At 36.4% G+C, this 72,089-nt stretch overlaps 1 pseudogene; it reads left to right on the top strand.

The window, feature by feature from the left end:
- Positions 1-15,124: 15,124 nt before the first annotated feature.
- Positions 15,125-62,821, top strand: LOC112636482 (annotated as a pseudogene).
- Positions 62,822-72,089: the final 9,268 nt, after the last annotated feature.

The raw sequence follows: 72,089 nt of genomic DNA, 5'->3' as shown, positions 1-72,089 counted from the left end.
CATTCTGTTGAACTTTTATTTTCTCTTTCTTATTTAGAACAACTCATCTGGAATTTTCAATATAAAGTTAAAATCTTCTTAGATAGTATAAACGGCTCTATGGACTCACAGCAGATTGGTACCAAAGACTATTTTATTCATTTTTTCTCATCTGTCAAGGGTGGTACTTTAACACAGTCTTAAAATTTACTTATCCAGCATTTTTGTATACCTTAGTAAAAATTATATCTTCTATTTCTATCTCTTTTGCAATAGGGATGATATTTAAATTTATGAAACTTCTATAAATTGACTTCTTGGAATTGATTTCTCAGTGCCTCAATATCATCAGATATTTACTTCTATTTTATATTAGTTATCATGTTTCATCTTACTTGTGTGTTTATAAATTTCTCTTTCAATCTTGGCTACAAATTAAAACCACTTGAGAAGCTTTAAGAATACTGATGCCTACACTCTCGTTTAAGCTGAAATTATGATTTAATTGGTCTGAGGTACCATCTGAGCAACAGTACTTTGGGAACCTTTCCACTTTATTCTAATGGATGGCCAAGTTGAGAATCACTGCTCTAGACTGTACTATTATTGAGGGTAGGGGGCATGGCTTATTTACCCCTATGTTTGCTAAACACTGTGCCTGCCTGTATGAAATTTTCAAACACATGTTACTAGATGTTATCCAACAGCAAAGACCCAGTCATTCAGTTATACTCAGAAAGGTACTCCAAAGTTTGAGAGAACCAAGTTTCTGTAATTCTCAAAGACTTCAGGGCTTTTTTCCTCAGAAGTCTTAATCTTCTTTCCGAAGACTAAAATATTTCATTCTAATTTTTTATTAATCATACAATTTTCTATTTTTTCTTCTCTCATGGACAAGTCAGGAAACAAGAAAAAAATATGATTTTATGTTACCTACAGATACTTAACACTGTGATTAATTTTCCCCATTAGATAAATCATCTAGGCTTTCCCTTTTTAATGTGATCTCTCTTAACTCCTCATTCTTTCAGTATTTAATTTTCAATTAAATAAAATAAATTACATCCCCAAATGTCATGCACCCAGGATTGGCCTACTTTAGAAATAATTTCTTCTCTGTATAATCATCTTAAACCAAACCGACACCTGAACATGACTTTAAATCAGTGATATTCAATCAGAGACATATCTAGGGACATTTTTGGTTCTTACAAGGAGGAGGGGAGTGCCACTGGCATCTATTGAATAGATGCCAGCAATGCTGCTAAATATCCCAGAAAATTCAGGACAGCCCCACCACAAGGAATAAATGTGTCTTTAGTGCTGAGATTAAGAAGTCTATTTAAATACACGTGCAAATTACACATAAGCATTTTTGAATAAATTATATTATTTTTCCATTGGGTTTCCTTCTACTATAAGTCAACGAATAGTCTGAGAATGATTATTGACAATGTAAAACAAAATGTGAATGTCAAAACACTTTGGCATCATATAAAAATAGAGTTATTCCTGATAGCCAGGTGGTAGAATAAGCCAAGCATCAGGCCCAACACTTACTAATATAGGTAGCAGATCTCCAGAGAAGGTGAAATTTTCAATCACAGAACGTCTGCTACACCATGATTCAAGTAGTGGTTTAAAGGAGTGGGATTCTGAGATTTGGGATTGTTACATCTGGGTTAATGCACTCCAGCATTTTGAAACCTTTGCTCTTCCTGTACATTCTGCGGAAGTAGCTCTGTATCCCTATTAAAAGCTAGCCCACCTCTCTTGATGAAGACAATGTAGAGACCTGTGCTTTGCATTATAATATATTCTCTCTTTTTTTTTTTTTTTTTTAAGCATCTACCACCATTTTTTCTCCTGAACAACAGACCACAAATAATATACTATCCAGGGAAATGCTGAGAAATGCTGGGACCTGCAGCTGAGGGTCTTAGCCAACATATATTAACAACAGCCTAGAGAGTATGTGTGAGACAAGATATTGAGGATGCTGGATTAAAAGGGATGAAATACAAAGTTGGATAAGAGAGAGTTTATCCATATAAGAGCACTCTTCCATGATATAGCATTTAACATCCTGGCAAGGACTCAGAGAGATGATACTAATACGTTACTAGAATGTTTCTTAGACACTTGGAAAAATCAATGGTCCATCCACAGTGAAACACAAATGCTGACTACTATAGAAACAAGGTGGTGGGGATTGGAAATAAAAAAATTCAGAGAAATGTGAATGCTAAAGTGGATATATCATGTACGGCCAGAAGCTCACAAGCTAACTGACTGACTAAAGAAGAGGTCAGGTGCCACATGAGGAAAGATCTTGTTATCCCATAGCAAGTCTGTATAATAATAATTCTTTTTTCTTTATTTGTTACTTTTGACATGTTATCAATTTAACATGCTAAAAAACATGCTAAAAACCTGATGTTCAATAAAGCCAAGACCAGGATGAAGGAAATACACAGACAAGGCATTGCAAACAGAACAGTGTATTTGAAACCAACAAGCGTGCTTCCTCTGCTGCCCTGGGGTACAGGGGTCAGGCAGGCGGGAGGGTAGGGGTGTGGACAGGAGCTCTCTCTCCACAGACTCACCTCCTCAGTGTGCCTGTTTATAAGAGCAGGGCCAGAACCCACCTTAGACCCCTGCCTCATTGTGGTGGAGAGGAGGAAAATGGGGAGAGCAGGAACACACAAGAGGCCAACTGTACTTTGGAGGGCTGAGGGATAAAGAACATGCCCCAAGCACCTGGCACCTAGCTCCCATCATATGTCATGTCCCTGCTAGTTAACACCTTGACCAGTGGGTGGGCAGGAGGCTGAAGAGGAGGGAACAGTCACTTTCATCCACCTGACTGCTCTTTGGCCAACAAAGCAAGAAGAGATTGCCACCTAGTCTCAAGTACGTGATCTAAATATCCAGACATTTCAAGCACTATTGGACACAGGGTCTAAGTTGACAATAATACATAGGGACCTGAAGCATTGCCATAGTTTCTATGTGTCGTAGGAGCATACAACTTTCAGGTAATAAACCCAAGCTCAGATCACAATGGGCCTACTCTGTCCTTACACCTACTAAGTGCTTCCTACTGTGGTCCAAATGTACAATTGGAATATACATACTAGATAGTCAGGAAAACCTCCATATTGCTTCCTGACCTATAAGATAAGAGCCATCACAGTGGGCAAGGCACAGTGGAAGCCTCTGAAACTGCCACCCAACTTTAATCAATATAGTAAAACACAAGGAATATTGAATCTTGGGTAGAATGCCGAGATTAAAACCACCTCTAATTACTTAAGGGATGCATGCCTTATAGTTCCAATCATATCACTATGTAACTTAAAATTCTGTTTTACACAAACAAGCAAAAACTAGGAGAGGAAAGTCAACTACTACAAATATAACCAAGTTGTAGCCTCAACTGGAACTGCTTCACTGACTATAACATCTTTGCTAGAGCCAATTGACTACACTACAAGATGGGTGACCACTTATCTGGCATATGCATTTGTTTCCATCACTATGAGAAAGGAGGATCAAAAGCAGTTCATATTTATGTGGGATGGCAGCAGTATGCATTTCAGCTTTTCTTCAGGCCTAATTTAACTCTATGCCTAGTCCACTGTATCAGTGGTATCAGATTAATTAGACTGGATAACCAAGAAGCAGAGAATACAGTGGAGACCTTGGTGTGGCACACGCATTCCATGGGGTGAGATTAAAGCTGCAGGAATTTCATTGAGTGCAGTATGCCTAGACCTACTCTCTAAAGTGAAGGACAAAAGACTGTATTTTACACCTTCACTAAGAAGTAAGCACAAGGGTTAGTAGGCTTTTTTTGGGTTTTGACAGCAGCATAATTGACAGCTGGAAATACTCATTTTACCCTTTTACCTGGTGACTTGGAGGGCAGCCAAATTTGAATTGGGTCCAGAACAGGAAAGAGCCCTTGAACAAGTGTATGCCAAAGTGCAAGCCATCTTGTTGCTTGGGCCATATAATCTGGCAAACCTCATGGTCCTGGAGGAACTATGAAAATTACAGTATAGTGTTTATAGCAAGTCCCAATAAGAGGCCCTCAACTTTAAGACCCAGGTTTCTTGAGAAGAAACGTGTCGTCTGTAAGAAGTACTACACATCATTCAAAAAACAGGTCCCAGCCTATACTGAGTCTTGGCCGGGATTGAGAGGCTGTTCCTGAGGGATCACATGGCCATGTGGTCAGAGCTATGCATCATGAGCTGGGTTTTGTCCAACCAAAGAGTGATAAGACTGGGTGGGCTCAACAACAATCCATCATAAGATGTCAGTGTAATAGGGAGGATCAAGCATAAGAAGGGCCAGAGGCACAAAACAGCGGCATGAGCAGTGGCCTGGAATCCCCCACATCAAGCTCCCCTGTGCCAATTGTTCTCTCCTTCAGCTCATGCCTATGACTGTATGACGAGCCACCCTTTTGACTGGCTGACAGGACAAAGTAATCCCAGGATGGATCAGCTTCATATGTTAATATAAACTGAAAATGGATTGCTGGGGCATTACTTCCCTGCACAGGAGCAGCCCTGGAACAAATTGGTGAGAAAAATTATTCCCAAACTACAGAGCTTTGGCTGGCATACCTAATCATTTGTTTTATGTAGAAGGGGAAGTGGTTCGTGATAAGACTACATATAAAATCAGTAGTGAGTAACAATGTTTTGTTTAGTTGGGAAGACACTCAGAAAGAAAAATGTTGGAAGATTTGTGCAAGATCTGAGGAAGTGGCAGAGAGATGGACCTATGAAATAAACACGAATGTAAAAATTATTCTATTACGTGTTAATGCTCAGTAGAAGGGATTCCAAAGAAAAATATTTAAAAATAACCACCTAGACAGAATAACTCAGCCGGCCTCTATCCCTAGCTGGCAAAATGAGAGCATAAACAGAGTAACCATGGTGGTAGCAATGGAGGATGTGCATGGGCTCAAAACTTGGGCTCCAACTCATCGAGGCTGATCTCTGGACAATGAGTAGACTCCAGCACCAGAGACAGACTCTGAGCTCCCATTATAGCATCAGCCTTTCAGGAGTCTAACTTGCTATTTAGTGGTAAATGAGTTATTTTTAACTCTTTCTGCTGCAGGAAGGCCAATACATAATCTTGACACGGCCTGCACATATTACAGGTTTTCATTACCTGCCTCAGCTGGCACCACTAACCAAGAGTTTAGACAGTGACTGATTCCACTAACACAGAAACATACAGAACACTGCGTTGTAAAACAGATCCACTTTATAGCAATGGGCATATGACTATGGCCCTAGCATACCCGACACCACCCAGAATCTGCTAATCAATCTTTTGAAGGTACAGTTGAGGAGTCCACTTGAAGCTGTTGCATGTTTAGGATGGGACGTAATCTTCCAGAATGTTGTATGCTCTAAGTTGCTTCAAGTAGAAAATTTCCATGAATTCAGAAAACAAGGAATGGAAATTGGAGGCTGGCCCAACCCAGCATCATCCCCAGAATTTCTCACAGGGAATCTTTACTTTCTGTTCCTGACAATATTGCTTCTCAGGGTCTAGAGCAGGGATATTCAATAGAAATTTCTATGATGATGGTTATGTTCAGTGTCCATGCTGTCTAACACACATGTGGCTGTTGAGCATTTCAGATGTGCTACTGTGACTGAGGAGCTACATTTTCCATTTTATTTAATTTTAATCAAGCTTCATGTACTTTGCCTGCTTTTAGGATGAGGGTACAGTTCCTCACTGAAGCATCACTCTCCTCTATGCCACAGGATACTTTACTTTTCTAGCTATGACTCAGGAACTTATACTTTTCTAGCTATGACTCAGGAACTTATCTGCTAGGTCCCTAACCGAGGGACCACAGTCTTTGCTCTCTGGGTGGTGTTACTGCTGCCCTTTCAATGAGCATTCAGAGAGATGCCGGAACTGTCCCCTGAAAACACCAGGGAGAAGGTCTGTGTGTTAGGCTGCCCTTGCATTGCTACAAAGAAATACCTGAGATTGAGTAAGTGTAAGGAAAGAGATTTAATTGGCTCATGGTTCTGCAGGCTGTACAGGAAGCATAGTGCCAGCACCCGCTTCTGGGAAGACATCAGGAAGCTTTTACTTACGGCAGAAAGTGACGGGGGAACAGGCATGTCACATGGCAAAAGCAGGAGCAAGAGAGAGGTGGTGGGGTGGCCGGGAGGTGCCATGCACTTTTAGACAACTAGATCTCGCAAGAACTCACTATCAGGAAAACAGCACCAAGCTATGCGTGGTCTGTCCCCATGACCCAAACACCTCCCACCAGGCCTTGTCTCCAGCATTGGGGACTGCAGTTCAACATGAGATTTGAGTGGGGACAATATCCAAGCTATATGAGTATGGAACAGAGTTCACACCCCATCAGCTGTTCCCTTAAAAAAAAGCTCTACACACACCTTTTCCTAATATCCACTTACTTGACCCTTTCATCTCTCATTGGATGGGAAAGAGCTCTGAGAGAGCAAAAGGCTTTCTATTTTGAAATTCTGCATATGGTCTAACATCTCCTTTGTAATACAGTATGGAGGCTTGGTGCCATGGCAGAAATTCCCATTTTAACATCCTATTGCATGCATTATGTAGGCGGAGACACAAAGTGCAGAATATTAAGGTGCTTTTATTCATTGGACTTTAACAGCACTTACTTGTTTTCCATAATGAGGCATTGGGAATGTGAGTTACAGTATAATTAATATTGGACCTGTTGTAGGTCGAATAACTGAACCACTGTGAAAGATTCTCAAAATATATAGCAATTTTTTGGGGGAAAATGAGAATTAAGTTCTATAGACAAAAATTGACGAATGTGATTTTGGAATGCAACTGATTTGTATGTTGAGAACTTGCTTGGATTGGTGGTTGTTTTGCTACCCAAGCCCTCAAATAGTTACTTTTGACTCCCAGTGGCACGTAGTTTGGAGATGTCTGCCTGGAGAGAAACTGCTGACCTTGCGAAAGCTGACAGCCCTATCCTGCTGCAAAGCATTTTAACTGTCTCATCGGAGTAGCCCTGCACTTCAAACAATTAAGCAAATAAGTCCCATTCATCCAGAACAAGATCTTTCCCAATAGTTTTTGAAGATGTTTACTCCAAATTATCAATCTAATTTCTTCCAGCCATTTAATATGACTTAGGTAAGCTTGCTAAGTGAGCTTGAATCCTGGTGATTTATTACTTGGAATGTGGACAGCTTCTACATTTCTTGTGATGCCTTCTACTTTGGAATCTGTTGGTGAATAGTTTCTGAACTTACACAGCTTGCCTATCAATATGCCTAATAAAAGATAAGTTAGTCCTGCAAAGCAAGACACTTAAGTACAGTCATATTTTATGCAAAGAGTGCTTCCTTGAAGATGTCACATCATTTGAAATTCACGTCATTTAAAACTAATTTTCCCATAGGAATAAACATAAAATTACATGATTTCAACTTTTTTATGAAAACTGAGAATTCATTAATATTTTATATTACACCATTACAAATTACCATAATACAGCTTTACGTAAAATATGATCCCCCACTTTGTGTATATGAAGAATGACAAAGTTACAGGTCTTTAATATGTGAGACTAGAGAGTTCTTTAGTCTGTTTTCTGACAGATATTAGGAATGGCAAACTCCAAGTAACTATTTCAAAATGAAAATAGCAATGTTTTCGAGAGTCTAAATATCTATGAAATAAATACTGAATTAAGAGTATACATTATTCACCAAGTTAATCTGCTTTGTTTATAGCCAAAGTGAATGGAAAACATTTCTGATTCCCACGTTCTGAGCTTAGGACCTGCGCTTCAAAAATAAAGGGAACATCAAGCCTTAAATGTGCTTCTGATGTTAATGATTTCTCCACATATTTCAGGAAGGTCTGGATGCTGACTCTGACAGCCAAGTACAGAAAGCTTAAAAAGATTGCCTTAATTCTATCAGAGCATGTATTTCGTGGTATGTTAATATTTTGCATTAAGTCACTTTTGAGCTATTAAAGCTTTTTATTTTCTCTTTTCTTCTTTTCAAGTCTGTGAATCAACAGAAAGCGCTGGTCCATGTATTGATTGTATTTCCCCTGGTCCTGTGCTGCATACCAAGCTTTCAAGATTAGTTTTGGAGGTGACTGCAGTGACTCCATCTTCCCCCAGTGTGCTCTCTTTGCCCTTCCTTAGCCTTATGGAATTAAAAATAAACGGATAATTTCAGACAGCTGGAAAAATACTCCTGTTCATTTTATATTAATGGACAGACTTGGGGATATGTGCTGCTTGTATCCATTAGGAGAACGGTTCATATATTAAAAAATATATATGTATATAATTTTTTCTTTTTACTGTAGACATATTGAAGTGTTTTCTACACAAGTGTGAAGTTCTTTTCTGAAGCTCTGTCACATATTTCTCCTCCATTTCCTTGTGGTTCAGAATTCTCTGCTCTATCAATGAGGCTCCTAGCAAGAAACAGATGTGCTACAATTTGAGTGTGATCCACCCCCTCCAACCCCACCCCCACCCCCAACCCCGCTCCAAAATTTCAGGTGTTGCCAATGTGATAGTATTGAGTGGTGGGTACTTTCCAAGGTTATTGGGTCACAAGAGCTCCTCCCTTTGTAAATAGAATTAAGACCATTATAAAACAAGCTTCGCACAGGATAAGGCAAGCTGCTTTTCCAGCTTCTGCCCTGTGAGGATACTGTGTTTTTCCCTCCAGAAGATGCAGCCATAAGGCACCATCTTGGAAGCAGAGAGCAGCCCTCATCCGACAACTGAAATTGCCACCACCTTGATAGCAGATTTCCCAGGCTCCAGAACCATGAGAAAATGAATTTCTATTCTTAATAAATTACCCGGTCTGAAGTATTTTGTTATTGCAGCACATAAACAGAGTAAGGCAATATAGTACATTCAGAGCAGTTTAATAGAAAGTCCAGAATGAAGGAAACCAGCTAGAGATGTTTGAGGCACTTGATATATTTGAACTATAGGATGCCATCACTACTTCTAAGCCTGGAGAAGAAAATGGAGGGGATGGTGTTACTGGAGTCTAAAGACAGAAGGGGCCATGGAAGAACACTCTCCCTGACACCAGCAAAAAATAAATAACCTACATTTCTCTTTCAGTCCCTCATGCCTGTGTATCTGCCATTCATCTCAAATCACTGAAAGCACAGAACAACAATAACAACAACTAAAACAACAAAAACCTGTGGGCAGTCCATAAAAGCAACTTCCAGTGACAGAGCAGGGCAAAGGAAGGCCAAGAATGAATCTGGGGGAGCAAATGGAAAATAACCAGCTCATCTGCCCTCTTATTGGTCTTAAATAACTCTTGCCTCTAAATTCCCTCCATCTGCCCTCCCCTCCTCCTTTGGCTTTCATCTCAAAGCAAGTTCAATCTATTTATTTTCGTTTTAAAATGTATTGAGTACAGCTATACAGAAAGCTCTATAGTAGAACTGAGAATACATATTAGATGAAATCCTTGAATGCTGGCATAAAGCTCATGACAATGAGCGTGAAAAGGGAGTTTGAATGGAAGTCACACCAAGACAGCCACTACCCCTCCTTCGTCTTGACTCCTCCTCCTTCATCTTGACTCCTCCCTATCAGTCCACTCTGTAGCCAGTCATCTTCTTAGCAGCTTTCTCTGTGCAAGATCCCCTTCTTTCCATGGGCCCTGCCTTGCTATTCTCTAGAAAAGTGAAACTACACACACACACACACACACACACACGAACACACACACACTTTTTTTTTTTTTAAAGCTCTCAGAATATAACACTAATGTTAAGGAAGCCAAATATAAGTAAAATGTGAGTGTGGGGGCTCAGAAAGTGCTGCCTCAAAGTACTTTGAACTGAAGGACTGAATCATCAGAAGCAAGATAATTACTCTGACCTTCCCTTGCTTTTCTGTGTCAGAGCTGGCTGTAAAGAACTTCTCTGACCTACCTTTTCTGAAAGTAGTTTATAAGGCACTTTTTTTCAAAGGGGTCCTGCCCCACATCTAAGGGGAAGGAATGCTACACAGAGAGTCCAAGAAGCGTCTGAAGTCAGGTGTTAGCTAAGAACCCTCCCTTAATCTATTACCATTAGGTCATATTCTTTGGTCCAATCACGTTTCTACACAGCTGTTCATTCTTTATGGAATGTAAACACAAAAATAAACACTTTTCTGAAGCCCCTTGTGTCACATAAAACTTTGATTAAATAAATGTGTTGTGCTTTTCTCTTGTTAATCTGTGTTTTGCTATATGAGTACTGTCATGACCCTTAGGATGGGCGAGGAAAGATATCACAAAATAATGTGACTTTTAGTTATCAGTTTTCTTAATACTAATAAGAAAAATATAAATGCACAAGAATATTCACAGGAACATATGTAACCCCAGGAATAAACCAATGGTTGTGCTTCAAGCAGTACTAGTATATAGAAGAGAATATACTCCAACTCTTTTGATTTTCACACAACTTTTTTTTTGAATGCACAGGGGAACCACTGGCAGAAAAGCCTGCATCTTGCAACTCACTTCTGATATCCTTATTTAGAACCATCCAAATCCACCAGCCTCTGACTGACTGTAGCCATGTCTTAAACTGTTGGAACTACTCCTATTTCTACTACCAAAAATGTGCTGGAGTAGAGGAGAACAGTGCATTGAATGCTCCCATCCTACTGCAGAGTGGGAAGGATTACTGTTGAACTCCAAATTATTTTGCCATAGACACATTGTTTACACAACACAGCTGCTGGAATGACTTTGATGACAGGAACTTATTGAGGCCTTTGGGGGATGATGAGATTTGTTGAAATCATGATGTTTGTTTGCTGCACTTGATTGATGTACCATCACCAGTCCTAGGCTTCAGGCATATTGAGGCGTACACAAGTTTTGTGGACTGAACTGCAAGCCCAAGCCCACTATAAAAACAAATCAATCCCTTGTTTAAAAGCATCCAGCCTGTCTTATACAGCCTGAGAGATAGAGTTTAAGCTCCCTGACAATGTACACAAGGCCTCCTATAATCTAGATCCTATCTCCAAAATTCTCCCTGCTGAAAACAAATGGTAATTATCCAATCATCCCATGCTGTTGATTTCCCTCTTTCTACTTTTCTGCTTAGAATGCCTAATCTGTTCTTAAAAGCTCCTTGTCTTTAAGATTCATCTCATCCCTTTTTCATTCCACAAAGCTTCTCTGAGATTGATCCCCTCCCCACTTACAGTGTTTTTTATAGCAGTCCAATGGCATTTTGTATTTTCTTTATCAGGGTTCTGAGCACATGATACCCTAATGGATCCTGTTCCCCTACCAGAGGTTCTGCTCCATTCCACAGCCCCCTGCAGGCTGCATCATTCCATGTGCATCACACCTAGCTTCCAAATGTAGCCTCAGGGATCCATGTCTTCCCATAGAAATTCAAGCATACTCAGCTTCCCGTAAGTTTAGGACCTTTTCTGAAGGTATAAGGAGCTCCAAAGAGAAACACATTGTATGACTTCCTCAGTCTTCAGCATCATACTGAGCTGTTCTACCTCAATTCCTTCTGTAGCCTACCTTCCTACTATGTGCCCCACCCAATTTATGAACATGTAGATACTGGAGGACCAGGACAGTTTATTTCACCACTCTGACTTCTCTTCTGTAAGTTGTCCTGCCATGCTGGCCTGCCTTCCCTATCACTCCAGGAATTCTGGTAAATAAAATATTATCCATCTGCTGAGTTTCTGTCTCTCTGAGATGATCATGAATTCCTTGAGGGCAAGAATTGTATCTGACTTACCCTTATATCCCCAGTGTTGGGGCACAGTACATAGAAGATAGTAGATCCTAATAATCCGTCAGTGTTATAAAGGAGAAAATGATTTTTAAATCCCAAACCACCACTTGGATTTTTGGATCTTAACCTCCTTGGCCATTAGGGAATGCTGCACTTTACAGTAGAAGAGAGGAAGGCTGCTGGGTTTAAAGTGGACTTCGGGAATCGATCATTGATAATATCTTTCCCAGGTTTCTTCCCATTAGATATCTCTTTAATGAGAATCTTGAAATTAGCTGTAGTTATGAAAGAATTTTGATTAAGGGAAAATGAAAGAGGTAAAGACTGTCTTTTCATAGTCATTGGTTTGCTTCAAATTTCTGCCCATAATCTTTCTCTAACTTTTCCATTTCTAGCTTTATTGTGGGTACTCAGAGTTTCTAGAATACAATTCAGTAATCACATCAATATCTTATATTATAAATTATTTAAACAAAAAGCAAATATTACAAATGTCCTTTAGTTTACAGGTGTCTTAAAGATTAGGAAAGTAAGACTATGGCTATATATGTTATCTGATGTATAATTTATACATGTATGAATCATCAATTTCATCTCAAATAAAGAAATTCCTTTTTAAAATTTGCTTGAGATTAGGGAATGAGGAGGAGTATGTGAATGGGAGTTACAGTAGAAATTAATTTAGTAATAAACATTAATAGGGAAAGCTTTATTGAACACAAGCTTGTTCATGTTGTTCTTGCTCTATGAAAAGAAATTAATAAGGACTTGAATCACTACCATTTATTGAACACATATGCCACATGACTGTATAGACCCACTCCCTTGTATGATGTGAGCTTGAGATCTTAGTCAAGGTGTAAAAATGTTTCACATACGCAAGGATATTTTTTCTCATGTTATAGCTAAAAAAGATCATAAAGAGTGGTAAATCCCAAAAAGTAAACCAGATCCCAAAACTCCAGGAGAGATTGATTCTACATTGTTGCATTTCTTATCACAAAACTGTCTTCAATTTCAATCTTCATATGACCCCATAATCACCAGCAATAAAATTGGCTTATCGGAATATTATTCTATTCTGACTTAGTGTTTACATAACTCATTTTCATAAATACCTCCCAAAATATCTCTCCTTATATTGTACTTGACTTTACATTATTTCTTTTGATGGTCTAAACTTAATGCATAATTCATCCTTCATAAATGAATCCAGCATGGTTCAACCATGGTTGATGGACTCCTCGAATTTACCTGTAAACCAGTAACTACTTGAATTTTCTTGCAAACCAGTAATTGGATATTTTACTCTTCAATGGACTTCATTAAAGTGAGCTAAACAATAAATTCACCCATTCCTGGTCAGATCACCCAAACTGGGGAGAAGTGCACATCTTAATAAAATGGCTATGATTACCTTTCAAAGGATTGGGCTCTGGAATGACTTGAGCCCTAGTAGGCACCGCTTTCTGAGAACTTTATTGTCATGGAGGAGCTTTGCCAAGAAAATTTAAAACAAATTCTTCTTCCCAAAGTGCCAACCATTTCTCCATTATGAAATTTCTACAGAATTCCATGAGAAGTCTCTTCTGTAAAACGAGCCTCCGTACTTCTGCACAGCTGCAATACCTGGCAACTTCCCTAGCCCTAGGACGTGAATACAGCAAACAACAACTCCACTGGCTGTCAAAACCATGAGCAAGTTCTGGAAATGGAAGCACGCTGCTGCTCTCACCACAGAAAACGAGGCACACACTGATTTTATTACCTGGGTAGTCTCAACTAACAAGATGCTCCTAAAAGGACAGGCAGAATAGTGGTTTATTTCTGGCATGCCAAGTGCCTTGGCAGAAGAAATTAATTTTGTCTTTCTTTTGCTATTATCCTTGTCCCTCTCTCTCCACAAGGACAACTAAGCAATGCTGATTGAAGAAGTAATCATTGTGTGCTTAAATATGTTAGGAGCCAGTCAGCAAAGATGGGCACAAGCATTCTCTAAGAGCTTTTCTTCCTTTTACTTCCTAGAAGAGCAATATGCCATCTTGTGAACTAAAAGGGCCCCTGACCAACAACGAAAATTAAAGACGAATGTTCTGCATATCAACTGCAATACAAATCATTCTGCTATCCTCTGGAGTTTGTAGAGAAGATAATTCTTACTTCATTTGCTATAGGGAGGTGCATCTTTCTGGCATCTTCCACAGGACTGTGCTGTTCTGGACTCTGTCCAGAGTCAACAGCTGAGCAGCATGATGTAGCCTATGATTCAAAGGCCCAGGGCAGAAGGGAAATAATTCCCCAATGCCACTTTGTACTATCTTGCTTTTTACATAAATAAATCAACATCCTCTGAATATATTTGATTGTGTAGGTAGTAAATTTAAGAAGTTTGCTTCATGTGAAGATGAAACAAGTGATATTTGGTCCTTTAAAAATTGGTCACTGTTGAGAGAAGAACTACACCTCTCTGAAATTATTTTTAAGGTGTGCATTTGGGTAAAAATATCACTGTTATCAGAATGTCAGGTTCTCCCACAAGGAATTTTTTCCCACAAACATCTTTTATTTTCTTGTTACTCTAAAAATATAACTGCCTTAGAGAGCAAAGTTGAAAACAAATACACATTTTGCTGAATTCTTTATATTTCATTCATAGACCTTAGCAAAAGGCTTTAAGATGTATTTAAGTAATTTTTAATGCATTTAAAATGAACATTAACCTGTAACATACAAGCCTACAGTAGGCCAGCTTTCAAGCTGCACATTGAAAAATCCATATTGAATTAGACAAGGTAAATAGAGCCAGTACATGATTCTTAAGTAGACCTGACATTTACTGTTGGAAACATATAGGATCTGTTGCTATTACTTAGCCTTAAAAGGAAAAATGAGTCTTGGGCCCATTTTTGAAATTATGAGGTACCATAAAAATTGTGGCATTCTGAGGACCCGCCCTTTCTAATTTTGAAAAGTGATACAGAATTTGAAAAAAGATGGAAATCTTACTTTTACAGTCAACTGTGCTCATTAGGAGCTGGAGCAGAATTTCTCTACCATGGCACTATTAAAATCTTGGGGCAGATGATGTTTTGTTGTGGATGTATCCTGTACTTTGTGGATGCTTACCTCTATCCACTTACTGTCAGTGGCACCTCCAGTCATAAAAATTAAAAATGTCTCCAGAGATTTCCAAATATCCCAGGGGGAGATGCAAAATCATTCCTGGGAAAGGACCACTGCTGTTGAAGTGTTGCATAAAATCTTTTCAGCCCTTCTCCATTCTTGCAGACAGTAATCTCTGACACTTGACATCATGGATTCCTTCAATGTTGAAAAGGTGCTCTTCTTTCTTTTTGTCTGTGTTGTTCCTGGATCCCCTCTTGGCTGCCTATTTACTGACTTCTCTTTCTCTTCCTTCGTACCACTCAATGAGTCCGGTAAGATTCAGCTGTGAACACTTTCTCTGTTTCCTTTCTCTTTTATCAGGTAGTTTAGTTCATGATTGATTGCTTAATATTATTTCACCTACAGCTCAGGCTTTTCTAAGCTCTAGATTTCCACCTATCTTCTGGAAACTATGCACCGATACTGTAAACTCCTTATAACCGCCACATACCTAAAAACCACCTCCATATCCATTCGTGTTTTCTGTTCTATTATTGCCTTCATCAGCCTCCAGGTGTTCCTGGTTTTAAAATAGGGTGTTGTCTCTTCACTATATTTAATACACAATCATTTGCCTATTATACATTCTGTCCAATCATTTCTGCCTTAGGAAAGCCCTTATGTCAAAATGTTCTTTGGTAACCTCTGGATCTATTCTAACCCAGGCTCTTACTGCTCCCTGTCTTATGTTTGAAGATATTTTCCCTATTGCCTCCCTGTCACTTCCTTTATCTTCCCTAGCTTTGTAGTTCTAGAAGAGGATCCTTCCTAAAGTATAATTCTGATTATAATTTTCCTGCTCAAAACTAATTTTAAATTGCTCCATTGCCTCTAGACAGTGACAGCCTCCATGATCCAATCCAAATATTCTAGTTGTTTTTTTGACTCCCCTTACCATACCACCTTGTAACCATTTCCTCTCCACTTCTAATATTAGACCAATGAATCATCTCAATATACCTTTTTACCTCACCGTGCAACTATTCCTCCAGCTCTTTTCTTTAGCAGAAATGTTCTTTCTTCTCTCTACTCAATCAATCCTACTTACATGTCAAGATTCATATCAAGGTAAAACTTCCAGATTCCCTGGCAGTAATCTTTCTGTCTCCCAACCTCACCAAAATTCAACATTTTGTATTTTACCTATTCACATATATGCTTTTTGCATTCTTAAATAATAAGTTATTTGTATTTCCTAAATTATGCAGCATAATGTCTTGTTCTTGAAAGGTACTTAGTGTTTGTTGAGTTATATCTATATCAGAAGATGGGGCTTGTTTGGGCCCTAGCTTCACAAACAGTAAGAATCTGACATTGCATATAAAGAATTACCCACTGTCACATTCTTCCTAAATACCTAAGGTCTCAGTGGCAGATAGTATTTCTCAAAAGTAGCCACAGCAATATTTTCAGTCCAACATACTTTTCTAGTACCTTGCCACTCCTCTTCAAAAAGTCGAGTCTATTTCCTCTCCCTTTGAAAATGGTCAGGGCTTTGCGGTTGACACAACAACAGAATGCCGCGCAAGTGATGCCACGTGACTTCCAAGGACTGGTCCTCAAGGGCAATCTGGCTTTTCCCTTTCTTACTCTCTTCAGAATCCTCATCCTTGGAACTCAACTTCGCACATACCGGGAGACTCCCGTACAGAGAGGAAATGAGCCCCATAACTGACAGCCAGCATGGACTGCCCATCAGCAATGTGACTGAGGGAGTGAACCTCCAGATGATTCTTTCAGCACTGAGTCTCCCAGTTTTCCTGCTAAGGCTTCAGACATCATCATGCAGTAGAGGAAAAACAGCCATTCGTGCTCTGCTCTGTATAATTTCTGACCGAGAGTATAAGTAGTTGTCTTAGACCGCATGTTTTAGGATAATTTACTATGCAGCCATAGTGGCTGGAACATACTTCCAAGTAAATCTAGCAGAAAATGAAATAATATTTTTGTTTATTTTCTACTCATATGTAAGAGATGAGCCTTTTCTCTCATAAAGAAATATTTTCTACAATGTTGTGGTAAGGGAAAGGGGCAAGATAACCCAAACACACTGAAGGGAGCTCTAAGTACAGGGAAGAACATATACATATTATAGCCACAGTTTTTTGCTTTTTTTTTTTAACTCATCTATTATTTTGAGTATGATAATACTATGTTTGTGTATGATAGAAAAATTTAAACTTTGTCAACCTCTGGGAGAATGTTCAGGTAAATTAAAGATATTTTGGAAATTCAGACTAACAAATGCATGGCTAATTATAGGCATACATTTCAAGGGAAAGATTTTCAGGTAAATACAAATTTGTTTTATTTTATTTTATTAAATTATTACCTGATTATTACAAATTTGTTGTTTGAGTAAATAAAAAGTTACTGTACAATTTGAAGGTTAGCCTTTTTTTTTTTTTTATGGCATTATCTTTCATACAGATCTCTAGAAGATGTTTACTTTGAGGAAATGTTGATCTTTTAAAGATCTGCCACAAAATTCTTCTAGCCTACTTTCTGATCAGCTCCCTTTGTATTACGAGTCTATGAAATGATAAATCACAATTATTTCCTGTTTGATTTCTTCTGCATAACAGTCCCCTTAGCTCTCTTCTCATTCCCAGTAATTAGTGAGCTCTCTTCTCTTTTACTGTTAATGTCACTAGTATTCAACTGACATCTGTCAAAACTTTTGGTATTCTTTATTGAGTTATTATTGAAATGCTTTTAAAATGGATGAATGCGGCCGGGCGTGATGGCTCACGCCTGTAATCCCAGCACTTTGGGAGGCCGAGGCGGGTGGATTACGAGGTCAGGAGATCGAGACCATCCTGGCTATCACGGTGAAACCCTGTCTCTACTAAAAATACAGAAACAAAATTAGCCGGTTGTGGTGGTGGGCGCCGGTAGTCCCAGCTACTCGGGAGGCTGAGGCAGGAGAATGGCGTGAACCCGGGACGTGGAGCTTGCAGTGAGCTGAGATCCAGCCACTGCACTCCAGCCTGGGCAAAACAGCGAGACAGCGAGACTCCGTCTAAAAATAAAAAAATAAAAATAAAATAAAATAAAATAAAATGGATGAATGCAACAATCATAAAGTTGTCAATTTTATAACTTCTGGATGAACTTATGAGAATTATTATGGCTTTATAGTATCAGGTGTGAAAGCATTCAAAATGAGTCAAAAGATTTTTTTCCTGTGTCTCTTAAATACAATTATGAATTTAAAAAAACATAACAAAAACAGCATAATGATCTAGATATTATTACTATTATTGCTACGCAGTAGAAATAAAACTTTGTTTATACATTTTTCAAGATGTGGACCTATTTTCCAGTATTTTTACTTTACCAAACCCTGTTTTTTTTTTTTTTTTTTTTTTTTTGAGACGGAGTCTCGCTCTGTCGCCCAGGCTGGAGTGCAGTGGCCGGATCTCAGCTCACTGCAAGCTCCGCCTCCCGGGTTCCCGCCATTCTCCTGCCTCAGCCTCCCGAGTAGCTGGGACTACAGGCGCCGCCACCTCGCCTGGCTAATTTTTTGTGTTTTTAGTAGAGACGGGGTTTCGCCGTGTTAGCCAGGATGGTCTCAATCTCCTGACCTTGTGATCCGCCCGTCTCGGCCTCCCAAAGTGCTGGGATTACAGGCTTGAGCCACCGCGCCCGGCCACCAAACCCTGTTTTAAATAAAGTGAAAGTAGTACTCAAGAGATTGCAAATTTGAATTAATTATAAAATCATAAATCAGATGTTAATTTTGTTAATTCCAAACATATTTAAATATAATGATATTAACAATAAAAATATAACAACAAATATTTATTGAGCATTTACTATATGTCAGACACTGATAGGTACTGTTCTAGAGTTAGTTTATCAGATTCAAGTATTAATGCATTTAATCTACACAATTACTTTGGATACATACTTTAAATTTCCTTTTTTTTAATAGATGAGGAAAAAGACTTACAGGGCCTATCTATGTATAGAAATGCATTCGTTTTCAACATATATCTATGTGTGCTCTTTGTAAATGTACATGCATACACAAATACAGGCACACAAATTAATATAGCTGTATCAAGTTTTCTGAAGGAAAGACACAACATCATTTAACTAGCATATTTTCTTCTTTGTTTTTACAGTGGCTATAATCCAGTTTCTGTCTAATAATTGTCTTCCCTGAAATGCCCATTTTTCTCCAGAAATGGCCTTTGAATAGAATGTTCTAGCTGAGGGGCTCTCTGTTGTAACGGTTCCCGTAGCCATCAGTACATTAGCTCCAACTGCTGCTGTAGCCATTGCCATTTACGTTTCTCCCAGGAGAATTCAGATGAAAAAAGGAAACTGTTAGTGCTAAGTGTGTGCCAGGTTTGGATATAATCTCTAAACACATTCTAGCTGAGCCTAGAATGAGAATATTTTCTTTTATTTTTTCAATGGGCAAAAATACTATGTTATAGAGTACTAAATGTGAGTGCATTACAATAAAAACAGTAGTATAGTAAAAATAGGCACTCTTAGGAGGACAGAAAAGATTTTATTTGGAACAATAGCTTTAAAAACAGACTCTTACTTCTCTAAGTTTAAGTACTGGGAAGCCAAGGGGACAAAATTCCAATTTAGTTACTGAACCCTCACTTTTTCCAGATTGTTCTTCCCTTAAAATAGGTAACAACAGTGACTGTAATTTCAACCAAGGAGTTTGGCACTAATTCAAAATGAGGATTTTAATGAACTTCGATGTTATCCTAACATCTCCTCTCTTCTCCTAAAACCATATATGTGAAGGTATATGTACCTTCACATACATATTTCTTTGCCTATTTTTATCTTTAAACGTTTTATTCTTCTACACTTCGATTTTGCTGAAAGTTATGTTCTAAGTCATAAGAAGGGAGTTTCATGTAAATCTGTAGCCAAGAAGACTGGGAATCATGAAAGTCTTTGGAAATTAAACCCTTTATCTTCAAAATGTGGTGTTATTGCTTCTGAATGTGAGAGTTAAAGATTGAAACCTGCTGCTAAACGACCTTGCTCAATATGTTTGTAGGTGCAGCTCAAAGAGAATCCAACAGATTCCTCCTTGTTTCTGTGCAAGTAGATGATGCCTCACAGTCAATATGGTAAAGTCTGACACACTCTACAGAGAGGGGAGGGTAGAATGTTAGTTTGAGCACAACTGGAAAAGGTGTAATTAGAGAGTGAAACCATAATAATAGAATAAATATAAAACTTATAAAATAAAAGTAAAATAAAGCAAGAAACTGTGAGTAAAAATTCGTGTAAAAGATCAAAACTAAATGTAAACCTTCCTAATAATCCCACAGCCTCCTGGAGTTTTAAATCAGAAATATTATAGCGGAATAAACCCAAATATAAATGACTTAAATAACCATTCCAGAATCCCACAAAACCATTCATCCATACTTCCATTTATTCAGTTATTACTGTAATTGGTAAACCAAGTACAGTATTGTGGCCTTCTGACCATGTGAGATACCAGAAGTTAGACTCATTTTTAAATCACAAAGGTACTATGAAAAGCAATATTGAAAATTTTAATGAGATGGGATAATGCAAAGAGGCAGTCTTGGTAAATGATTAAGTGACTGTTATGTTTTTATGAGGTTTACTGCTTCTGGTATATATATTATTAGGGTGGTGTGTAAAAGTGATATGACAGAAATTCTTTTTTCCTAGATAATTCCACCACTTTACTTCTGAACAAGATTTAAAAACTGTTTTGTTTTACAACTCATACCAATCCCTCATACATTTTTCCTTTGTTCTCTACTTCTCTTTCTTCTCAAGATTCCAAACCTAACAGAGTTTATAAATGCATGTTCATGGCTGGGAAGTAAAATGAAATCTGAGAGTTGTTGAAGGACAGTATTGAACTAGTTCAATGAATTGCATTTTTTAACATAATCCTAGATATTGAGCATATAGTTGTGGCAAATGGATAGGCTTGATGACCCGAATACATTACCTATTCCTTTATCCATACACTTTGCTCTGTATCTTTGCAATTCCTATTAAAAGGGTTGGTGTTTATTTGCCTATCGCATCAACGGCACATAGACATGTGATTTGCTTTAGTCAAAAGATTGTTAGCAGGCTTCACACAAGCAAAGGCCTAAAAAAATTGTTTGTATTGTACATTTTTATTTACTCCCTTGGAAGCCTGCCCTATCAGATCAAGCCTGAAGTAGCATATGGAGGATGAGAGACCAGGTGGCACAGTGTCAACTTATCCAATCCAACAACCCCCTAGATCACCCAGCCCCTATACTACAAAACAGCTAATCACAGATATATGTGGGAGTCCAGAAGGTCCCAGTGAAGCCCAGCAGTGATAAGCAGAATCCCCAACCCACTAATACATATGTAGGAATAAACAAGTCATTGTTATATAAAACACTTAACATTTATATAAAAATGTGAGACATTTGTTAAGCAGCAATAGATAACTAACATAACATCTCAAAAGATTTATACTCTTCATCTTTAAAAGCAACATCATTTGGAACATCAAGGGGGAATAGGTTTTGGTTTCTGCCAGATGCTATATTAAGAACATTATTAATATTAACATTATCATCCTCACAATCCTACACAGTAATAGTAAAATCAACACATTTAAATTGTAAACTGAGACACAGAAACGATAAGTGATTTGCCCAATATATTAGGTAGGGCTAGACCCTTCAACCAACACTGCTTAGCTCCATAATATGGGATTTTTAGCTACTGAGCCATATTAAATAAGACCACCACTCTTCTGGTAGAGCACTGCCTTTTGCAGGGATAGATTCAGGCTGGTGTTTCTTTTATTCATTGAAATTTTCTTCCATGTGATCACTTTTCCAGTCTAATCTTTTCGTATAATCCATTGAGATAAGTTCATGGATTGTTTCTTCCGATCTCAAAAAGCCTAAGAAATGAATAAATATAATTTCAAAAGACTAGTCAGAATTTTAAATGAACACAGCCCACATTTCTGCTCTAGTGTCCTATGAACATGACTTCTTCTATGTCAAATATAAATGTTCAATTATTTCTTAAATAGGAAGGCTATTTAATGAACATTCTTTCCTTCTGCTCTTCATTTTTTTGTTGTTTGTTTAATCAGTTTTGAGAACAAACGTAAGGCAAGTATTGTATTATATGCTAGGCAAGAATTTTTAACTGGACAGAACTCACAGGCCACGCAGAGTGAATCTGGAGAAACACCCATGTGGGAATCAAACAGGAAATCCTAACACCTGATGACTCCACCTGTTCCCTCTGACTCACTCCAGGCACAGCTGAGGTGATTAACAAGGTATCATGTCTACTTCCTGTGTGGAATCTATTTCATAGCTCCAGGGATTGCCGCTCTTCCTGGATGATTATTTCCCAATGTTTTTAGGAAGACATTTACTTAAACCTGTGATATCGCTAGGGAAACGTGAGGAAAATATTAAAAATAACTGGGATAAGGGAGAAGAGAAAGTCTGTATTTTAAAACACAAAATGAATGAGATTTGTATTTTGGGAAGAGACCAGTTGTATGTGAAGAGCTGAGTTCGACCTTCAGAGTCCAATGACAGTTGACCACTCCCTCCTATTCACCCAAGTGTGAAATATGAGAGCAGAGGGACCCTTATTGAATTTAAAGGGCAATAAATGTAGACCAAATAAAAAGAAATATTTTCTCACACAGCATATAGTTAACCTGCAGCATTTCTGGCTCCAAGGATCATTTAATTAAATAATCTGCACAGACAGAATTAAGTAATTTTATGACCACTAATAACATCTTCAGTGCTACAAAGTGAATATGGTGAAGGTAAATCAACTCACATTCTTCAGGCGTAAGTTAATTGTCCATAGAAGATAAGAATAATTTTCTTTCCAAGTGGAAATAACACTGGACCACCCAGTAAACCCCAACTGACTTCCTTATAGGTAACAGGAGAGAAATTTAGACTAATCATTTCTCCAATTGTGAACCACCCCCCCCCTTACAATATTGATGCCAAAACCATTAGTGGTTGAATCTATCTTGGCATCTCTATTATATTTTATATACAAGTAAAGGTTTATTGCAGGAAAATCTATAAAAGTGGGGGAAATAAATTAGAGAAATTAAAGATATGAATAGTTTCAATTATACAATTGAAAAAAACAGTAGTGTTTCATTGGCTACCCAAAATTTGGTATGTTTCCTGACAGTCAGCTTTAGTTAGTGAAACACTAGATTTTAATGGGAAAATGTGGGGGTAGACTGCCGTAATAAAGTGCCACACACTAGGTGCCTTAAACCACAGATAGGTATTTTCTCATATTTCTGAACTGTTGAAGTTTAAGATCAGGGTGGCAGCATATTTGGGCTCTGGTGACAGCCTTCTTCCTGACTTGCAGATAGCCACCTTTTCCTTGTGTCCTCCCACAGTGTGCAAAAGGAGAGGAAAAGAGCCACCTCTCTGATGTCTCTTCTTAAAGGTCACTAATCCCAACATCAGGTTCCCACCCTCATGAACCTCATCTCAACCTAATTAGCCCCCATCTCCAATGCCATCCCATTGGTGATCATGTCTTAAACACATGAGATTTTCAGGTTGGGGTTGGGGGACACAATTCCATCTTTAGCACTAAATAGTCACTAAGTCCACAATCTAATCAATAAATAAGGAAATTCTCATGACAAGCAACTTGTATATCCAAACTCCAAATAAAACCAAGTAATATTCTTGGCAGTAGAGGCATCAAAGGGAAAAAAAGTCCTTCCTTCATCCTTCATCTTAAATTGTGTTTTTAGTTTGTTCAGGGAAGTACATAGTACATATACAAATAAATAATCTTAATGCAATGTTTTACATAATATAAAGAGAGGGTATAACTAATGCTTTGGAATCACAGAGAGAAAAGATGGTAGAGGGAAAAGTAACAAGTAAGAGCTTGTCAACTAGACACGAGTATTCAAGAAGAGTTGCAGAGTTAACTGCCATTACATGACCAGGCAGAGGGAAAGAACATGTCACATTCTTGATAGACATAGCCAGTAGTACAATCTGGCTGAATCATATCGTGAATGACAGGGAACTGATGCTATTTATCTGAAAAGGTATGTGGAAATCAAATGTAAGACCAATTGCTTCTGTAGATCATAAAAACCTACATTTCTAAAGTAGAGGATCAGTAGTAGAAAGGTTAGTAAAAGAGAAAATGTATTCAACAATTTTTCTCATATGTTCTACAAATAGCAAGAAATGCCTTACAAAGTGACAGCACACTTTGTATGTATTCTGGAGAATGTTTCCTTCTCCAGAATTTTAGAATGGCATTGACAATAGGAGAATCTGAGGCAGCTAGACAAATTTAGGGCATCTACACAAAAAAGCTAAATGTATGATGGAGACATAGCTACCAGCTCTTGAGCAAAAGAAACTGAGAGATGGATTATGATTCTTCATATAATTATTGAAAATTAAGAGAGTAGTAAATAAATTATCATAGGAGAGAGTTGACCATACTGCATCAGATTGAACTGATTTAGGAAACTGAAATTTCCTTGTGATTCACTTTCATATTCTCTTCATAGTACTAGTAAAATAGGCCTTGGACACATACTGGATTTAGATACTTGTCAAAACACATGCATGACAGAGCATTCTTGACTGCTTTGAAGGTTCATTACAAGATCCTGTCAGAGGAAAGAAAACTGTGGGAAGGTATTATATTTCAAGTAAATAAGTAAAAATTAATTAAAATTATGAGTCGACAGAAAAAATCAAATATTACAGATTTGTGTTGTGCATTGATTCATATGACTATGTATTATTATTTTATTGAGGAAATAATCTATAATTTTTTCTTTGCTGAGATGACTATGATTTTAATTATAAACACATTTAACATAATTTCTAATTAATTTTCTTTTACATGGGTTTCTATATATACAGCATAAAACTAAAAGCTGAGTGGCACTGAGGTATTCCCATTTTTGAAATGGGGTACATTTATTCCTTTGGAGACTGGGAATTTGGAATTCTATTATTTTAAAGGAATAAAAGCTTTTAAAGGATGAGAACATCAAAATAAGGTCAGAGGGACAGCTACAAAGAAGAGAGTTATAACATTTCATCACACTCTTTAGCTCTGTTTATTCTGCTCATCATTTTTCAATTTGTGATTTATATCTTTGTTATTATTAAATTTTAAAAAAAAGTTTAAAAAAAACTTTAAAAAGTTTAAATAAAACTTTGGCCATTTAGCCTAGAAATTATATACATATTTTCTCCTGTGTTAAATGAGCACCATTTACATCCTTAACACTGTTAAAATTTTCTGTGGGAAACACATTAACCAATTTACTCTGGATTGCCTCTTTGTATAATTTTGTAAAGTCTTTACTTTCCTCATATTTAGCTTTATCAAATAAATTAAGTTCATGCTTTTATATTTTTCCTATAACTCAACAGCATAATCCTAGAAAACTGAAATTTAAAGTGTCTTAAAATATCATGCAAAACAAACAAAAATATGAAAGTCCTATTTATGAAGCAGAATCTACATTCTCATAGAGTATATTTTTATGAATAATCTTATTCAAAGTGTTTTGAAGTGACTCAGACACAACCCTAATCATACTTATGGTTGTTGCTATGCTTAGAATATACTGACCATAAACACGGTCTAAAGGTGCTTATAGGAAACTCACTAGTTACTCCTTTTAAGCATCAGAATAGAATTTACAGTTACTCACAATCATTTGATTGCCTGCTTATTTTTTTCCTATTAAAATTGTGGATGCTATCAAAGAATACAATAAGGTTATGTAATGGAATTTAAACACACTTTATTGCAACAATATAAGTTCCATGTACAGTTATAAGCAATATGGCTGTGCTTAATAATCTTACATTGCAAGCATAATTGTGGTATCAAATTAGTAATTTTCACAAAGTACTTGCATTAGAAATTGGTATGATACAATATATTTCAATTCTCAGTTGCACAGGAAGATAACAATTTGTTTAATAGGAGAGCTGGGGATACAGTTCATACTCTTAGATCTGATTGTCCTGTTTATACAAAGCTCAGATTCCTAGTCACAGAATTTTAGAGCTTGAAGAGACCTTAGAGATCATATAGTTCAACAACTTTATTTTATAGAAAAGAAAGTAGAAGTTAAGGGAAGTTCTTTGACTTAATGTAACAGAAAATTAGTGAAGAAGCTAGAATGGAAACCACTTCTCAACTTTCCTAGGACTGCAAAATGAAGTTGGGGCAAAAAGCTTAGATTTTAAAATCTTATGCACAGAAGTGGTATTAAAGCCATTGGGTTGGACTGAGTCACTGAGGAATTGAACAGGAGGTGCGTGTCAACCTGTAATTGTTGAGCAGAAGAGAGAAAACTAGCAAAGAAGGCTGCGAAAAGTAGCAGGTAAAATGTTAAGAGAGTATGGGATGATGGAGCCCACGGAAAGAAATAAGAGTTGGTTCTGTATTAAATATTGCTGAAAGATCAAGTAACCAATGCCAGCTTAAATGACCATCTGGTTTAGCAACATAGAAATCACTAGTTTCCCTGGCAATTGAGGTTTGAAGCCTGATCGGAGTCGATAGAGGAGAGAAAGTATAAAAAGTGACTGAAGGCATTAAGCTCAGGATGCTTTACTACGGTGACAGTGGATGCTGGGAAACTAGACATTAAATGACATCTTCATTAAGCCACTTCTTCAAGTTTGCACTTCCTGTAACAAAAAACAGCAACGTTTAAATTACTATGGGAAAATGATTTCTGATTTCTTACACGGGGCACATGCACAGTGCTTTGTTTTGGACGACATTATTAGTTAACCACTCATTCTAAAATAAAATGTGTGCTCAATGTGTTAAATGCTGTGGAATCCCTGAAGGTAAGGGACAAAACTCTTGTCATTCTCCATTGTGTTTTAACCTGGGACTTAGCTAAACCCTAAGAAAACAATTCACGCTTCTCCCAACAAAACTTCACTAAGGCACTCCGTGTCTAAAGCAGCAGTCCACCTTAAAGACTTGTTTCTTTTAGCAGAGGCTCATCAATATCTGCACAGCCTCACAGGCAGCTAGGAGGCCCTTCCATTAATGAAATGTTAATGACTGAATTAGACCTGTAATAACTGAAGTAGGATGCACTGCTGTGAGTCCATTAGCATCAGCAAACCCCACTGAGGAACAAGTAAACACAGCACACAATGAGAAAACTTTCAGGCAGAAGTTAGAAGTGTGCAGGTGTTTTCACATGGAAAATGACATTTCCCTGAAATAGGATTAGTTTATTTAAGAAAGCTAATCCCTATCACCATGTTTCTTCAGGGGAAAATAAAGACTACAAGATGGATTGTGTACTTATTCAAGATTGTTTTGATTTTTAAAATTCTAATATTGCACAATTGTTTCCTCAAAACTTTTTTAGGATCACTTGCCTTGATCATCAGGTGCCAGATATGCCAAACAACTATGCTTTTCTTTTTTTCTTGCCTTGTTTTTTTTCTGGCTTGTTTTTATTTTTGTTATATTTCCCTCTTTTAAGCTTTCGTTGCTTATTGAAAAGCAAGATTTTTGTGAAAAGCAAGAAACGACTGTGAACCCTACAATCTTCTCAATATACCTATCCATTTTCAAAAAGAGGAAAATTATTGGGAGATTTAGGACACTTTTTTGAGTCTTGATTAATATAAGATGATTGTGGAATTCATTTCTGAGATGTAAATATAAATCATATGGCATATAAAGCAAATGCTGTTATGTATTAGCATCTAGTTCAATTCTATAATATACTGCCCTTGTAATAAGCTTGAAGATTTACCATTTTTATTTAAACATATATTGTAATTCAATAATACTTGAATTGTAGCAACTTGATGTAAGGCAAAAATAATTGCCATCTCAAGTTATTACAAAAGACAGAATAGCTAAGGCTAATTCTATTAGATTTCTTTATGACATCTACTGTGGGTCTTACTGCCCCATTTTCATATTTGGATCTCTAACCACAGCTGAAAATAACATATATGTGGTTTGAGAATTAGATCTTAGTGTTTGCTTGGTGGATCTTTTAGAAATACATATGAAAAAGCTATAAAATCAATGTCATATTATTGTTTTTGTTAAATAAAACAGTATATATCAAATATAGTAGTTCAATAACAAGTGTTGCAGCTTATGCTGAACCTCATGCATCCTTCCAGGTCTGGAGTTCTATATTTATCAATAACCAGTCATGTGACACTAACCCAAATCCTTTAACCTTTCAGGGATATTAAAAAAAAAAAATAGAAAAAAGAAGCTTTATAAAGGAAAAAATGATAAACATTTAAACTTTACATTTATTTGAACTTCAAACTTAAATAATTATACTTGCTGATACATTAAAATGTAAGAGGTGGAGATAAACCCAAGAGGTAAGAGAAAATGAAAATGAAAGGTATGTTAGAAATCTAATCAGCTAACTGTCCCACAAAAAAGGAAAAGTCATATAAGTGGAGCCCAAATTCACAGAAATAATCCAGTCTACATGGGTACAAACTAAATATTTTAACTAGAATTTGCAAATACAACAAATCATAAAACATATATATTTGAACAAATTGAGCTCTAATACAGCTCCTAAGAGATCAGATTTGAATGGGACAAATGAAAATACTGACATGTTTCTTTCTTTCTTTCCTGTAATCTAAATGTTGGTTTGCCATGCAAATCATTCACTCGTTGATTTATGTTTGAAGGGTTCTGGTTATCTTTAGATCTCAAAATACATACATACACTTGCACACACACATACTCACATCATCTTGCTTCTTGAAATCTTTGTCAAGTTTCTTATTTCAGTTTAACTTTGCTGTCCACAGGCAAGAAGAGAAGTTCTGCACAGCATTTTGCAAATAGCAAGCATGACACTGGAGTAGAAATTCAGACCATGCAATGAACTGGCCTATAAAGATGAGGTCAGTGACAAATAGTAACACCTGACAAAAAGTATTATTCTGATTACAGTTAATGGAATGTGTTTCCTCATTCAGAGTGTCCAGAGCCTATAAACACTGCCTTACAATTTTAAACGGCTAAGAAAGAGAAATCCATCAAGTCCAAATGATGCACTGATAACCATGAATATGTAACGTATGGATAATCTATTGGTAGTAGTTTCTGGAAGAGTCAGAGATCAAGTAGGGTACATATTGGTAGTATAAACACCACATGAATTACTGCGAACTAACACACTCATAAAATCAGTGTCAAGAATATTAGTGAATTTAAAGGCAATTTAGAGTAGTAAGCTGTTAGCTTTGAACTGAATCTTAGTATACAAGATTGGATTTCCACACTCCCCAACCTTTTTTTTTTTTTTTTGGCTCAGACAACTAGTGATTTCAGAATCAAATATCAAAAGGCTTTTGTAATACCAAATGTCTTCCTCTCAAAGTTATTTTTTTCTTTTGTCTTTAGGTATTAGTTATTCTGTAGAATAATGAACAAGATATCCTTAAACTTTTCTTTAGTACAAAATTTCAAGCAAAAAGTTTAAATGTATCATTATTTTTCAACAAGGACAAACTCCCATTAACAATACATATGCAATCATACTTTATTTCAATAAACAGGATTGAGATTATAAAGAAATATAGCAAATGTTGCATGACCTAATGACTCCTATAATTCTAAAATGTTTAGAATATAATAGAACATACAAATATCTTATTGGTATGTAATGATAATGTATGGCTTGTCTGACTGAAAAATAACAAACTTTCCAAAAGTAAGATTGGATCAGGATTCGACTCACTTCACCCCAAAGAAATGGAAAAGCCCCAGAATATCACATAATTTAGTAGAAATTCCAGGGCTCATGAAACACAGCTGTCATTCCCCTTTACTTGCAACGGTATTGGTCATTCTTCAGGCTGCTACACGCATATCTGTTGGCCGTTTCTGTAAAAAAATTATCATGTAGAAATTAAAAATCTTATTTGTAATCCAGAAACCCCAGCAATGGTACTCCCTCATTGTTCCTCTGTGTTACTAACACTTATAGAAAATCTCTTGAATACACTAAATTGCACATAGAGAATAAGAATTTCTAGTTAGGCCAGTGCAGTGGCTCATGCCTGTAATCCCAGCACTTTGGGAGGCCAAGGCGGGTGGATCACCTGAGGTTGGGAGTTCGAGACCAGCCTGACCAACATGGAGAAACTTCATCTCTACTAAAAATGCAAACTTAGCCGGGCGCAGTGGCACATGCCTGTAATCCCAGCTATTTCGGAGGTTGAGGCAGGAAAAACGCTTAAACCCAGGAGGCAGATGTTGTGTTGAGCTGAGATGGTGCCACTGCACTCCAACCTGGGCAACAAGAGTGAAACTCCGTCTACAAAAAAAAAAAAAAAAAAACATTTTCTAGTTAATCAAATAGCTATTGTATTCATTCATTTGTTCGTTCATTCTCTTTTATAGAATTATGTTAAATATTGGTCATATATAAGGGAGTTTGTTTGTTTGTTTGTTTATCTGAGACAGAGTCTTGCCGTGTCGCCCAGACTGGAGTGCAATGGCATGATCTCTGCTCTGCAACCTCCGCCTCCTGGGTTCAAATGATTCTCCTGCCTCAGCTCCTTGAGTAACTGGGATTACACCACCACGCCCAACCGATTTGTGTATTTTTAGTAGAGATTGGGTTTCACCATGTTGGCCAGGCTGATCTCGAACTCCTGACCTCCTGATCCACCCGCCTCTGCCTTCCAAAGTGCTGAGATTACAGATATGAGTCACAGCAGTGGCCAAGGTAGTTTATTTTATGTGCTGTTTGTTCACTGCTCCCAAACATCTCAGAATGCAGTAGAGGGTGTTTCATTCATTTATTCATTCATTTATCCATTCAGTCTATATTCTGAACCCTACCATATTCCAAGCACCGTTATAAATATAGAGAAAGAGACATGAAGAAAATTGTCAGGGTCCCTACTTTCAAAGAGCTTACATGCTCACCATGGAGGGAGTAAAAATAAAATGTCAACAAATAAAACAAATTGGATGTCAGATTGATAGGAATCAAGAAGGAAAAGAGAACAGAGTGAGATGATAAAAGTGATTGTGGTGCTGTTTCAGATAAGGTGGTCTGAGAGGGCCATTTAGAGAGGATGTTTAAGGAGACATCTGAACAACGTATTAGGCAAGAGTTTCAAAGCATAGAGCAAAACAAGTGCCAGGGCCTGAGGAGGGAGTGAACTTGGCGTATTTCTGGAAGAGCAAGTAGACTAGTGTGGCTGAAGAGGATTGAGGGTAAGTGGGGAGATTATAAAGAACCAAGGTAGGAAGGACATGCTAAAGATTTGGGGACTTTATTCAAAGTGAGATTGGAGGCTATAAGCTGGTATCATATCTTAATTCCATAGCTATTTAAAAATAAATTTATATGGAGATTGAAAAGATGAATGGCAGAAGCTCTGACTTCACTGAGAGAGCAGAGGTGTTGGCAGCGACTTGGAGAGGGACAGGAACTTTGTAACCAAAAGATAGCTATGGACACATTGGAGTGGTGGTAAATACAAAATCTTTATAATCCAGGAGTCATTACATATACTTCCTGAGATGGTTAACAGTATATAATAATACAACCTATACATGCATCCTGACTGTGGATTATTACTAGTTATGACATAACTTGACACAGATAATCAAACTTCAAAATGCAGTTAGATCACTTGGTTGGGAAGGAAAAAGAAAACTAGGTCCAAGGCAGACTTGATAGGAAAAATATGTCAAGAAAGAGAAAAAAAAAAAGAAAGTCAAAAGGACTTGGCAGAGGATAGAAAAGTGGGGAAGCTAGTTACTATGTCAGATTTTTAGCTCTATACCTGCCTTTTCCAGGAATGGTTTTCTGCTTTCCCTCTCTGAATTGTTGTCTCAAAATAACTCCTTTGTTTTTTCAGAAGGATGGAAATTATTCTATCTCTGGTTAACATTTGTTTTGTAGATGTTCATATTTATTTGCCGTTCTACAGTAGCCTGCCTACTTTAACAAGTACTTTCCAATTACTCTATTATTTCTCAGACTCACATTTTGCCTCTAATTAGTTTTTATTTTGTAAATGCCTCCCATTACTCATTGATTTCTTGAGCTTTCTGGTTTATCCTTTGTGAAGGAAAGAGAAAAGATTATATATATATATTTTCCATATTAATTCTACTCAGCTGAACTTGTCAGTGATGAGTGTAACTGTGTTTTAAAGCAGAACTCCAAGTCTTCAGACATGTCAACGAATCAACTAGTTACTCAAGATATGACTACCAAACTATTAGATACACTGGTTATAGTCCTCCTGGTAAAATATTTCAAAAACACTCAACTGAGAGGTCAATTGTTATGGTTGTGCAAATCCGAAGGCGAGTTCTTGGGTGAAATAGACATAGATAGCCTCCACATCTCACTCTACGATACCTTCTGTCTAGAAATATTGTTTCTTATTTTTTTCTTTCACGCAAATTTGAGTTCAAAAGAGCCTAATGACTGTCGCTTTCTCCTTTATCTGTGTTACCATTCACAGCTTTGTAATGCAATCTGAATGTAAACCCAATTGACCCTAGTAAAAGTGAAGTCATGGAACCAGTGCATCTATAGAGTATAAAAAAGCAACAGGTTTCTAATGACAAAGGCAACGGAAATTTCTCTCCCTTGGGTCAATTTCAGCGAAATGGGTGAGCACAGCACATTCCCTTCCATTTGAAGAAAGATAGGGCAAAGCAGAGAAGACCAAGAGGTGATTTTGCACTTTTTTGACTAGATGGCTACAAATTGAATGTGAATTATAATCTTAGTACAGGAAACTCAATGATTCTTTTTTTATCTTGCAGCTTTGGAAAGTGGAGACATATTCTGAAGACGGAAGAATAAAAAAGTAACAAAAAAAATTGGTTTTCAAACTGGACTGTTCTTGTTTATACATATCTATAAATACTGTGATTAATTACAAGCTGTAAGGAAAGGAGAAAGAAAATGATTGCGTTCTTACTTTGTACTGTGCTCATTATATAGACAATTTCATTTTATCTTTACAAATTCCTCCATATTAATCTCTATTTTGAGATGTAATAAAAAAGAAAACTGAGGCTTGGCAAGGTAATCAGCTGAGTTTTGAACTACATGGCTCTAAAGACCAAGTCTCGTTCACTAGGCCACTGAACATGGGGCTTTGTACAATGTGAGCTCCCGGTCCCTGGTCCCAAGTGGGTCTAAGGTAAGACTGTATTTTTAATAAGCTTTACAGATGATTCCTCTAACCAATCAGATGCTTAAAGCAAACAAAAAGCCCAGTGGTGAAGACAATGCATCCAGCACACCAAGCAATTAGTAAGTTACTTTCCTGAATTGTCAGAAATATGGCTTCAACTTTTCAGGGCCAAGACAGTGCATGAATATGAAATTGCAAATGGAAAAATACAAATGAGAGTATCTTGTGATGGTGACACAGGGCTATACAGGAATGTACCTTAGAAGGTCAGAGCACACACAATAGACGTTGAAGTTTCCAAATGAAAATAACTCCTTGACTAAGAGAGAAAAAGACAAAGAAAAGAAAGTGAGGAGATGAACAGTAGTGAAAGACATTGAATTCTTCTACCTTCATTCTAGTGTGAGTGACTCCTAAAAGATGGGAAATGAAAGGATCCCTATGACACCAAACCACAGAAATGGAGCTGAAACTTTCATGGAAAAGAGACATCAATTAGCCTTGGGTGTGGCTGACTTTTAATGTATTTAGCATAGTTCCTGAGAGTACTGGGATGCTGAGCATAGAAGCAAATGGAGCTCCGAGGCCATCATGCCCATTCAAGTAAATAAATAAAGCTAAAGGGGTTGGAAGGGTGGTGAATAGACTATGCATACTAAGCTAGGGAAGCTTGACTGTTCCTTTGCCATCGTACCTCAAGGATGGTTGCATAATAATTTTTTTTATCTAAATTTTTTTAGACCTCTGGAGAGAGGATACTTTTGCTGTGTTTCTATTACCGGAAAGGGGTCTCGATCTAGACCCCAAGAGAGGGTTCTTGGATCTCACACAATAAAGAATTTGAGGTGAATCCATAAAGTGAAAGCAAGTTTATTTAAAAGGTAAAGGAATAGGCCAGGCACGGTGGCTCATGCCTGTAATCCCAGCACTTTGAGAGGCTGAGGCAGGCGGATCGCGAGGTCAGGAGATCAAGACTATCCTGGCTAATATGGTGAAATCCCGTTTCTGTTAAAAATACAAAAAATTAACTGGGCGTGGTGGCATGCGCTGTGGTCCCAGCTACTTGGGAGGCTGAGGCAGGAGAATCGCTTGAAACTGGGAGGCAGAGGTTGCAGTGAGCCAAGATTGCAGCACTGCACTCCAGCCTGGGCGACAGAGCAAGACTTTGTCTCAAAAAATAAATAAAGAAATAAAAGAAAGTAAAGGAATAAAAGAATAAAAGAATGGCTATTCCATAGGTAGAGCAGGAGGGCTGCTGGTTGTTCATTTTTTGTGGTTATTTCTTGATTATATGCTAAACAAGGGGTGTATTATTCATGAGTTTTCCAGGAAATGGGTGGGCAATTCCTGGAAGTGAAGGTTTCTCCCCTTTTAAGACAATATATGGTAACTTCCTGATGTTGCTATGGCATCTGTAAACTGTCATGACACTGGTAAGAGTGTCACTTAGTATGCTAATGCATTATAATAAGCATATAATGAGTAGTGAGCACAACCAGAGGTCACTCTCCTTGCCATCTTGGTTTTGGTAAGTTTTGACCAGCTTCTTTACTGCAACCTGTTTTATCAGCAAGGTCTTTATGACCTGTGTCTTCTGCCAACCTCCTATCTCATTCTGTGACTTAGAATGCCTAACTTACTGAGAATGCAGCCCAGCTGGTCTCAGCCTTATTTTACCCACCCCCTACTCAAGATGGAGTTACTCTGGTTCAAACACTTCTGACATTTCTGTTACTTCTGGGAATATTCAGAAAAGGGAAGAATCTCAGCCCTGTCTTTACAATATCCCACTTACCTTTTTAATAAACTGCCCTTCAGTTTCTCTCTTTCTCTCTCTCTGTCTATTTTTCTCGAGACAGGGTCTCACTCTGTCACCCAGGCTGGAGTCAGTGGCATGACTATGACTCACTGCAGCCTTGACCTCCCAGGCTCAAGTGATCCTCCCTTCTCAGCCTCCTGAGGAGTAGCTGGGACTACAAGTGCATGCCACCATGCCCAACTAAATTTATTATTTATTATTTTATTATTTTTTGTATGGATAAAGTCTTGCTATGCTGCCCAGGTTGGTGTCAAACTCCTTGGCTCAAGCAATTCTCCCACCTCAGTGTCCCAGAGTGTTGTAATTATAGGTGTGAGCCATTGCTCCTGGCCCATCAGTTTCTCTTAAGGCACAGAGGACATCCCCACAGAATCTGATTGTAGAGGCTTCCATATCTCCAGGTCAACTGGGCAGGAGCAGACAGGGACAGATAACACTAAAGACATGGCCATGAAAACATCTATGACAGTAGTTCCTAACCTTGCCTATAATTACAATCTCCCGGGATTTTTTAAATTATTATTATTTGCTAGTACTCAAGCAACACCCCAGACTAATTAATTCAAAATCTTTGAGGGTAGCCCCCAAGCATCAGTACTTTTTAAAGCTCCCAAAATAATTCTAATAAGCAGCTGGTATTGAAAACCATCAGTGAGAGACTTGGTGTGTTTCTCTCAGCATTTGAATATTTTATCCCATAATGCAGAAAATGGAACTTAATGAAAATTATACCTGTAAAGACATATTAAGTAGTTAAGTGTGTATTTGCTTTGAAGACCAGAATGTATGCATATACATCATTATCTTACTTCAAAATCAAAATGTATTTCCAGTGTCACAATTCAAGAATGTTAAAAGATCTTCCACGTTATCTAAAAAGAAATGCATTAACATTCAAGAACTTAACTGATTATATGCATCTGACCTTGGTTCCTGGGCAAGCCATGACCTTGATTGGTCCTGCAATATCATCCATTACAAAGGTAGCTATTATGCAACTGGTACCTAAATATAAAGCATCTCCTATTAAGGTGATACAGTATAATGTAATGTAAAATCAAAATAATAATAAATTTAAAAATGTTTTCAGTACTGTTATTTGAGTTCCAAATCCCAGATCAACCATTGCCCTAATTTCATAATGTCACAAGGGGAGATATATTTTCTACTGTGATATTTAAAGCACCTGGTCCATTGGAAAACTAAAATTTTATCTTTCCCTCCTCTTCTTCTTTCCCCTCTTGTTTGGCTTGGTGTTTAAGATGAATGACTATTGTGAGGGGGCTGGTAAAAACAAAATGTAGAATTAATAGATTCAATCCTGTCCCACAGAAACCAGCTCATTAGGTACTTCAGGCTCCTTGATGTTCAAATTTGTTATCCTCAATGTAAGGGAAGTATTAAATTTAGAACGTTGAGGTTTTTTGGCATGACATACATTGCAGTGAAAAGAAACCTGGATTAGGGGCCATAAGATAGAGTAAGTAAATTCAGCTTGAGAATTAACAAATTACACTATTTTGTGCAAATCACTTAACCAACCTCTCTGAGGTTACTTCTTTCATCTGTCAACTAAAGGACTTGGACAGCACTAAAGAGCTTAGTCCCTTATAACTTGAACTTCTTATGGCATATTTAGATCTGTGACCTGTGGGAATAATTGCGTTTTGAGGAATGATGATAATTCATTTAATTTGTTATAAATCAAATGTGGGGTAAATAAACAAGTTATATGGAGTTCCCAGAAAAGACTGAGGAAAAAAACAAAAAAACAAAAAAAACAAAAAAAACAACCACACTTCTTTCCTGTAACTATATTTCTTATAATTGCAGGTTACACAGACTTACATATTGTTTCAGCCTAACACTGATTCAGAACACCCAAGTTATACTAAATATGTAAGATTTATAAAATGACATTACAAGTACATATAAATAAAATTCTGGTGTGTATTTTTGGACACAATACTGTCACTGCAAACAAATAAAAAGAAAAAAGGAAAAAAGATGGATCCAAAGTCAAGTAAAACTTCAAATACCACAAGCTGCATAAATCAAAGCTTAAAATCTGACTAGTAACAGCAGGACCAGATCCATGTGTATAAACTGACGGAGGTGTGGTTTCCAAAGCCACTCAATCCGCTTGTATACACAATGCTTGAATTTATTGAGTTTTGCTGCAGTGACCATTTGCTTCTATGGCTCAAGTTTTGTTTTCTTGAGGGTTTCCCAATCTGTCTCTTTTTTGAGAAAACCATGTGAGATTTGTTCTTTTTATCTAAGCCATTTGCATTCCTCTTAGCGTTTCTCCTTTTAAGGTAAAACGAATGTTAATGGAAGTTAGTGCCAATGATATTTGGCATATTCTGATTTTAAGGAATGAGATTCTTTCCATCTAGCTCTTGTGGGATAGTGATTGCTACATATTTGAAAGACAGAATAATCAGGCTTAAAGGCTCATTGAAAGGTCATTTAAACCATATCCCTGACTACATACACCTGGTCTCTGAGACACAGAAGTGAGCTTCATAAGGTGGTCTCCCACTTATTTCATTGATCAGAATGAGTCATTTTAATAGGGTGTTACTATCTACTTATTCATGACACCTAAGACGTGGTCACAAATGCTGAACCACAGAGAAGGATAGGCCTTGGTTGGAGGCAAACAGCAAACACACTCTCCATTGATGTGTGTCACCTTGACTTCTATTGTACACATGGGATTTATACGGACAAACCATGCCCATTTTCTGATACACATATTTTTCTCAGAGATAACCTGTGCACCTTGTGAATGTAAAGCTGATGGTGCACATTACTTGGTTGTTCAGAAGAATCAGCTTCATATACTCTGTTTAGGCTTCAGGTCACAGTCCTTGGAAGGGCCGCTACTGGCAGCTATCAGATAAAAATGACTATCTTTCCTGCACAGTACTTTAAAGAACATACGCTGAAATATTTGATTGATTTTTTTCTATGTTTCAGGCTATCCTTGTGAGGATTCTGCTATGTTGGGCCTATTAGAACCCAGAAGCAAAAATAGTGCTGATTTTTATACATACTTTCCACCCAGATCTATAAGCAGAAAATCAAAGGTGGTGGATTCTTTTTTCCCTCATAATCTAATCCAACCCTTATCCAAACACTTGCATCAGAAGGAATCATAAAACCTCTAAATAAATAGCATATATGATAAAAGCATATATGAAAAAATGAGGTCTTATAGCCTGTCGTTTATCAGACATCTTATTTGCATGATAAGAACAGCCATTAACACAAGAAAAAAATCAATCTCTGGGCATCACAGATAAAAGTCAACTGGTTTAGCTCTCATTCATATTTCAGAAATTTACTCAAATACTTTCGTACACATGGTTGTAGCCAAGAGTTGAAAAAATATGAGTACATGTACATTTATATAAGTACTTATTTCAATTTATTTATAAAAATATATCCCTACATTTATCTATATATATTTATGTAAACTTATATAAATTTTGTGTGTGTGTGTGTGTGTATGAATGAATGAAGAGATAAGAACAGTCTAATGATATGAAGACATTGTGTCAACTCTAATGGTGAGGAACTTTTAACTATTGATGCTGTTTTGTCTGAGGTCAAAGGAGTCTGGCACTGAGCAGTTTTTTGTTTGTTTGTATTTTTTTATTTTTATTTTTATTTTTATTTTAACTCGAACCTTTTCCTCTCCATGTGATTCTGTTTCTTATATATTTTCACACCTAACAATCTCTTATTCATCAAGACTTGGTGAAATTGTCACTTCTTTCACACAAGGGTTTGATGTTTACATTTAATAAGAATAAGACTTTCTTCCTAAAAACTTCTATCAAACTTTACCTATCTTCTTTTTATATTACCTGCTGCTTTTGGTTTTTGATTTTATTTTTGCCCATATGTTTAGTTGTATAAAAATCTCCTTCAAAAAATACTGCTACTACTAATAATCCGTACTTCATTGCATTCTTTGTATTTTATACGATGCTTGGCATAATCCCTTGAATAATGTAGATACTTAATACATAGTTTAGAAGATGTGAAAAGAGGTATAACACTTTTATATTGTGTTGCAGTGGGAAAGGACTTTTCTTGCACTTTTTGACATTCTATTTCCAGTCTAAAAGAGGAAAACTATTTTTTTTCTTAGGTTTTGTACCGCGCTTTAACCACAGGTTCTAAAATTAAATTAAAATCTATCTCCTTTCGAATTGAGAACCACCAAGCTTTATTCCCTGTCTTCCTCAGAGTCCTGAGCTACTTTGAAAGTTGCCTGAGATTCTATGGGATTTGCAAAGGCAGCAGAATCCTCCTGCAGAACAGCACAGGTATTTTTAAGAAATAAATCTATAGCCGTCAGCACTAGGTCAGGTATCAGACGACTGTCAACAAGGGCCAATTGGTGAAATAATAACTAGGATTTCCACTTAGTTAACACTAAAACAAACAAACAAAACCCCACCCTGCAGTACCCAGAATACATATCCAGTTAAAAGCACCAGTGGCTGCCTTTGTTCCTCACAGAAATTTTCTCCGTGATCAATAACGTCAGCCAGGCTCACTGAGTGTGTTGCCGTCAGACTCTTGAAAACAAAGGTTTATTTTATTTTTGTGACAATTTAGGTTAAAGAAGTACAACATTAACAGAGATCCACCCCATTAAAGTATAAGAAATGTTAGCTATAACACATACTCATCTCAGCCACTTGAGATTTTGGTCCTGACCGGTGATAGTCCTCACTTGAATTTTTGCTGAAATCCCTGTTACTTAGAAATGGTTAGGATATGTCAAAGAGAATAAATAAAAATATAATATGATAAAAAAAAATGATACATTTGACTAAACAAAAATTTTGGAAATTTTCAACTCATAAAAAATGTTACAACCCAAATGATATATTGGGATGAAATAATTGCTTTATATGTAATTGCCAGACTCATATAGCCATTTTATATAAAGAGCTACTACAGACCAACAAAAAAATTAATTTGCATAATACCAATAGGAATTCACTGAAAAATATTACGAACAGACAAGGCACAGGTGAAAAGTAACTCGTCTCAGTAATAAACAAATAAATTGAACATTTTTAAAAACTGTTATTCTAACAAACTTCAGATTAACAATATTTTAAAGTTTGAAAACATCCAGAGTTGATGTAATTGTAGTTGCTTTCATAAACTGTCACTTGGAGAACAAGTGATTACACCTCTTTTGGAGAGAAACTTGACAATAAATCCAAAATTGAATCTCTACATATGCTTTGACCCAGCATTGCTTCTTCCAGGAATTTATTCTGTAAAAATGCCTCCACAATATATGTACGTATATAAAAGTGTATTGCATTTTTATGTGCTATATTACCAATTTTTAAATACCCATGTCCATCAATGAGGCTGATTAAAGTAATTCATCATATAGATATGATATATGAATATATGTAGATATATTAATTTCTTAAGCTTATCTTAAGAAATAAGTCAGATATATTGAATACATTGCTATGTGAAGAAAAGTGTATTGAAGAACAATATGAAAAGTATAATCTCATTTCACATAAAAATTAGAAAATTGTTAATGTATACAGAAAAAATAAAAATTGAAGGAATATGCATACACTTGTTGACAAAGGGTCTTTTCATGAGGTAGAATTATGGAAGATGTTTACCTTTTAGAGTATATTTCTCTGCATTGGATTATTTGTTTTATTCTGAAAACAAAATAAGCATTTGTTCAAAGTATTTAAATAAAATCTATCCAACAAAGCACCATGACAGTACATTTGGTCCAAATTATCAGGAAAATCTCCTTGAGAACCAACTTAACATGGATTTTAAGGAATATCAGCAGTTTGATTCATACTTTTCAGGGCATTAATCTATTGTAAAATACTCAGCATTACTATTAGGGATTAACAGAATGCTTACTCTTACAAATTTTAACACTTAATAATTCATTTTTTGAAATCAATATAGTGTTGTTAAAATATTGTCCTATAAAATTATTAAAGATAATTTTTCATACTGAGTGTAGAATGAACCTAGAAATGTGCTATGGCCCATGACAAAAATGTCATATCTACAGAAAACAGTTTAAAATAATTGTAAGAAAAAAAAAAAAAGACTCAAGAAAATGCCAGCGTTGCTCTTTTTTCAAATCTTTCATAATGGTTACTCTTTTCTTTGTATTACTACATTTTAATTCCATTTTGGTCTAAATATTAAAAAAATAGAAATTTAAACCTAGGTGCTTTTAAAAAGTCAAATATAACTTTTGTTTCACTTTTCCTAAAATTGCATTGCCATGAGTAACCAATAAATCAGCTGTTGACTTTTAAGTGAGCAGAGGTTATAACTGTTCTTCAGTAAGCATTGATTTATTTTGTAATTAATATCCTCTTTGGAATTTGCCTGTGAATAACACGTCAGTCTACCTTTTTATTTTTGCCAAGCATTAAATATAATAAAATATGTTTTGACTGGTTTTTTGCCTCAAAGAGATTTTTTAAGCTTAGAAAATACATTTAAAATATATGTAAAATGCAACATAATACTCAGACTTTAATATTATTTCTAAAAGTAACAGAAATAATTTGATATTTTAATGGCAATAGATATACCCAACATTACAATGCTTTTACAGTCCATGGTGGGGGAATTAAAAAAAAATACTTGCATATATTTAATTACGTGCCACCATGTTATAATTAGTGATTCTCATTTAGTAAACACTGTTCTTGAGACAGTACAAATATAAAGTGGAACACAATCTCTCTTGGGTAGCATCAACCTTTACTCAATCATTAAACGATGAGAAATATTGGGTTGTTTTTGTTAAGGATTAAGAAAATGCTTTTTGAAGCAGATAAACATTTGTCCCTGCTGGAAGCTCCTTCAGCAGTAATGCATCACTATGCCTGACCAGCCCTAGAAACCTTGGAAAGACAAAATATGTACATGTTCGTTGTCAGGCATATGTGATATGTTTTGCTTTGTCACCTGGCAACCAAAAGATTTTTGAACTTTGCCAAAATCCAAACTTTCGAGACTCTTAAGCTGCTTAATTTTTATATTCATAAAACACACTCCATAGTATATTTCTGTTTGGAGAGCTAATTGTATAAGACTTCTTGAGTTGTGATAGATTTTGCTAAAAGATGTTTAACCTCATAGTTTAACATGTCAACTTCAATTCAGATCAGATTCCATGTTATTTATTTAGACCTGCATGAATGACAAATACTAAAAGTCACATATATTTCATGTCTTTATCATGTCTTGAAGGAGCCGTGAAAAATGAGCAGAGAATCAGAAGTTGAGTGTTCTAATCTTGCTTGGCTCTGTTGTTCAAACTAGTCTTGAGACTTCAGAAAGTAATGCAATACCTTTGATCCCATTTTCTTCATTGATAAATTAAGGAAATGCACTTAAAAATTTCAAAGAGTTGTAAAAAATATTTGAGGTGTATATTTTCTTTTTAAATGAGAGGAATATCAACGATGTTCATTCTAGAGACACATGGGTATACAGGTCTTTCATTCTTATTCATTATTTGTCAATCTTTGACCCACATTCCATCTTAAAACCCTCCAGCATGCTCTGATATATACCAAGTACTTCTAGAATATAAATTCCACTGAACTTTTACAAAGTATTTCTATATTCATGCTTACTGATCACCATCAGAGATATTCAGTTATTTTTATTTTCTTCTATTTTAAAAAATGTGGAAACTCTTTCCCCTTGTTCCATTTGCAGTATGTTCCTGGGACAGATCATGGTACTTTCAATTTAACTTGGTTACCTGGATTTTCACAACCAAAGGACCATCCTGGAAGTCTGAACTAAACTGAGGAATCAATTGTAATTGGCAAAGGTTCCGTAAGTACTATCTTGATAACATCCTCAAATAATACCTCATATCATGAAGGATAGTTTTACTATTTTAAAGTCCAATTTAGTAGTGCTACATCACTGACTGTGATGTTCAAATATTTGTCACTGGAGACAATCAGCCCATGGCAAAATAGACACCAGAACACTACATAATTTGTGTTTGTTCAGAGAAAAGACTATTCAGATTTTTATTATCCTAATGATTAAAAAATTGCTCTCGGTGCTTGTTCCAGTAAGAGAAAAAAATGTTCTTAAACGCTAAAACAATAGTAGCTTCTTTGGTGAGTGATGTGCCACTTAGTAATAATGCAGTGCATTTTGAACAGATCTGTAGTTTTTCAAAGACAAACATCAAATAGGAAGAAAAAGGTTATGTCACCTTCACCCTCACAGTACTGTCATTTATATGCTATCAGCTCATTAAATTCACATTAGGATACTCCATGGGACTTGAGTTGCTATTAGTGCACCTAAAATGGCATAACAAAATCTCAGTTCACTTTAAGAGAGATGGCATTGCGACATTTTGTATTTCATCACTGAATTATTACAGTCTCAGATGCATTCTGCTGTGATGGTAATGGAAGGAGGAGTACAAGAGAGGAAAGCTGTCCATTTGTTGTTCCTCAGGGAGAGAAAAAGCAAAGTTTGATCAAAAAAAAAAATCTAAGGAAGTGAAAGTAAAGCATTAACAATTTAACCCCTATATCTAGGCTGAAAATACGCAAGTAAAGGCAAATGTTACATTTTGAGATAGACTTTATAGGACTTGTTTATTTACTTCAGTAAAATGACTATATTGACTACTCACGAGCTTGTTTGCTTAGTTGTTTTATGTCCACAGGTGGATGACCATCTGGACTTCATATTACCTTTCAGAAGTACTCACTGGTAGCAAATCACTGTCCTTTTCTATTATATTTTTAGCAGTTATATCCTTATGAAAAAAATTTGGGTAGCCTCTCAAAGGTGAATAATTCCATGACAAATGTGAATATTGATAGCTATCTCCATGATCACAGAACCTTTCCATCATGATGAACAAAAGATTATTATCTCCTATTCTGAACAACCTGCAGCTATACAAGATTTCATGAAATAATTTTAGCACATTTAACAATGATCAAATAGTACATTTGTCAAAAAATAGAGACACCAATGGAAAAAGCTTGAAATAGCAATGGCTTGCACAGCATACAAGAATTAGTGTTGTTCTCAAAACCAGTAAACTTATGAGAATTTTGATGTACATTCTATCAGCAGAATTAAGAGAAGTATATGGCTGACATAATACGCTTTTACATATAAATAGAGAAATAAATGTGTGTTTATTAAGAGATGAAATTGTATAATAACATAAGCATGACCTCTTCTAATGATTGCTTCTCAGTGATAGAATCAGAATTTGAATAGAAGAAACAAGATTAAAGTCTTCATCCCACATCTTGAATGTTTGGACATACTAAACACAATATTTCATAATTGGGAGTTTATATTACATGTGGAACATATTTAAAATTAAATTACAGTTCAGAATATTTAGACTTCAGGACTATTGCTTTCATTTGTATCATTTCTTACATAAAGTAAAAAAAATAAATGTATCAAATATGTGAAATATAAATACCTGCTGCTTCTGAGTATACTTTGTTTGTAGCTACAGCTCTGTTGCTGGGTTATTGGCAGCTGTAATATAAAAAAATTGAAGAGATTGAACTAGACAATCATTAGATTTCCTACAATTCTCTACATCCGTGTCTTAACAGGAGATAGCAGAGTGTTGGAAAAAGAGACCCAGTAAGAGTCTAGGCTATTGGTCTCCACCCAGACCAGAATTAAGAAACCTAAATTAGTGAGTAATTTACTCTAGGCCTTAGTTCTCCCGTCTACAATGTAAGGCAAAATACTTTCTGACCGCTAAAGTATCTTGAGATCTAAACTTCTCTGGTTTTGTGTTCTCTAACCCTTTCTCATTTCTTTCACAATTTTACCATGTAATATTGGACAAAGTCCTAAAGCATATAGAGTACCCATTTTTATTAATCAGGGTTCTTCAGAGAAACAGAACAGGAGGGAGAGAGAGAGAGAGAGAGAGAGAGAGATATTTATTATGAGAAATTGGTTTTTGTGATTATAGAGGTTATAAGTCTCACAATCTGCTCCCTGCAAGGTGGAGAACCAGGAAAGCCAGTTGTATGATTCAGTTGGAATTGGAATGTCTGAGAACCAGGGGACTTGATGGTGTAAATTCCACTTTGAGGGCTGGAGAAGATGAGATGAGATATCCCAGCTCAACCAGTGAGTCAGGAAAAAAGAATCAAGTTCCTCCTTCCACTTTTTAATTCCACTGAGGTCCTGAATTGATTGGATGATGGCCACCCACATTGGGGAGGGCAATCTGTTGTAATGAGTCCACAAATTCAAATGTTAATCTTATCCAGAAACACTCTCCCAGACACACCCAGAAATAATGTTTAATCTGGGTACACCATGATGAATCAAGTTCATACATAAAATTAACCATCACAACATGATTATGCTTAACCTACCAACCTACTCCCAGGAGTATAGAAAATGTTACTAAATATGATACCCAATGAGTGTTACAACGAAGTCAACCACTGACAGTTGTGGGAAGTCAGGGACCCTGAATGGAGGGACCGGCTGAAGCCATGGCAGAAGAACATAAATTGTGAAGGCTTCACGGACATTTATTAGTTCCCCAAATTAATACTTTTATAATTTCTTATGTCTGTCTTTACTGCAGTCTCTGAACATAAATTGTGAAGATTTCATGGACACTTATCACTTTCCCAATCAATACCGTTGTGATTTCCTATGCCTGTCTTTACTTTAATCTCTTAATCCCGTCATCTTCGTAAATTGAGGAGGATGTATGTCTCCTCAGGATCCTATGATGATTGCGTTAACTGCACAAATTGTTTGTAGAGCATGTGTGTTTGAACAATATGAAATCTGGGCACTTTGAAAAAAGAACAGGATAACAGCAATCTTCAGGGAACAAGGGAGATAAGACTTGGAGTCTGACTACTGGTGAGCCGGACAGAACAGAGCCATAGTTCTCTTCTTTCAAAGGCAAATAGGAGAAATATCGCTGAATTCTTTTTCTCAGCAAGGAACATCCCTGAGAAAGAGAATGTGCCCTGAGGGTAGGTCTATAGACAGCCCCCTTGAGGCAGCCGCCTTTTATGGTCGAAGCTGAAGGGATGAAATAAGCCCCAGTCTCCTGTAGTGCTCCCAGGCTTATTAGGATGAAGAAATTCCCGCCTAATAAATTTTGGTCAGACAGTTTGTCTGCTCTCAAACCCTGTCTCCTGATAAGATGTTGTCAATGACAATGTGTGCCAAAAACTTCATTAGCAATTTTAATTTCGCCGCATCCTGTGGTCCTCTGTCTCACCCTGCCTCCACTTGCTTTGTGATATTCTATTGCCCTGTGAAGCATGTGATCTCTGTGACCCACACCCTATTCATGCACTCTCTCCCCTTTTGAAAATCACTAATAAAAACTTGCTGCTTTTATGGCTTAGGGAGCATCACGGAACCTGCCGACGTGTGATGTCTCCCCTGGACACCCAGTTTTAAAATTTCTTTCTCTTGTACTCTTTCCCTTTATTTCTCAAACCAGCTGAGATGCTTAGGGAAATAGAAAAGAACCCATGGTTAAATATTGGGGTGGGATTCTCCCCCGATAACTGACAAATTTGTCAGGCTCTGGATTTATCTTTGTTTCTTTAATAAGCCAGAATCCCCCATAACTTTTTAATCTCAACTTCAGCCCAGTTCAATCACTTGGATATCTACCCTCCAGCAATGGTCATTTGAATTTATAACCATCCCATTAAGATAAGGAAATTGAAATCCACACAGGATAAATGACTCATCCAAGGTGACACAGCAGAGAGCTAGGTTCAGAAAATACTGTGTTTCATGACTTTTAGAGCAATGTTTCTCTAGTCTGTGTCTTGTGGAGTCAAGGATCTCACTTTCTATTATCTTTGTTTCAACTTTCACATAGCCCATAGCAGGGTAAATTCTTTCAGGAAAATTTACACTCAAGACAAAGTACATTGTACTATAAAAGGATAAGATATTAATGGTAGGAAGTGAAGAATCAACCAGTCGTGAGGAAAACTTTTTTAAAGTAAGCCAATTTATTTCTCATACCCTCTGAAATGAGTGGATAATAGGCTATATGGTCATTTGTTCAACCTTAGAATAAGTTCTGATCCATATTTAATACCTTAAATATAGCCTTGAAATTGCATTCTGAATTGTATTCACCTTTAAGTCACCATGCCAACCACAATGCCTGGACATATAAGACACCTTATAAGTATGTTCTATATTGAATATGACCATCTTTCAAACAGGTCTGAGTTTGCAGTTGAGTATACCTTAGCTATACTCCCTTTAAAAAGAAACAAAACATTTTTGGTGTAAAATCTCAACAGCAGGAATAAAGAGATTATTTTAGTTACATAGTGTGTATTTGATATCATGCTTCTTAAGTAGAAAGAGCCCTTCAATACTCATTACATTGAATATTGAAGCTGATCTCATTCAACACAACACAGATGAGATTAGCCATTTGTAGAAGCAACCCTCTCTAAGAAGCGACTTTACATGTCTTGATAAGATGAATAAGTCTTGTAAAATTCAGTAAGAGAGCCATGACATTTTCTTTCCAATATTTTATAAGGGAGACAGTAATCAAGAATGTAAGTAATGATAGATAAGCTAGAAAGTAATTAATTGTGTGAAATAACCATTACATTGAAATAACAGAATCTTATGTTAAGCGATAAGAAACATTGTTTCTTTTTAAAGTAAATACTAAAATCTGTCCGTGCTTATTTAGCAATAACTCAAAGGGTAGTCAGCCAGTTTGGTGATACTGCTTTTCACTGTTCAGCAGGTATAAACCTGAAATGCAGAAGGCCACCTCATCTACCACTACGTGAACATAATATTCCCTAATATCATCCAACTCCCTTTGTTTCACCTTTTGACCCACCACAAAAACCATCTGATCTACAAAAACCATCTGATCTTATTTTGATTTCCCAAGAAGACTTTTTTTTTTTTTTTTTTTTTTACTGGGAAAGAGCATATACTTGCCAGCTGATGCAAGTATTCTGTTACATAGTGCAGCGTGTTGTTCTGTGTAAGTGAATAAATTGGCATTCTGGTTTATAAATCTGTTTCCTGTAAGTTTATTTAGCATTAATGAGTCCTCTAGAGCCTGACCATTCCTGGGAAAACTGATAAAATAGTACTCCTAGCTAGGCAAAGCCAAGGTCCGCACCCTGGCTCTGAAGTCCCTCCAGTGAAAGTTATATATACGCCATGTGCTCCTGCCGGAAACAGCAAGGCAGTCAGCCTCTCTCTTTACTCCTGGTAATTACAAGTGAGGCAAATCTCTTAGGAGGAAACTTCCAAAGTGAACAGGAACAGTGCATACCATCTTCATGCCTCAGAGATTTACAGCATTCAGTTATATAATAATAGTTTGTAAGAGATAAGCCTGATTTATACTGTATAACCCAGTATTTCTCAGTATTCCAACTACTTTCATGTGATCCATATTAAACTTTCTGGGAATATACCATGGAAAACTCTATTTGTGGGATATTATAGTTCTAGGAATCCTGAAGAAGGCCTGGAAGTACAGCTTCTCCTCGGGGATTTTTATCTCATTTGCATCTTGATAAAAATAAGAATTTCTCAGCTATAGATCTCAAGAAGAATAATATCTGTCAATGCCATAATAAAGTTAGTTTTATGTAGAACCTGGGTAGATTTGCTTCACACTAGTACTTGGATGTGCCTTGACACTGACATCCTTCTCTTTAGCTTCCTTTTCTATAAAGGAGCCCATTCTTAACAAGTAACCCACAATATACTGTTTAGAGAAGTTATAGAAGATCAGTCGGGATGATTCTGTCACCAAACTTTATTAGAGCTAAAAATGTACAACATCTGTCACATTCTCATGTGTTGGAGTCTAAGGATTTATCCAATAAGTATCACCCCTCTCATGCAATAGAGTTCTTAAAACTAATAGAGAAATAAAGGAATGGAGAGGAAGTTAAAGTATCACCTTATCTACTAGGAGACCAGATGGGAGGCCTTTATTTAGAGTCAGTTATTTGAACCTACCTACTGACCATTGAATTTAGGTTGAATTACTCACCTGGGGCCAGCCAGAATAAAGTTGGTAGAGAAAAGTCAGCCACAGGAGGTAGAGATAGTCTGTGTTTCTCCTTGAAGAGAAAAAAGTTTCCAAGAGGAATAGGCTTGGAACCTATTAGAGTAGGCTGACTTTAATCCTCAACTGAAGTGCTTGCATCTGGGGTAAAGGGAGGAAAAGCATAGAGAGACATTCTTCCTCTATATGGAAGAGAAAATTAGGAATGGGGAATCATAATTTTCTTCTCACATACTGCTTCTTGTGGTAAGAGACCCAAACTATAAAACCTAAAGTAAACAATTAAAAAAAAACACGAAGATTTGAGCACAGTATACTTTTCCTACAAGACAAACCTGGCAGAAATTAGTTAATGGGACAAGACGACTACGTATAATGTGCCTAAAGCTGGACAAGAGAAAACAAGACCAAGATGGGACGAGATATAAACTTTAAAAAAGGCAGAAAGGTAAAGCAATTATTTTCTCTTCCTACTAAGTGATGCACTGATATTGAAGCAATGATATTTGAGTGGTAGGCTGTCCTAAGATTTGTACACCATCTTTTTGTTTTGCTTACAACATTTTTTCTGTTTTCAAATATGTCTAAGGAATCACTGGTGTGCAAATTTGTATTTATAACAATCTGAATATTAAAAGTATTTTAGCTTAGCACATTGGGTCTTCTAAAATTAGTCAAAGGTTCACCTTAAATTATAGTTAGACAGATGATTTAACAAATGCATAATATTGCAGATTTGCAAATTATTTTATTAATAATAATGTTCCTTCTTCACATGGAATGTATATTTCTGCAAATGTATATATCTATTTATGCTTACTCAATAAGCACTTATTAGGTTCACAACTATAACAAGCTGTGTGCCATAACCTAAGATTCAAAATCAAATATGACAGTTTCTGCCCTTGAATAGTTTTGCTTCCCATAGGAAAAGAGACAAATCAATGATTATCATATAGCATGAAAGATACTAAGGTAGTGGCATGTACAGGGTATTGTGGGAGACAAAACATCTATGTCAGACTGAGAGATAAAGAAAAATGGTATTTGAGCTAAAGCATGTCTGTGTGTATGTGTGTGTGGTGTTTTAACTTTTATTTTTATGCAATTTCAAAAAAGTTTGTTCAGAAACATTTGACAATAACTTGGAGATGTGGTGCCTGTTTACATTAACATCATTGAATGTATTAATTCCTTCACACAGGATCATACAGTTCTATGATCTGATCCACAATTTGTATTCAAATTGCATCAATAATCCTAAAAATGTGCTGCATTTGTTTTTTTCCACAGCTCAAGGTCTACTCTGGATCACTTGTTGCAGTTTGTTGCCATATCTCTTCAGACTCTTTCCCTCAGTCTCTATCTTGACCTTGATCTTTTTGAGAAGAACAGAAAGTTTATTTGTAATTGAATTTACATTCCTTTGATGTTTCATATTGTTACATTCAAACCATGATTTGTGGCAGGACCTCCACAGGAATTATAGCATGCTCTTCCCAGGGAGCATGTGATGCCCACTGGTCCCAGGATTTGATCACTTGATTAAGGGGTTGCTCCCGTTAGACACCGTGAAAGTACTGCTTTTCCCTTTGTAATTGAGGAGCGTTAATGATTTTGGCAGGGGAAATTTGGGTAATTCAAAACACTTGATTTTTAAAATTTTTTTTTCTAGTTTTTGACTGTTAATAAATAAAGCTTCTATGGAGAGTGTCAGGTAAGGCTTCCTAAATACATTGGGTTGTCAGGGAAGGTTGCAGTAATAAGGTAATTATCAATTAGAAGTGTAATGTGGAAACCAGTTTGAGTGGGGAATTATTATTTGTATAACTTAGAATAGGTTTGGACTCAAGAATCAAAATTCTTAACCCAAAATAACAGAAATAATTTGTGCTTTATTACCTCCCGTAAGAAGTCTAGAAATACACTCTCCCAGGATTGGCCTAGTGGCTCAACTTTTTCATCAAATGACCAGGGTCTTTCCGTTCTTTGGAACCATCATTCTTTATATTTCATTTGCCTTAGGTTTGTTTCGTTAGAGTCAGCATCTGCTTGACTGCTCCCTTGACTCTAGACACCATGTTTTTGTTTGTTTGTTTGTTTTTGTTTGTTTGTTTGTTTTAGTGAAGAAAAAACTACACAAACAGTTAAAGTGTCTGCCACACTAAATGAGAGCAAAAATATGGAAAGAGATTTTGCTTCCGCATTCTTAAGGCAATACCTTCTATAAGAAGGTATATGCTTCAAAGTGTCCACTTCACACTTTTATGCACAATTAACTATCATACCACAAAATAATAAGAGTGTTTTTGCTTCTGCTTAATATGCTAAAACTATCTACTGTCTAAATGAGAATGTTCTCATCGCTTCCACAAATGTATGATATGAAGTCCCCTTGTTTGTCATATTTTACACAGGTCAATATCAATTTCTTTTCTAGTTCAGTCACAATCTTATCTGGTCATATATTCTAAAAATTAAATTGCAATTTTATCATTCACTAACACATAAAAAATAGGAGCAATTTAATTGAAGGAAGAAGGAAGAAAATGTGCACGATTTTTTTTCAGTCACTATGCTAGAGTTGATATTTATCCTTTCTCCTTCTACTTACCAACTTAATGTTATCTTTGTCCTCATTCAATGTTTGGGATGTTTGCTTGATAGGATAACTCAGGCCTTCCTTTCTCAAAGGTTCATGCTTTCATGGCTCTGTTGACGTAATTTATTACCAGTTTCTCAAACATTTTAAGTTAACATTGTTGTATGATAGACATTTGTGATATGCTGTAGATGATGCAAGCAATGTAGTGAACCATGTCATAATTGTAAATAAAACAGTTATTCATAACTGAGTCTTATAGAATCACTAAATATAAGGCAAGTAAATAGAGTACTTCAAAATTAATGATTACATTAGGAGTCAAAATGTAGGTGGAAAATTGCCTTAAGAGGAGCCAATCAGATTCTTTTTGCCAGAATTTATAAATCAAACCAAGAAATTCTAGTTTCAGTTGGGGTGGATCTCTTGCGCAGAGGAGATAAAAAATTTGAGATCATAGTGTAGTGTACTTTAACACACATAGTAAGAAGCGGAGACAACCAATCTGCAGAAAAAGAAAGATAAAAAGATGAGAGAGAGAGAGAGAGAGAGAAGTCATAGAGCACAACAAAACATTCCCTACATTCTGATGTTGTTTTTATGTATTACTATACACCGGGCTCTAGTCTTTCTAAAGGGACTTGATGTATTTCTTATCTTTGCATTATAAAATTCCCGTATGTGCCAGTAAGTAATTCCTCACCAACATCCCCTTTAAAATATCTACTTAATTTAGCTAAAGTTATTACATTTTACTTACATGCACTGACCTCTAACTCTAATATGTCTTCCTAAATTATTTTATCCTGAAACCTGCTTTCTGTCCCCTCACAGTGTGAAAATATCTTTACAGGAACAAGGAATGAAACTCATCAGTTTAACTTATTATGGAAAGCTATTTTGTCCATGTGATTTTGACACATTTACCTCAAATTCTCAGGAAAAAAATGCTTGCCAAGACTTTTCTTGTGTCAAAATATAAAATAATGTTTATTTTAACAAAAGACATGGGAGAGGCTTTTACTCAATAACTTTGTATTTAGTGCTTACAACCTGTAAAAAGCACCATAAATATTTGTGGAAGATAAAGTTTTATGCAATTTAAATGTGCTATGTAGAATTCACAAGAAGAGTATTTCACATGCAATTGATTGAGAGGTGACTGCATTTCAATATCCTACATACTTTTACATAAAAAACAGCAGGGAACCTATAAGTGTTACTTTGGAGAAGCTAGGTAAAAATTTAACTGTGTGCACAACATATTTAAATTCAAGTGAGCTGGGATATCTTAGAAGTTTGGTTATTTATTTTGGTGAATATAACCTCTGACAAATATTTATAAATGCAAACTTGGGGAGAATTAAAATATGTATTATTTTTTCCATTGAAGCTTCTGTGTTTCCTGATTGGTCATTTTACTATGTTTGTTCCAGGTGGCTGTTTTGAAACATCTCTCACACATTCATATTGTGCTTGAAAACACATGGCAAAACCACATATTTTGTCTAGGGAAGTAACAATAATTTTTCGATGGCAGGCAAAGATTACGAAAATTACTTTTCAATGGATGCTTCTTTCTCACACCATAGCTATTTGTTTTCACAAACTATGATTTCTTCACAAGGTTATTTTTTGATGGTCTCCAGGATGCTAACTTACCATGGGGGTTACACTAGCTATTTTCTAAAATGGGTGTTCCACTGATATAACATATATTGGATATTTATGCTTGTTTTTATTTGACTTAATTACAATTCATTTGAACTTTTGCCCCAAGATAGTTTTAATGTGGAGGCCAAAATTTGAAACTTTTAATGAAATAACTAAATACACTTAGTAATATATTATTTTCCTGAAAGAATAAATATGCTTTCATAAATAAACCACCTAATAAGAGTTCCTAAGTTTTACCTTCATACCGTCAGTAATGTTTTACATTTTTTAATGCATGAAACAACCCCACATATATATATGTATATACACACGCACAAACACACACATATATATACACACACACACACATAAATACATTTAACCTATACACAACCATACACAGACATAGCCTATTCGACACATTTTTTTGAGTGCCTACTATGATCCAGGAACTGGAAATGTAACAATGAGCAAGTCAGTTATGGTCTCATTCTCAGCAACCTTATATTATAGTGGGGATATGCAATGGAAAATAATCCATAGAAACTGTGAGTATAATAAGGGAAAAGTTAGGAAAGGGAAGATATGGAAGAACATGTTTATTTAGCTATCCCTCCCTTCATGATGTAACTTTTGCCTTCCCCTCTAGACACATCTGTATTTAGTTATAACCCTCAGAAACAATCTGTCCTCCTTTACAAATCACACTTAACTCCCTAGTTAGGGTACCTATTATCAAAAAGACAAAAACTAGCAAATGCTAGTGAGGATATAGAAAAAAAGGGAACGCTTATACACCGTTGGTGGGAATATAAACTGAAACAGCCACTATGAATAGTGTGGAGGTTCCTCAGAAACCACAAACAGAACTACCATATGATCCAGCAATCCCACCACTAGGAATTTATCCAAAGAAAAGGAAATCATTATATCAGGGAGACATCTGCACTCCCATGTGTATTGCAGCACTATTCACAATAGCCAAGATACGGAATCAAACCAGGTGTCCCATAACAGATGAATGGATAAAGAAAATGTGGTACACATACACAGTAAAATGCTATGCAGTCATAAAATAAATAAATAAATAAATAAATAAATAAATAAAAAGATAAGGTCAGATCAGAGTGTGGTGGCTCACACCTGTAATCCCAGAAATTTGAGAGGCCAAAGCAGGCAAAACACTTGAGGCCAGGAGTTTGAGAACAGCCTGGGCAACAAAGTGAGACACCATCTCTACAAGAAATTTAAAAAATTAGCCAGACTTGGTGATACATTGGTGGTTCCAGCTACATAGTAGGCTGAGGTGAGTGGATCACTTGAACCTGGGAGTTTGAGGCTCCCATGAGTTATGATTGCACCACTGCACTCAGCCTGAGCAACAGAGTGAGATCCCTTCTCAAAAAAAAAAAAAAAAAAAAATCCTATCATTTGGAGCAACACGGATGGGACTGCGGGACTGGACGACATTATGTTAAGTGAAATGAACCAGGAAAAGAAAGTTAAACACTGCATGTTCTCACTTATACGTGGAAGCAAAAATAAACGTTGATCTCACATCAAGGGTCAGGCAAAGGAGGAGTAGGAAGATATTTGTTAAAGGATACAAAATTACAGCTAGGAGGAATAAATTCTAGTGTTCTGTAATATTGTAGGATGGCTACAGTTAACAAGGTATTAGATAGTCTCAAATAGCTTGAAGGAGGATATTGAATGTCCCCAACACAAAGAAATGATACATGTTTGAGATTATTGATATGCTAATTACCCTCATCTGATCACTATATATTATATGCCAACTTAAAAAATACATATGTGTATATATATTTCATCTTTCGATATCTACAGACGGATGATTCCTTATATGTGAATTATTCATCTTTCTAAACTCCTATTCACTATGAAAACTCAGGTCTCTTTGCACTCACGCTCATGAGATTTGTACTGGACTTTTCCTGCAACCAAAAATGCATGAGGCAGGTGGTTTTAGATATGGGACAACAGACAAAAGGTAATTCTAAAGAGAAAAGAAATATGTGTTGAATATCAGGATCACCATAACATTTAGCAGTCTAGGGCTGCTAAAGTGAAATGGATGGCAATTTGGGGGCAGGATTCCTGAGAAAAGAGGCTAAAGGAAATGACCCCATATGTTTATTTGGAGTCACTAAAAGTTATAGAGTATCAATCAAAAATAACAAATAATAGCATTTCTTAACATCTGACCTATTCTATGTTTATTTATTTTCTTACTGATTTTCTGTGCTCACATGAACATAAGCTCTGTGAACACAGCTCTACTGTTCATACTGTATTCCTAGTAGAAGAATATCTGACACAAAGTAGGTGCTCAATAAATATTTATTGAGTTAAGTGACTCTCACATAACTGGAAGTCCTGAGAGAGAAAATTAAAATGAGGATTCCAACTCAGTTCCCTTGTGCTTCTTCCAGGTCAACTCTTGTATATGTATAACTTTGTTCTCCAGCTGGCCTCTCTTTTTGTGAAAAACATGATTTTCAGTAGCGTTCAGGACAGTCCGTTTCCTAGTCTTCATGCAGTAGGAGAGAGGAAAAGCCACTCTTCTATTTGTGGAATAAAACGCCTCTCTTCCAGTGTGTTTGAGCTGTATCATGTCTTGGGTCAACTCACAGAATAAAAATAACCAAAGGCTGGAATGCTCTGTGCTGACTGGATTAAATTTGAGTTCCTGAATCGATCACTGGCTAGATCGAGTGTGGAATGGGGATTAGATTATTATTAATAATTTAGCTTGATCAAGGGTGGTATCTGAGTTAGAAACAGAATCAGTCTTCCCTGAATCACACAGGTAGTATGAAGGAGGAATGGGTTCCTGAAGAACATTCCAGGTCTCTTAGGAAGGTGTAAGGAGACAATGAATGTTGAGTAGACAATAGAAATTGTCCATTATATTTTTTCCCTACAGATATATTTCAAAGATTTTATTCTTAGAAGTACAAAAAGCATAAAAATAAAATATTCTAAGAGGAATGTATTTATTATATCACAAGGAAGCTGTTTAAAATGACAGATCTTTGAAGGCAATTTGGGGAACAGCTACTGACCTATCAAGAACTTGTAAGTTTGCCAGTACTGGAAGAACAGTACTAGATCTGTACCTGTTTTGTTCAACATTGTACTCACAGTCCTTAGCATAAAGAAGATGATCAGCTGGGCGTGGTGGCTCAGGCCTGTAATCCCAGCACTTTGGGAGGCCAAGGAGGGTGGATCACCTGAGGTCAGGAGTTCGAGGCCAGCGTGGCCGAACTGGTGAAACCCTATCTTTACTAAAAAAAAAAAAATACAAAACTTAGTTTGGCATGGTGGTGGGCACCTGTAATCCCAGCTGCTCAGGAGGCTGAGGCAGGAGAATCACTTGATCCTGGGAGGCAGAGGTTGCAGTGAGCCGAGATTGCACCACTGCACTCCAGCCTGGGCAACAGAGCGAGACTCCATCTCAGAAAATAAATAAATAAATAAATAAATAAAGATGCTCGACGAATACTTGATGAATTAATGATTGTATTTACGCATTTGTTTTTGTAAAGATAAAGCCACAAGCTTTGTATAAAAAAATCCGTAAGTTTCCTGCAGAGAAAACACAGCTATACCTATATTATAAATGCCCCTTGCTTCCCAGTAGGATTATTCACAAATCACTCTATTTATGTATATGAATTAAGACTTTTCAGAGTGACTCTAGAGGAAAATACAATAAAAATCCTAGGAGATAAAGATCTACCATTTTGCCACATGGTGTTTTATTTGTTCTATCTGTTTTTGCTATTTTTTCCCTCTTTTTCTGATTTATCTTGTGTTAATAATACATTTTATGATAACCAATTTTTATCTCCATTATTAAATTATTTATACTTTTTCACAGTCCAGTGATCTGTGCTTTTGATATATACTTTCAATTAATCAGAATCTTATTTTAAAGAAAATCATATACTATTTGACAAGTAGTTTAAGGACCTCATAACTGTGTATGTCCAATTCTTCCCCCATTCTTTGAGCTATTGAGATCGTACATTTTCTTTTAGACACTCCATAAAGACAATATGTTGCTTGTATTTTTCTTTAGCCATTAAGTTATCTTTTAGAGCAAATTTTAAAATTAATTTATTTTCATTTATTCTTTACCAGTGCTCTTCATTTTCTTAGAAGATTCACATTTCAATCTGATAGCGCATTCCTTCTGCCCGTTGAATTTCTTTTAACATTTCTTGCTGTGTAGATCTTCTCGAATTATCTGATTTTGTTTGTCTTACAAAGCCCATATTTATACTTCATTTTCAAAATATATTTTTAATGGGTAAAGAATTATGGAAAGACGGTATTTTTTTTTCTCAGTGTTTGATGAGAAATCAGCTATAATATATTCGTTTCCCTGTAATTTGTCTTTTTTCCCCTTCAGGTTGTGTTAAGGGTTTTCTTTTTGTCTTTTGTTTGCAGCATTAATATAATACGATACACATGTGTGTGTTCACCACACTGTCCCACCAGGTCTCATTCCTTAAGGGGAGTCATTTACTCTGTTTGATGTTCTTTGAGTTTCCTGGATCTATGCTTTGGTGTCTATTATTAATGTCAGAAATTCTTGGTCTTTTTTTTTTTTTTTTTTTTTTTTTGAGATGGAGTCTCGCTCTGTTGCCCAGGCTGGAGTGCAGTGGCGATCTCATCTCAGTGCAAGCTCCGCCTCCCGGGTTCACGCCATTCTGCTGACTGAGCCTCCTGAATAGCTGGGACTACAGGCGCCCGCCACCATGCCCGGCTAAGCTTTTGTATTTTTTAGTAGAAATGGGGTATCACCATGTTAGCCAGGATGGTCTCAATCTGCTGACCTTGTGATCCGCCTGCCTCAGCCTCCCAAAGTGCTGGGATTACAGGCGTGAGCCACCACACCCGGCTCCATTATTTTTTTCAAACGTTTCTCTGCTCCATTCTCTCCTGATTCTCCTTCTAGAATCCCAGTTAGGCAATTGTTAGATTACTTGATTTCGTCTGACAGCTCATGGATGCTTTTTTCTCTGTTTATTGTTTGTGTTTATTTTTCCCACTTTTTTTCTGTGTTTCAGTTGAAGCAATTCCTATTGACCTATGTTCAAGTTCACTGAATATTTTTTTCACTCTGTCAAGTCTACTAATAAGTCAATCAAATACATACTTTATTACTATGCTGTGCATTTCTACAATTTTCATTTGTTTCTTCCTTTTGCTTTCCCTCTTTTTGATAAAACTGGCTATATAACGTTAAATGTGTCCATCTTTTCCCTTAGAGTGTATAATATATTAATCATAGTAATTTGAAATTCTCAGTCAGATGGTTTCAACATCTGCACCATATCTGAATCTGGTGGTTCTGTTGATTACATTGTGGGGTGTGTGTGTGTGTGTGTGTGTGCGCGTGTGTTGATTTTCCGTATTCTTCATAATTTTTTTTGTAGAAAACCATGTATTTTGTATAGGAGAGCATAGACTCAAGTACTTAGAGTTTAGGCTTTTAAATAAGCATATCTTTTTTGTATATAGGATTGTGTTAACTAGCCAGGAGTTGTTCAGTGTTGAAATTGTCCTTGCTATGTTTGTCTTTAGTAGATCACAGTCTTCAAATTCCTCTAGCAATATACTGTGTACTTGCAATGGCGGCTGGCTTTCCAAAATCTTTTTTCTCAATCTCTACTCCACCTTCCCCATTAGCCTTCCCTTTCATGCTGTACCACAGAGTGTATCTGTCACTTGCAACTTAACCAGCAGTATTCCATTATCACCTTACTTGGTGCTTTTTAGCTTGGTGGTGGGTAGTTAAGTTGGGAAAAATCCCTGGGTCTCAGTGATTTGGCCCTCAAAATGTTACTGCTCTTTTTCCAGCTATAGTTCTTGCTAAGAACATATTTCTGCTCCTTTTTGTTTTTCTTGTTCTCTTTGTCAGGTGCCATAGGCTTGTATCAGTGGCCTATGACCAATGGGTTTTGTTGTCTTTCCTGTAGATTAAAGCTTTGGTTCCATACAGGATCATTACCTCCAGCTCATTTTTCATGCCTGCTTTTCCTGTCCACCAGTCCTAAATAAAATAAGCTGTCTCTTGACTCACCTTTCCGATCCTCTCACCCCCATACCTCCAGCTCATTTATCATGCCTGTTCTTCCTGTCCACCAGTCCTACATGAAAAAAGTTGTCTCCGGATTCACTTCTCTGATCCCCTCACTCCCATACCTTCCTGTTAACACCTACTGGGCTTCATAGATAAAAAGGCTGCTGGTGTGTGGGAGTCTCCTTCTCCCATATCTGTGGACCTTAGAGGCTTCACCCTCTCTACCAGTCTGCACTTGGCACTCTGCCTCCAATTTATCAGTTATTCTGAACTCTTAGTGGTGTCCAGGTGACATCCACCTTAGCAAAGCAAATGCATATATCCTGTCTCTCTTCACCCGTCTCTCCCCAGTTTTCTGGTTAATTGATTGTTTTGTAATCTCAACTTTTGAATGGGTCCAAGAAAAGTTGTGGGTTTACAATTTTTCTAGCCTTTTTGTTTCCATAAGTGTAGAAGCAATACTCCTTCTAGCTTGCCATACCCTGGAGCAGAAACTGGATGTCATTAAGACTTCAGGAGAAAATATTTTGAGAAGAATTAAAAATTGTGCCCAAAGGCCTTAGATTCTTGATGAATCAATAGTCTTCTTTGTATATTGTGAAATTAGTGATCAAATACAAATGAATATGCGAAGTCTTTTAAAAATATATTGAATTAGTTTATAAGTCCCATAAGGTGACATTCAGATGAATGCTTTTTATCTTTATAGTGCTGTATATATCACTTAGACTGTAATTTCTGTAAATTTAGTTTTTTTTAAAAATTTTTAATTTTGAATCAGATTCTGGTTCTTATCACCCAGACTGGAGTGCAGTGGTACAATCTCAGCTCACTGCTATTTCCAACTCCTGAGCTCAAGTGATCCTCCCACCTCAGCATCCTGAGTAGCTGGGACTACAGGCACATGCCATCATGCCCAGCTAATTTTTGTATTTTTTGTAGAGATGGATTTTCAGTTTCCCAGGCTTGTCTCAAATTCCTGAGCTCAAGAAATCTGCCCACCTCAGCCTTTCAAAGTGTTGGGATTATGGATATAAGCCACCATACCTGGCTTATTTTAGTCTTAATAAAGAATGCTGTTCATGATTCACACTGTTGACTAATCATTGGGTATTTTTTTTGATAAATTTGAAAATCTCTAGGAATTGTTGCAGAATTTGTAAGTGAAAGCAACAGAATGCCATAACTGAAAGCATAAACTTTTTAAATGCAGTGGCTGACTAGCTAGTGAGATTTTACCTGAATCTTCTGGTTTACATTACTAACTTAGGTTTCCTACACAACAAGATCAAATGGAATCTAAAAGAGAGGGGACAAGCTACAAATGTGAAGACCATGGTAGTCTGAGAAGGCAAGAGATTAAAATAGCCTAAAGCGTGGGTGAAATCAGTAGTACACAGAGAAGACAGATATATGTTAAGACAAAGCATAGATGGTGGTTATGGCAAATTTTGGAAACCACTTGTTTCTTTTATGTATTACTTAATTCTTCCACTTGGCCCTAGATGCTGTTTGGTGTTAGCCAATGTCGAACAGCTAATGTACCTGAGGAGAAAATGTGATCCTGGACCACCCAGAAAGAAATATTTGGTGATGCTAACACAAATTTTTAAAAAATGGGTTCAACTCTTCTTAGGTTTAGGTTCCTGTAAATAATTGTGACTCACCTAAGCGTTTCTCAAAGGTCTTGTCCAATCAACCTAAGGTTTAGACTGCATGTGTAGAAAATACTATACTGTTTGTGTAACCATGATTAATACAAAGTGTTATGTGTTTTTTTAAAAAAAAGATTTCAACAGCAACTTAGGGATTTAGTTCCGTGAGTCTATTGTTAGAGAAAAATATTAAGTAAACAGAGAGAATTTAACTAAAAGGGAGTTTTAAATTGTTATTCTAGCACCTTGCTTTTCTTTAGCATGAACAACCATAACTTCAAATTCATAGACAGAAGTGTTAAGTTCTGGTTTGTTCATAGAAAGATATACTGTCACTAAAACTTGCATAATAGGTTAACATTGATTTTCAAAGTTAAGTGAAAGGTACTGGAATGTTTCTGATTCAAGCAAGAGGTTCTTTGTACATTGCATCAAATCTTAGAATATAGAGGATACACTTAGAGACAATATTAAATTCAAGTGATTAGAAAACGTTTACCCTTAAAATTCAGAGGAACCTTTCAGGCAACATGGCAGGCATGGAGGAGGCAGCAATCTTCGGGAGCCACCTGCCTCCTCTGGGAGTCACCTGAATGGCAACCTGGATCCAGACGACAGGGAGGAGGAAGCTGTCTCTACAGCTGAGGAAGCAGCCAAGAAAAACAGATGGAAGAAAAGGAAGAGTAAAGGGGTTGCGGCAGGGCAGCAGGAAACGGATAAAGTATTAAGAGCCTCAGTGGATGAAGGAACAAGACAATTGGAAAGACAAGCATTGGAAGAGAAAGAAAGAGATGATGATGATGAAGATAGAGATGGTAATGGAGATGGAGCAACTAGAAAGAAAGAAAGAAACAAAGAAAGAAAGAAAGAAAGAAAAAGAAAGAAAGAAAGAAAGAAAGAAAGAAGGAAGAAGAAGAAGAAGAAGAAGAAGAAGAAGAAGAAGAAGAAGAAGAAGAAGAAGAAGAAGAAGAAGAAGAAGAAGAAGAAGACGACAAGAGAGAACCAAAATCCAAACAGACCCTCCCTCAGTTCCAATAAGTGACTGTATCCTAATAGTGTATTTCCTAAAGGACAAGAATGTGAATACCCACCCGCACAAGATGGATGGAGAATTATGAGTGAAGAAAAGAAAGTGTTATATTAGGCTAGTGAAGATATTTGGAATGACTTTTGAGAAGCTGCAGAAGCACATCAACAAGTTAGAAAATATGTAATGAGCTGGATCAAGCCTGGGATGATAGAAATCTGTGAAAAGTTGGAAAACTGTTCACACAATCTAATAAAGAGAATGGATTACATGCAGGCCTGGCATTTCCTGCTGGATGTTCTCTCAATAATTGTGCTGCCCATTATACTCCCATTGCTGGTGACCCAACACTAATACAGTAGGATGACATCTGTAAAATAGATTTTGGAATATTGACTATTGACTGTGGTCTTAATGTCACTTTTAATCCCAATTATGATACATTATTAAAATCTGTAAAAGATGCTACTAGTACTGGAATGAAGTGTGCTGGAATAGATGTTCATCTGTGTGATGTTGGTGAGGCCATCCAAAAAGTTATGGAGTCCTATGAAGTCGAAATAGATGGGAAGACATAACAAGTGAAACCAATCCATAATCTAAATGGACACTCAATTGGGAAATATAGAATACATTCCAGGAAAACAGCGTCCATTGCGAAAGGAGGAGAGGCAACAAGAATGGAGGAAAGGAAGTGTATGCAATGGAAACCTTTGATAGTACAGGAAAAGATTTCACGATGATATGGGATGTTCACATTACATGAAAAATTTTGATGTTGGACATGTACCAATAAGGTTTCCAAGAACAAAACAATTGTCAAATGTCATCAATGAAAATTTTGGCACCCTCACCCTCTGCCACAGATGGCTGAATTGCTTGGGAGAAAGGAAATTCTTGAGGGCTCCGAAGAATCTGTGACTTGGAAATTGTATCCACCATTGTGTGACACTAAAGGATCATACACAGTGCAATTTGAACATACCATACTGTTGCATCCAACATGTAAAGAAGCTGTCAGCAGAGGAGATGACTATTAAACATATTCCAAAGCAACTTTAACACCTTTATTTTCTAAGCTTTTTTGGAATACGTACCAGAATTAATTTGCAACATGTTGTCTATTTTAACAGTGGACTTGTATAATATTTTTATCTGTGTTTTAAAAAGAAGAAATTAGGCCATGCACGGTGGCTCACACCTGTAATCCTAGCACTTTGGGAGGCCGAGTCAGGTGGATCACCTGAGGTCAGGAGTTTGAGACCAGCCTGGTAAGCATGGCGAAACCGCATCTCCACTAAAAATACAAAAATTAGCAGGGCGTCGTGGCACACGCCTGTAGTCCCAGCTACTCGGGAGACTGAGGCACGAATATCTCTTGAACCCAGGAGGCAGAGGTTGCAGAAAGCCAAGATTGCACCACTGAACTACAGTCTGGCTGACAGAGCAAGACTCCGTTTCAAAAAAAAAATAAAAATAAAATAGTAAAAAAGAAGGAATTTGATCAAAGGTAAACAGTCTAATGTAATGAACCAAATAAAAAACTTTCAGGACTTTCAAATGTTAACTGCTTTTCCCCTTTATATCTGGAAAAATGCGATAAAGCTCAAATTAGTTAGGAATGACTTACACCTTTTGTTTTGAAAACTAAGAGACGGTTTCCAGATATTTATACTCCCATATTTCTCGAATGCTTTGAATGACTACAATTCTGCATTGATACCCTCTATTGTTACTTTTTAACCTGCCTGGAATCTATTTTCTAAAAAAATAAAGATATTTTCAGATCTGAAAAAAAATCAGAGGAACCATAAATGTCATCAAGTCTAATCATATCCAAATGTGGTCCATCAATCAACCTCGGCAGAAATAATTGGAGAAGATTTAAAAATTCAGAGAATGTTGACCTCCTCTCTAAGATAGGATTCATAAATATTTTATCATTGTCTGGAAAGTAACAGTCTACAGTTTAACCAATATTCTAATTTTGATTCATGATTTTAAATAATTAAACTTTAATAATTGATATGGTTTAGGTATTTGTCCCCTCCAAATCTCATGTTGATATGTGATTGTCAATGTTGGAGGTGGGGCCTGGTGGGACGTGTTTGGTCATGATGGTGGATCCCTCATGAATAATTTGCTGCTGTCCTCATGGTAATGAGTGTGTTCTCACTCTGAGTTCACATGAGATCTGGTTATTTATAAGAGCCTGGAACTTCCTCTTCTCTCCCTTGCTCCTACTCTTACCATGTGACATAACTGTACCCCCTTCACCTTCTGCCATAATTAGAAGCTTCCTGAGGCCCTCACCAGATGCAGATGCTGGTCCTATGCTTCCTGTATAGCCAGCAGGACTGTGAGCCAAATAAACCTCTTTTCTTTATAAATTACCCAGTCTCAGTTATTTCTTTACAGCAATACAATAATTGACTAATAAGATAATATAAATTACTTATATTTTAGTAGAAATATATGGTTATAATTTTAGAAAAAAAAAACTTTATTTTTGTCTTCCAACTACAGAATTCACTGGGAAGAGAAGTGGGCTTCTGTTCTGCTGCTAATTTGCAAGATTACACTCTAGTGGCAAATTCTTCCTATTGCAAGCATGTAGTCCCTAGAGCCCAACGATTTCTAAAGGTACATGGTCAGTTAAACCCATGTCAGATGCAAGACATAGCAGTGTCATTTTTGCACAAGTGGAAATACTTCTCCTAGATTTCCAAGTCATGAATGAATAACTAGAAAAGAAATAGAGGACACAGGCTATATGATGATTAAATCAAGTAGTTTAATGACAAAAAACTGAACAGATTGTGCATGTTATTTTATCCCATTTACATTGACAAAGTGTCACACTTCTGCTTTATGAAGAGAAACTTCATGCAATAGTCATAAGGAAGAAAGAATTAATGCTAGGAATAAGTGTAAAAGCTCTGTATAGCTTTTCATTTAAAAGATTTTACAAATCCTGCTGACCTGTTGCTAAACTAAGCAAAGCGAGTCCCCCTGGAACACACTCTATACTCATTCTTCCTCTTCATTTACATTCCTTTAAACTATTTTAGCATATTCCTAAATAGCAGAAACTTTTCCTATGGAAATAATGTCAGCCTTTCCATCCCTGCAATGCAAGCTGCTTGCATCAGTTAAATTCTGAGTTGCTTCTTTTGGAGTTAGGGCCAGCTGGTTTATAGCTGGAGTCAGCCGTCACCTGCAGAATAGAGTCTGGAGAAAGTAAGGTTGTTACTCCCTGGCCAAAATTAACACTCCCATTACGATTCAATTGTGCCTGAAATTCCACTGTTAGCGATTGACTCTCACCAATCAATGTCTTGTGCTTTCTAGGACTTACTTATTTCTGACTTCACTGAATCTAAGAGATGTCATCAACTATAAAACCTGTCACTATTATATGTACAGTTAAAGAAAAAATATATTGCCAATTTAACTGTGGCATTTCATCAACTCTAAGATTTATCTCAATTTCAAAGATATATTTTTAAAAATATTTTTCAATTCTTAAAATAAAGTAAGTGAAAATGCTAGTAATGAGAGAGAGAGAGAGAGAGTGGGAAATGAAGACTATGAAGACCCGTATTAACTCAACTTTTAAGCATTGATGTCAACCAGCTAAAGCCAAGCCCTAGGACAATGAAATATAAGATAGTCATATTCTTATAGAAGAGAAGGAAGAGAAAGATAAACTGCAACTGCTTCACAAGGTTCACTAAGCCCAGCTTAACAACTCCTTTTAGCAATGTTTATTTAAAGAGGTCACTATTTGAAGTTAGCATAGGGAATTCCATAGCTGTTGACCCTTTGGAAAAATAATTGACTCTGAGAAAGGTTAGGAAAGGTGGGAAAAGTCTGTGAATAAAACCTTTTCAAGCTAGAAATAGGTCAGAGTACAGCCTGATCAAAGACACCTATGAAATGCAGAAGAATGTAGATAAAGGTAAAATAATGAGCAAGTGATAAACCAATAAAAAGAGAAGTGGTGCTTGTTTAAGTGGCTAGGTATGGCAGGAAAGAACTTTCAGATGCAGTGTGGGAAGAGCTTTACTCTGCCTGTATACAGCAGCAGCAAAGAAAACAAATAGAAAAGAAAAAAAGCAAAAAAAAAAAAAAAAAAAAAACCATGGTGAATTTCAATGCTAAAAAAAGGCAGACTTACACTGATTGTAAGAGCTCAGAGTAGAGTTATGGGAACAGACACCTTTTTCTTCTTAAGCTGCATGTCAGATTTTTACAGTAACACAACTACTTTTCCAGTTCAGAGAATAAAACAAAAGAAACCTAGACATTTTTTCTCCCCTCCCCTCCAAAAAATCTATAGACTGAATTGATACTAGGGGCAAGACAGGATGCTAGTACAGCTATATTTAAAGGGGACAACTATGTCAAAACTAGGATAATTACATAGTATCTACATGGCATCATTTGAAAGATTAAAAAAAGATTTTCTGCCCTTGTTTGTTTTTGTTGTTTTTTTTGGGGGGAAAGGGGGTCTTGAGCTTATTACCAAAGACAAATTTCTTTAAGTTTTCGTGTGTGTGTGTGTGTGTGTGTGTGTGTGTGTGTGTGTGTGTAGGAGGAGGAAGGTGATTTCAAAACTCCAACAAAATGTAAATGTCCTGGACATAGAGTATTACAAATTCTGCAATATTCTTTAGTAGATTTTTTTGATAAATTTTCGAGGAAACCTGAAAATTATGTAGCATAACCACACCCTACATGATTGACTGACCATAGGAAGCAAAGCTTAAAAGGAGAGACAGAGGAGAACCTTGACGAATTGGAAATTAAGAACTTAAAATATGCTAGATGCCCTGCTAAGTACTTTACATACGTAATCCCTTAATCCTCATAAGAGCACTGTTAGGTACGTATTATTATCATCCTCATTTTAGGTAAGGAGGATGAGGAGAAATTGAATCTCAAAGATATTAAATAGCTCGCTTAAGGCTACACAGCTAGTCAGTGGAAAATATGAGCCAATTTAAGTCAGCTCACCTCAAATTTCTATGAAACCAGGTTGAGAAATATGCAGGAAAAAACAGACACTGAACCAATGGTGAGAAAGGCACAAAGTCAATTTTATACACGTCAGGTATTTTTTCCTGGGAGAGTGGTAGCCCATAAAGTTATAACATTTGTTGTTTTTTTAATAAACTTAGTTCGGAGTTTCCAGATGAAGAAACTTACATTTACTGAATATCTATTGTACAATAGGTTAAATTATATTAATCTCATTTAATGCTCAAAATAACCCTGTAAGATGGATATTTTCAGAATCTCCACCTCAGGTTTGTATAGCTGGTATACGATACAGCTAGTGCTCTAACCCTACTTCTGATTTTACATTCTGAACTCCTCTGAATAAACCATAACACTTCAGGTGCATGTTTCAACTAGGAATTTTTAAAGACCTCACGAGCTCTTTCAAAATATTTTTTCAATAATGAATACAGCAAGAACATATCCCATACCTTCTATCCTCACTGTTGTACAGTGTTACACACAGCACATTTTCTCATCAAATGTGTTCATGGGTATAATTTTTAAAACCCAAATTCCTGTGGAGTAAAGTTATCTTTATGAACTAAACTCAATCCAAAGCAGATAGCCGACAATCACTGCATCACCATAAATATTATTCTCATTAGCAAGATGAAATTTTCTTTTTTAGATTAAGGTGTCTCAGAGAGTTGCTATAGAGAACATTGACATCTTTAAGAGACATGAGATGAGTGTATAGGTCAAAATATGTCAGTCAGCAAGTCTTCCTGCATTCACAAATATTTATTGAACACCCTATATGCTCTCCGTACATTGTTCTGGGTGCTGGGAGTACCACAATAAACAATGTTGAAAACTCCTGTACTGGAGGAGTTTACATTCAAGTAAAAAGAGACACAATAATGAAATAAACAAATAAAATGCATCATATGCTACATAGCGATAAAAAATGCAGACGTTGGCAAAATTTTCAATAGCAATAGCTAGTAAATAATTTAGGCTTTGGGGGCTACACGGTCCATGTCACAACTACTCACCTCTGTCTTTGTAGCACAGAAGCAAGCATAGACTAAATGTAAATAAATGAGAGTGGCTGTGTTCCAACAAAACTTTATTTATAAAAATAGGCAGCAGTAAAGATTTGGCCTGCTAGTCAAAGTTCACCAACTCCTGAAATAAATCAAGGAAAGAAGATAGAAAGAGTCAGGGATGAGGGTAAAGAAGGACTCGTTGAAATGGCAACATTTACCTAACGCAACAGAGAAAATAATAGAGCCAGTCATACGGGTCCCAGAGGAAGTGCTTTCCAGACAAGGGAAGCAGAAAGTACAAAGGCCCTGAGGCAGGAGCTTGTCTGGTGTTATCAAAGACCAAGCAATAGGCCAGAGTGTTGGTAGAGTGGATTGAGCAGAAGTGAGCAGGCATCTGCGATGTGGAGACTCGAGAAGAGAGTAAGGATATGAGAGTTTTTCCTGTGTGATACAGAAAGCAAGGGAAGATGTTGAAAAGAGGAGTGCATGGTGTGTCAGGTTTCAAAACAATCTTTCTGGCTGCTGTATGAATAGATTGAAGGGGGCAAGGAGCAACAAGAATGATTTAGGCAGTGATTGTAGTCATTTGAGTGAGAGAAGATGGTGTGTTAGCTCTCAGGCTGTGGTCTAGTTGATGAAAAGTAGCTGGGTTTTGCATGGGTTTCAAAGGTACTGTTAACAGTATTTCTTGATGGATTGGATACATAGTGTAAAAGAGAAGGAAGAGCCAAGCGTAAGAGTTTCTGCGTAGCAACTGGAATGGGAAAGGCAATGAGAAGTAAAGGATTTTTTTTTTTTTTTGAAACCACACACATATCAATAGCTTAGCGTTTAATCCATAAAATGTTGGAAATGTTGTTTTTGAGATATCTACTAAGAAATAAGAAATACATCAATTGATGCCTGGTTTCTCCTGAGTAACTAACAGATATCAAGAGGCAGGTATGGCAATGGTGAGAATAGAGCCCAGAACTTCCTTTTACTTAGGAAAATTTGTATGGAGTCTTGACTATACACGAGTTTGGACTATTGAAATAAGACATAGAAACATGAGATATAGTCTTGGCTTTGTAATTTAATGGAAACACAGGTAATTATTGTAATTTAATTTCTCTATATCTTAATAATAGGCATCTACATTAAGCATGATGTAGAAATAATATTGTCAATCATGACAGTTGCAAGGCATCAATGAGACAATTTAAAAAAAGCATTTAGCACAATGCTTGGCAAATAGTATACGCTCAGTAAATATTTGATATTCTTCTTACTATACATTTTGTGGAAAATAAGTACACATCAAACCTTTTGCCTTTAAATTACGAAAAAGGAACACTTATTTTTAAAGGTATCTAGGAATATGCTGAGTCTTCAATATACTAACCAAGCCTTTTGACTCTACAAAATTATGATCTAAGATTTTATTCAGACTCTAAGAAGAAAAGGACTCTTGGATCTTTAAAAAAAAATTGCTTGTATTTTTACTCATTAAAAATATAAGCCTTTCAAAGAGTCTTGGCACCACCCTTTCTTGTTTGTTTGTTTTTCTAACAATAGAGGTAGTTAGATTAAATCCTAACTGCTAGCACAAGGAAGAAAGGGAGGAAGGGAGAAAGAAAGGAAGGGAGGAGGGAAGGGAGGGAGGGAGGACGGAATGATGAAAGGAAGGAAGGCAGGAAGGCAGGAAAGCAGGAAGGAAGGGGATGGAGGGAGGCAGAAAGGAAGGAGGGGGGAAGGAAGAAAGAAGGAAAGAGAGGGAGAAAGGAAGGAAGGAAGGAAGGGATGAAAGAAGAAAGGGAAGGAGGGGATGGAGGAAGGAAGGAAGGAATGAAGAATGGAAGGGAGGGAAGGAGAAAGGAAGGAAGGAAGATAGGAGGGAGGGAGAGAGTGGAGGGAGGTAGGAAAGAAGGAAGGAAGGAAGAAAAGAAGGAAGGAAGGAAGGAAAGAAGGAAAGGAGGAAAAAAGGAAGGGAAGAAAGAAGGAAGAAAGGGAGGAAGAAAGGGGGGAAAGAAGGAAGGAAGGGAGGGAAAGAAGGAGGGAAGGGAGGGAAGAAAGAAGGAAAGAAGGAAGGAAGGAAGGAAGGGAGGGAGGTAAGAAGGAAAAAAGAAAGGAAGTAAAGGAAGGGATGAGGGAGGAAGGGAGGGAGAGAGAGGGAGGTAGGAAGGGATGGAGGAAAGGAAACGAGGGAGAGGAAGAAGGAAGGAAAAGCAAGAAGGTAACAGTGAATAGGAAATAGGTTTTTGAGTATCAGTATTCCCAAATCTAAAAAATAACTTATGGATATGTTTATTTTTATAGAACTTTCTTTATCTCCTCATAAATTTACCATGTATAGCTTGTAATTGACATCCTGGATGACCATGACAAATTGACTTATTTCTCAACGCACGCAAAATCTCTTGAGTGCTTTACTTACTTGATAAAACAGTAAAATACTAAAGATTCTTCTCATAATGTCGAAACATTTGTGTCACCGTATATTAGAAGACAATAGTGATGCCATTTTCTTTTATAAAAGCCCACTTTGGTAATAAAATATGATTTAGACTAGCAGTTCACATTATTTTTGTTGTTGAGTTTCATTCATGCAAATGATTTTTAAGGATGAAAATATTCAAATCTGGAAACAAATTACATAGGCAATAGCTAAAATGTTCACTCTTGTTTCTCAACTTCATCTGGTATAGGTTTCCTCTGAAAGATACAGTGCCTTTGAAAAAAAGATTACTAGGGATATGTTAGAATGTCAACTTGCACACTTGGTCTTGGCTTAGTTCTATTAAGATACTAGCTTATCTTAAATATTTTTTAAAAATCTAAAACAAAAAATATACTTAGCAGACAGTGCAGAGGCAGTATATAAGACTAAATTTAAAATGTTAGAATTCTGATTTATATGGATTTCAAATCCAGCTTCATATCTTACTATGTGATATTTAAAATTTATGTAATCTTCCTTCACCTTAGTTTTTATATTTGTCAAATAATTATGACATTTTAAAATTGGATGAAATGACTAAATCAAAGGAGAAAGTGAAACCCTTTGTACAAAACATTATTCTGTTGTTTTAAATGGTGAACTACCATTCATCTTATTTAAGAAAATAACTGCCATGATTTTATCTAAGGAATATTGTAAACCATAGATGGAAAACAAAATCTAACAATTAAAACCCTTTCCCCATTTGCACCAAGAATACTCGCCACTCACTGGCAGTGCTTGTGGCTGTAGCATTTACCCTCAGATAAATTTGCCATGAAATATGTCACTTTTATTATTATTTTTGCATCGCTCTAGCATATCGACTTTGGAAACAAAATACATCATTCTATTTATAGTATTCTGTTTTTAGTGGTAGTATTTCCATTTACAAAATATACTAATTCTTAATCATTGAAAATGTCAAAGCCTAGAAACTTTGACATTCCTATGCATGATGTTAACATCATTCTCGAACAGTTGTTAGGCAAGGATTTATTTGACAAATCCGAATTTTGCGAAATAGAGAATTGTGATGATTCATATAATTCTGATGTTCTGTTTAGAAACAACTCCAAAACAGTTTTTATATTTTATTTTCACATTGAAAATCAGTCAGATTTACTTCAGCCTCAAAGAATGTGTTTATGTAAAATTAAATAATCACTGGCAGCGAGCTGCACTTTTATTTTTCTAAACGAGAAAAGGGTTATTAAACTCATAACCAAAAAATAATGTACTTATTACAGCACTTTAAATGGTCAGGGTTTTATTTCCATATTGAGAAAATATTTCAATATTGTTGTTTTTCAAATTAA

The sequence above is a fragment of the Theropithecus gelada genome, chromosome 12, assembly GCF_003255815.1.
Source record: "Theropithecus gelada isolate Dixy chromosome 12, Tgel_1.0, whole genome shotgun sequence".
In the NCBI taxonomy this organism is placed as follows: Eukaryota; Metazoa; Chordata; class Mammalia; order Primates; family Cercopithecidae; genus Theropithecus; species Theropithecus gelada.
This window is presented reverse-complemented; position numbering and strand designations above follow the sequence as displayed.